Source organism: Pan troglodytes, chromosome 3, assembly GCF_028858775.2.
Source record: "Pan troglodytes isolate AG18354 chromosome 3, NHGRI_mPanTro3-v2.0_pri, whole genome shotgun sequence".
NCBI lineage: Eukaryota > Metazoa > Chordata > Mammalia > Primates > Hominidae > Pan > Pan troglodytes.
Window position 1 is genome coordinate 154,022,157 of NC_072401.2, and position 69,212 is coordinate 154,091,368.

Genomic DNA, 69,212 nt, shown 5'->3' on the forward strand with positions numbered 1-69,212 from the left:
TTTCTGCTAGTGACACTAGCAGTGTTTTTTCCTGAGGTTGAGTCACAGTTTCCCTAGTCATGGGGTTGAGGTCACTGGAGAGGGGACGTGGGAGCCATTCTGGGTGTGCTTTTATTTTTAATAGACTAGTGAGAAGTTGGCAGGACCCGTTACAGGAAGTCACGTGCTGGAACAGAGGTGCTTGATGCTGGGAGTTTGAAGAATGTCTGAAGAATGTTCTGTTAACAATATGAAGGCTCCAGATGGCAAACTGGGAAGGAGCAATCCACTAAGTGCATTTAGAAAGGCCGTGTGCAGTTGCCCAGGACAGTACCAGGTCAGTGAAGAAATAGGAGTGGATGGGAAGTGGCTGGCTCGCCTTGGTGATATATGAAGGATTATGGGGCAGAAGTCTTATCATAGGAATTTATTTTCTCTGGGAAAGGGCTGATGCATTTCCTTTTCCAGCAACATACATCAGGGCCTGACATTTATTTGACATTCTCCCATCAGATATTCATGAACACATAGCCTGAGCTGAACATTGTATTTGCAATTGCATGGCAAATGCGATGGACAGGGCCCCTTCCCTCGGGCAGCTTGCAGGCCTGGGCATGGTACCCACAAGAAAGAGGTGACTGCATATTGTGTGGCGAGGACCACAAGGAGGGGAAGCATTGATGTCTGGGGCCATAAGAGGGGTATTTGGGTGTCAAAAAGGAGTCTTGGAAAAAGAAGCAGTCAGCTCTAGCAATACAAAGGGAGAAGGGGCCCAGGTAGAGAAGGCAGGTTGTGTAAGGACCAGCAGCAAGGGACAGAAACAGAGGCCCCTCCATTTCCTTGCCTTGTCTATCTTTCTCTTTCTCCTCTCACCCCTTTCAAATCTTGACTCCACACCCTTCAGAACTCACCCAGCCCTGCTCCTCTCTGCCCATACCATGCCCTGTCAGCTCCTTGCCCAGCAGTTCCAGCTGCAGGCTGCCCTGATCCAGTCTGATGCTCTAGCACCGGATCTGATGCCAGCCCCAGGCTCAGTCCTGGTTGCAGCTGACGTTCCCTCTCCTTCTCTTTCTTCTTCTCCCCTCCTTTACCCTCTCCCTCTCAATGAAAAAGATGAAGAGGATTGTGAGGGGCAAGTAAGTAGAAAGGGGCAGGTGAAATGCAGCCCATGAATGGTTTATACCAGGAGCAGCAGTAAAAACAAAAGATCCTTAACTTCAAACCAGTCCTTCACAGAGAAACTGAAGTGCAATTTCATCTTGCCTCACCTCATCTTAAGTGCTCGTGGGTGAGACCAAGGAGCTGACAGAAAAGGAGAAAAGTTTAATTTTTCTGCATACTAGCAAATGTCCATTTTGAATGGCTTTTCATTAAATTACCTAAATACTTCTGTTTTCCATTATAGATCCTTGGACACATGATCTTTTCAACAGATCCCTAGTGGACTTTAATCATGGTTTTATACCTTCATATCTTTTTATTTCCATAGTGCCTAACCTACTTGATAAATTATTTTTTAATGAATGAATGGCTTAAATTGTTTTTGGGTTGAGCTTGAACTTACTTAAAGGCAAAACCCAAAAAGAAAACCTGTCTCATCTAGGCAAGGTTAACGTAGTTTGTAGATATCACAAATGGTTTTCGTTACCCAGAAAATAAAAAAAGGGTAAGCCTCAACTTCTGTAACTGGCAGCTCATCAGATCAATACTCAGCTATTCACTAAGAACATCCAAATAATGTCAATAAAGCAAACTTTGCCTAAAGGTATTTTGTCTATTAAAACTCTCCAAGATTGTATTTATGTGTCAGAAACAGAGCAGTGGGAGAGAAGGAAAGAAATACTTTCTGGAGCCAAAGTCTGAGCTGATCATGTAGGATCATCTTACTGCTTATTCTTGGGACTTCACCCCTCCCTTTGCCTCCTGCCTAAAATGCCTATCACTTTGCACAGATTTGCAAGTCAACCCACCAGATCCTCCCCACAGCCTAATTTGCTATGATGTGTACTTAATAGAATTTGGATCTGGGACTTCATCCAAAATCATCACAAGAAGGACCAGAAAAATCTCATTAGGACATTCACACCCATGATACAAGCCCATGACAAGGGTCCCAAGACTCCAAGCATTTTTATATTTGAGAATTCAGTGTCTCAAATGGTTGTCAGTAGAAGGCTATCCTTGTTGGTTGCTTATTTCACCTTTCCATGCTTTTTGCAGAAGCTAAAAGATCATATAGTAAACTTGTATATTGTAAGACTCTTAGGAACCCCCAAATTCATAATCTCCCTCGAAAACCCAATGGCCAGTAGGCAACAACAATGCAGACTTAAGATGTGGATGCTGGGCAGCAAGGCTGGCTCCCTCACTAGCCAGAGGGACGTTCATCCACATCAGCGCCTGAGTGAAGTTCAATTTTGTACCTCTGCAAACTCTACATGCAGTGGACTTAGGATTGGGGGCGGGGAAAAACATAACTGTGAAAGTGAGAACATTAAATCTGCGGATACCAACACTCTGCCATGAAATAATTTCATAGATGGAGGTGCTTCACAGTTGAAAGCAACCCCACATCATTGTCCTGATGACAATGGGATGGAGACTGAGAAAAACATCCTGACAAGTCTGGAAGGAACAAAGGTCTTTCATTGCCTACACCATTACAGAAAGAGGACATACCATCAGGGAGAGACAAACCAGGTACATTCCTGTCTTTCATCTGTAAGATGCAATCATCTCTGAAAGATGGTACTCGATCCTTTTCCGGAGGTGGAAGGCAGTTAAAGATACCCAGAGAAAGAAGGGGTGCACACCAGAAGTGGCACCCGCAGGAAGTGCCTTGCTGAAAGCACAGCTGGGTGCTCACAACTGCTCGAAGCTTGGCAAAGTTTCCTGGGACTACAAGAAGGTTCTGCACTGAGCAGGTGGAAGGTGCCTCCCAGCCGGAGGGGACAGCTGGGTACAGAATGTGAAGAGCACAGCATTCAGGAGCAACTTGCCATTGTACCCTCACCTCTTTGTTTTCCCCCCTGCCGGGTCAGCTCACTGCGCACTGCTGACGATGCGGAGCTTCTCTGATCTTGTGAATGAGATAAGAACTAGGGAGCGTGGAAGGAAGGAAGAAATGTGGCTTCTTTCAATTTGTCCTCCATGTGCCCACCACACATGCTCATCAAGAAGCTTGCTTTGGCTGGGCATGGTGGCTCACACCTGTAATCCCAGCACTTCAGGAGGCTGAGGTGGGACGATCACTTGAGGCCAAGAGTTCAATACTAGCCTGTGTGGGCAACATAGTGAGACCCCATCTCTACCCAAAAAATAATAATTAACTAATTAAAAAAACAAAAACAAAAAGCATGTTTCCTCTGGGTTCTGCTGCATTCCCACTGATGTAACTAGTTGGGGTCTCACCAGACACACAGCCTTCCTCAAAGGGACTCGGCACCCCACACAGGATAGAGCTGGGCAATGTAGTGTGTGTCACCAAGACCCAAACAGGCCTCTAGCTCTCAGGGTCCCCGGGCCGAGGCCACCAGTGCAGCCAGGCCAGCTTCCTGCAGGCTATGGGGGTGGGAAAAGCTGGCCCTCCTCCTCTGAACGTCAGAGCCTCAGGGAGGCGGCCACAGATGTGTCCTCTTTACAGCCTCCTCTTTGGTTCATCAAGCAGCCCTTCTCCCAAATATAACCTTCAGCAAAGACAGCGCCTCCCAAGCTCAGGACACAGGAACAAGTCATTCATCTGCCAGCCAGGATGCAGCGGCCCCGGGACCCAGCCAGCGAGCTTGTCAGTAGAAATTACTCAGCCTGGCAGCCTCTCTCCCGCCCGCATTCCCGGAGCCAGAGCCTCTCTGCAGAGGCAGCACTTGATCTCCCTGGGGCCGCAGCAGACGCAGTCTGGAATCCAGCTCCCTCCGCCAGAGAGGGGCGCCAATGCCTTGGCCTGACCTCCAGCTGCCGCCCCAGCTTCCGGAGGCCCAATTCTCCCTTTCCGTCTGAATGTGGAAGAGCAAGCCAAGGGGCCCATGTCATCCCACATCCCCCAAAAGTGGAGTTCCCATTGGCAGTGACCCCCCTGAATGTGTCCGGGGTGCTCCCGAGCTAATGCGGAGGAGAAGAGGTCACTTCGACTCCCCCCGCCCCAGGTATGCTGGGGAGGCTTCTAAGAGAGGGCCTTCCGGACCCCTCATGTGCCAGCACCTGGGCCCTCACCCCGCACAGCTCACATCACAGAGAGCTGTGACCAGGCATCAGGACCAGCGCTTTCAGGGGAAGGAGAATAAAGAAGTGAAGGTCGAAAGAAACCAAAAGAAGAAAAAAGAAACCAAATTTAAATACAGAACAACATATAAACATAATGTATGAATTTACATATACAAATCAATCAGTGCAGGTGAAGGCGGTTGGCAAGTGGTCAGTTTGACAGATCCATTCATTTAGTCAACAGTATTTATTGAACCTTATTGTGTGCCAGATCCTGTTCTGATTGCCCCCAGCCCCGCATGGGATTGCAGAGGCCAGGGCCTATGGTGGGCACCTCTGGGTTGCTTTGAGATTGGGGCTCCAGTAGCAACTGCCTTCCTCCATTCTCCAGAGGAGAAAGTGCAGCTGGAATCCCGTGTAGATGTTCAGTGTCGCCTACAAAGGCCATGATGGTCATAAGTAGAAGGAAGAGTGACCTGTTCCAGGCCGGAGGCTCAGGGAGAGCCATGGAACCGGCCCCACGCCCCTTCGGCTGGAGGAAACCTGCCCAGTTCAGGCTCCTCCGTGGGCTTTGTCAAGTCCTCCGAGACCCAACGTGGCTAGAGACAAAGAATTCCCTCCAAGCTAGAGCCTGTACAAAGAGGGTAACTTAAAGCAGTATTGTGAGAAAAGTGGAGGTGTGTAAGATCTTATAAAGAGGAAAAGGAAAGGACTTAATAATTCAGTATTATCTTCTGATATAATCAGGTATTTTTATGGGGCAGTCTGTGCTGTTAACCACAAGGAACATCAACTGATTTTATAGATATTTGAAGAGTCGATGTAAAACAACCATTAACCATCACTTTATTTTATTAACAAAAATAAAATAAAGTCTTAAGTATGTACAGCCTATTATATTCAGCTTTCCTAGGTATACTTGCCTCTTTTGACTCCAGCCCACCCCACCTAGCTACACAGAACTTGCAGACAGGTCTTGGAGGATCTACCCTATCCCTATTCTGGCTTGGGCCAGAAAAAGACACTAACAAAGAGTGAAGAGGAGGAAGAGGAAGATGGTTATAGAGACAGTGATGGATGGTAGTGGTAAGGGGGTGATGGTGGTGATGGTGTAATGGAAGTTAGTAAGATAAATCAATTACAATAATTGGATACTTTAATCTTTTAAAACAATATCCTATAGATAGTTTTAAGCATTCAATAAAAGGTTAAATTCCACCAGTTTAGCCTCAGTCTTTCCACATTTTTCTCTCTATGAAGAAAACCAATCCCATAAAGGTCAGATCATAAAGATAAATTATTTTCTATCATCTCCAGGTGCCAGAGTTATTTTAGGATTTAGACTAAGACTCATTTTGCTCCACACAGAGGTGATCGGCCCATCCTTCTTCAAGGCATCACCCAGAAAAGCAACGTCTTCTTTTTTTTTTTTTTTTTTGAGATGGAGTGTCGCTCTGTCTCCCAGACTGGAGTGCAGTGGCACGATCTTGGCTCACTGCAACCTCCACCTCCCAGGTTCAAGCAATTCTCCTGCCTCAGCCTCCTGAGTAGCTGGGACTACTGGAGCACACCACCATGCCCAGATAATTTTTGTATTTTCAGTAGAGACGGGATTTCACCATGTTGACCAGGATGGTCTCGATCTACAGCCTCGTGATCCACCCTCCTCGGCCTCCCAAAGTGCTGGGATTACAGGCATGAGCCACTGTGCCTGGCCCAGAAAAGCAACTTCTAACTTATCGACACATTTACTATATCCTTATTGTTAAAAACACTCTCCTAACAATCTTGTCATTTCTGCTCTTTATTCTGACCCCCCTGATATTAAGTCACTAAGACCCAAAGCAATTAAATTCAAAAGGGAAAGGGATAAACAAAGCTAGGAGAATCTAAGAATTATGGCTTTGTTGCTTTACACCTTTGATAAAAGAGCTCCTACAGCATTTGTTCATTCATCATTCATTACTCATTCATTCAACAAGCATTTACTCCTAGCACTCTGTACTAGGCCCAAGTGAAAAATGGGAAACTAGCGATTCCCATCCTTCCCTCAAGGATCTTACGCTCCAGAAAATACAATAAAGAAAATATTCCAACTTGGAAGAGTAGCCAGAGCTGGGAGGATTCTACACCCTCAAGAAATATAAGAAAGAAAGATGAAGCTGCTTTTGAAATAAGACTTCTCGGCCAGGCGCAGTGGCTCACACCTGTAATCCCAGCACTTTGGGAGGCCAAGGCGGGTAGATCATGAGGTCAGGAGATTGAGACCATCCTGGCCAACACAGTGAAACCCTGTCTCTACTAAAAATACAAAAAAAATTAGCTGGGCGTGGTCCTGTAGTCCCAGCTACTAGGGAGGCTGAGGCAGGAGAATGGTGTGAACCTAGGAGGCGGAGATTGCAGTGAGCCGAGATTTTACCACTGCACTCCAGCCTGGGCAACAGAGCAAGACTCTGTCAAAAAAAAACTTCCCAAATGCCCTGTGGCAATCTTTGTAAGCTCTCCCTTATAAAAACCACAGGACCGTATAATTACTAAGAAGCTAGAAGGCTGTTTCTCCAAATGGGCCCATGAACTAATGGTACTGTACCAAGAACAACTGTTAAAAAAGACAGGTTGTATAGTCCTACCACAGGCATATTGAATGAGAATTTCTGCAGGGGCGGAAGGTAGGGATCAGAGAATTTGCTTTATTGATATGTCCCCCTAGGGATTCTGATGCACACAGAATCACTAAGCAAAATATAAGAAAAGGTATTAAAAAATTGTGATTAGAAGGGGCTTTTTATGACCAAGGTATGAAAATTAAGATGCCAAGAAACAGCTAAATGGGGATTGCTTTTAAACAGCAGAACATGTGAGAAATTCTTTGGACTGGGAGCCAAGAGATGTGGTTCCAGTACTGACAAGCTAAATGATCTTGGCCAATTCATGTATTCCCCTCTAGTACTCAGATGTGTTTCTGCACTATCCAGTGTAGTAGCCACTACCCACATGTAAATATTGAGCACTTAAAATCTGGCTATCTGAATTTAGATGAGCTGCAAGTGTGAAATATACCCCGGGTTTGAAAGATAGTATGATGGGTCACACCTATAATACCAGTGCTTTGGGAGGCCAAGGCAGGAGGATTGCTTGAGCCCAGGAGTTTGAGGCTGTAGCGAGCTATGATCACACCACTGCACTCCAGCCTGGGAGACTGAGCAAGTGTCTCTAAAAACAAAAACAAAGACGAAAAAAAAGCCCCAATTTTTAAAATTTTGATTATATGTTCAAATTAGAATATTTTGGCTATATTGCATTAAATACATTTAAATTAAATCAAAATTAATTTTAACTGCTTTTACTTTTTTAGATTATTTTTAGAGCAGTTTTCAGTTCCCAGCAAAACTAGGAGGAAGGTATAGAGATTCTCATATACCCACCGCCCTACACGTGCATAGGCTCCTACATTAACAAAGTCCCCTATCACGATGTATATTTGATACAATTAATGAACTTACATTCCCACAGCATAATCACCCAGGGTCTGTATTTTACCTAGGGTTCACTCTTGTGAAACTTGTTCATGAGTTTGGACAAACTAATAATGTCATGCATCCACCATTACCATTCAGAGTAATTTCCTCACCCTAAAAATCCTCTGTGCTCTGCTTATCCATCCCTCTCCCTCTCTCAACCCCTGGCTACCACTGATCTTTTTACTGTCTTCACAGTTTTTTGCCTTTTTCAGAATACCATATAGTTGGACTCATTCAGTATGTAGACTTTTCAGATTGACTTCTTTCACCGAGTAATATGCATCATCTAAGGTTCCTCCATGCCTTTTGATGGCTTGATAACTTCTTTTTTGTTTTAGAGACGGGGTCTTGCTCTGTCACCCAGCCTGGAGTGCAATGGCGTGATCACAGCTCACTGCATCCTCAGACTCCTGGGCTCCAGCGATCCACCTGCCTCAGCCTCCCAAGTAACTAGGATTACAGGTGCAAACCACCATGCTGGCTCCTTGATAACTCGTTTCTTATTAGTGCTGAATAATGTTCCATTTATGGATGTACTACAGTTTATTTATCCATTCCCTATCAAAGCATATCTTGGTTCCTTCCATGTTTGGGCAATAAATAAAGCTGCTACAAACATCTGTGTGCAGGTTTTTGTGTGAACATAAGTTTTCAACTTTTTTAGGTAAATCCCAAGGAACATGATTGCTGAATGGTATTATGAGAGCATGTTTAGTTTTATAAGAAACTGCCAAACTATCTTCCAAAGAGGCTGTACCATTTTGCATTCCCATCAGCAAGGAATGAGAGTTCCTGTTGCTCCATATTCTCACGGGCCTTTGGTGTTGTCAGTGTTCTGGATTTTGGCCATTCTAATAGGTGTGTAGTGCTACCTCACTGTTGCTTTAATTTGCAATTCCCTGATGACACATGGTGTGGATCATCTTTTTATAAGTTTATTTGCCATCTGTATATCTTCTTTGGTGAGGTGTCTGTTAAAGTCTTTAGTCAATGGTTTAACAGCATTGTTTGTTTTCTTGTTGTTAAGTTTTAATATAATTTGTATATTTTGGGCAACAGTCCTTTATCAGATAATATTTTTTGCAAATGTTTTCCCCCAGTATGTAGCTTGTCTTCTCATTCTCTTGGTATTGTGTTTCACAATGAAGTTTTTCACAGAGGTTTTTCATTTTAATACAGTCCAGCTTATGAATTATTTATTTCATGAATCTTACTTTTAGTGTTATATTGTATCAAAAAAGTAATTGCCATGCACAAGGTCATCTAGGTTTTCTCCTATTTTATCTTCTTCTAGGAGTTTTATAGTTTTGTACTTTACATTTAGACCTATGATCCATTTTGTATTAATTTTTGTGAAGGGTTTTAGGTGTGTGCTTGGATTCAGTTTTTTAAATGTGAATGTCCTGTTGTTCCAACATCATTTGTGAAAAAGACTATCTTTTAAATCTACTATTTATCAAGTAGAGGAAGTCCCTCTCTATTCCCCGTTTACTGAGAATTTTCATCATGAATCGGTGTTGGATTTTGTCATATGCTTTTTCTGCTGCTAAGATGATTATGTGCTTTCTATTTTTCAACCTGTTGATGTGATGGATTATAGTGATTGATTTTCCAGTGTTGGACCAGCCTTGCATTCCTGGGACGAATCCCACTTGGTTGTGATGTATAATTCTTTTTATACATTATTGGATTTGATATGCTAATATTTTGTGGGGATTTTTGCATCTATGTTCGTGAGAGATATTGATCTGTAATTTTCTTTCTGTGTCATGTCTTTCTCAGTGTTAGGGTGATTCTGGCCTCATAGAATCAATTAGAAAGTATTCCCTCTACTTCTATTTTCTGAAAGATATTGTGAAGAATTGGTATAATGTCTTTCTTTTTTTTTTTCTTTTTTAATTTTATTATTATTATACTTTAAGTTTTAGGGTACATGTGCACAACGTTTGTTGTGCACAAAGAGGTTTGTTACATATGTATACATGTGCCATGTTGGTGTGCTGCACCCATTAACTCGTCGTTTAGCATTAAGTTCTTAAATGTTTGGTAGAATTCACCAGTTAACCCATCTGGGCCTGGTGCTTTCTATTCTATTATTAATTATTAATTCAATCTTTTTAATAGATATAGGCCTATTCAGATTGGCAATTTCTTCTTATGTGAGTTTTGGCAGTTTGTTCCTTTCAAGGAATTGGTACATTTCATCTAGATTATCAAATCATGTGCATAGAGTTGTTCATATATTTCTTTATTATCCTTTAAGTGTCCCCTCTTTCATTTCTGATACTAGCAATTTGTGTCCTTTCTCTTTTTTTCTCAGTTAGCCTGGCTAGAGGTTTACTGATTTTATTCATCTTTTCAAAAATCAGCAACTGGTTTTGTTGATTTTTCTCTGTTGATTTAAATTTCATTGATTTCTGGTCTAATTCTTGTTTGTTTGATTTTTTTTCTGCTTACTTCAAATTTAATTTTCTCTTCTTTTTCTAGTTTCTGAAAGTGGAAACTTGGATGATTGATTTTAGATCTTTCTTATTTTCTAATATATGCATTCAATGTTACACATTTCCCTCTAAGCATTGCTTTTGCTGTATCCCACAAATTTTGATAAGTTATGTTTTTATTTTCATTTAGTTCAAAATATTTTACAATTTCTCTTGAGATTTAACTCATATTCTTTAGAAGTGTGTTGATTAATCTTCATATATTTTGGAATTTTTCAGCTATCTTTCTAATATCTAGTTTAATTTCATTGTGGTCTGTGAGCAGATATTACGTGATTTCTATTCTCTATTGATTTGTTAAGGTGTGTTTTACAGCCCAGAATGTGGTTTATCGTGGTGAATGTTCCATGTGAACTTGAGAAGAATGTGCATTCTGCTATTGTTTGATGAGATAGATACATGCCAATTATATTCAATTGATTGATGGTGTTGCTGAGTTAAACTATATCGATCTGTCCATTTCCGATAGAGGGATATTGAAGTCTCCAATTATGGTAGTGGAGTCAGCAATACCTCCTTGTCACTCTCTGTTTTTGCTTCAGGTAGCTTGACACTCTGTTACATATACATTAAAGATTATTGTATCTTCCTGGAGAGTTGGCCTCTTTATCATTGCCCTTCTTTATCCCTGATAACTTTTCTTACTTTGAAGTGTGCTCTGTCTGAAATGAGCATAGCTATTTATGCTCTTTTGATTAGTGGTAACATGATATATTTTTCTCCATCCATTTATTTTTAACTGATTTGTCTTTATATTTAAAGTGGGCTTTTTGTAGACAATATATTGTTGGGTCTTGTTTTTTGATTGACTCTGACCATCTCTGTCCTTTAATTGGTTTATTTAGATGGTTGACATTCAAAGTGATTATTGATATAGTTGGGTTAATATGTTCCATATTTGTTACTGTTTTCTATTTGTTGCCCTTAGTTTTTTTTTTCTTATTTTTGCCTTCCAATCTTTTCTGCCTTTTTTTCATTTAAGTTGAACATTTTATATGATTCCATTTTCTCTCCTTTTTTAGTGGTTCTTTTTACTTTTTCCTTTTTACCTTTTTATTTTTTACTTTTTTTAATGGTTGCCTAGAATTTGCAATATACATTTACAACTAATCCAAATCCATTTTCAAATAGCACTATATCACTTCACAGGTGGTGTGAGTACCTTCTAATAAAAATAATTCTACAATTGATCTTAGCCAAAAGGCCGAGAAGCAATAATAATAAAAATAATTCTAATTTCTCCCTCCTGTACCCTGTATCATCTTTTACTTTTTAAAATGTGGCTACTGGAAATTTTAAATTACATATGTGGCTTGCATTTGCCACTAGCTGTATATTTGGACAGGATACACAACATGATATGTATTGGACAGTGCTGGTCTAGATGAGCTCGAATTGAGCATTGACATTGCGTGCAGTTTGCAGACAGATTGAGTATTGACAGGAAGTGCCACTTGACTCAATCTTAGAGAAAGGCTTTGGTCTGTGGCCAGAACCCAGGCAACTTCCAGCAGGAAGTCTCACCCACCCAGAGCAGGAGGAAGCTTCAGAGAGAAGAGGTGAACTCTGGAGAGCTAGGCCCTAGCACAACCTCAAACACTTTCTATAACAAATCTGGACAGTGTTTAGTCATCTAAAAAATCTTGAAGGTAGTTGTTTACCATCCCTGGAGCTTCTGTTAGATCGTCTTTGATCTCCTCTGGCCAGCATACACAAACTGATGGTTTTCTGGGCAATTTGACATTCCTGGAATGATACTTTTGAAGTGAGTTTTCTTTTTGCTGCAAAGACTTTATTTGGGGAACTATATTTGAGTGAGTGAAAATAGCAGTAAAAATGGTCAAATAGTAAAATAAATAGTAGTAAAAATAAATTTTATATTCCTCTGTTCCTCTTTTCCTCTATGAGTAAAAATAAATTTTTAAAAATCTCAGCTGTCTCTGCTAATTGTACTAAATAGGCCTAAAACAAATAGAAAAGCTTCCTAGAAAGTTGTCATAAACTTCAAGTCCCCGTGATTTTACCTTTTACTTTTGCTTTTTATTTACTGATACCTGTCAGGGCCCCTCCTACTTCATCCTGGCATTTCTCTTCTTTCCAGTCCCTGCTTATGACCTCTCTTCTTCTGCGACATCACTGGCTGCTGCTTCTCAGTCTTCTTTGCTGGTTCCTCCTTACTTCCCCATCATCCTGCCATTGGAGTGCCATAAGGCTCAGGACGTGGCTTCTCTTCTGTGTCACCACTCCCTAGGTGGCTTCCAGCAGTCTCAAGGCCTTCTCACACACCAGCATGTAAGTGACACCAGACTCTCATCCCCAGCTTGGACCTCTTCCACTAACCTCCATACTTATATCTCCAACTGCCTATTCCATACTATCATGTACATGGCTAATGAGCACCTCAAACTGAATAGTTCAAGCTCAACTCCTGGTCTTCCCCACTGATCTGCCCCTCCCAGAGTCCTGCCCCTGTCAGTGAATGGACACTGCATCCTCCCTGCTATCCAGGACAAAATCCTTGGAGTCGTCTTTGTCTTTTTTTCTCTCATATACCCTATATCCTCTCCATTAGCAAAGACTGTTGGCTGTTCCTCCAAATATATTGAGAATCTTACCACTTTCCACTGGCTTCACTGCCAGCACCCCGATGTGAGATGCCATCCCCTCTCCTCCGGAGGAAGCCGCCTCCCTGCGGGTCTCCTGCTTCCACCGCTTCCCCCTCAGAAGCTGCGCTCAACACAGCAGACACAGTGAGCCTTTTAAACTATAAATGAGATCAAGTCAGTCACCCCTCTGCTCATGCAGAGTAACACATTACAATGACCTAAAATGCCCTACACGATCTGACCACTGGCCTTGCTCTTTCTTCCTTCACAAAACATAGATCAAAATTTGACGCAGTAAATATTTCCTTTATTGTCTGTTTCTTCCCACTAGAATATAAGGTTCTTAAAGACAGGGGCTTTGCCTGTTTTTTTCAGGCTGAATTCTCAGCAGCTACAACAGTGCAAGTAGTTTTGAATAAGTTAATAAATGGGTAGTAGGTGTTCCATTCAGTGAGTAAAAGATGACTGAATGATTAAATGAATTAGTGCATGCCTACGTGGGGCTTTATTTACTTCCTTGAGATCCCAGAATGACACCTCTGTGCTTGTGCTAGTGTGGAGGGGGAGGGGGCATTTGTGGAAGTGTAGTGTGATTTTAATTCCCCCTCTTCTTTTCTCTCATCTATGCATTTATTCATGCAGCTGCTATTCACAGGTGTGGGCTTACACTGTGCTATGTACAGGGCCCATACTCATGGTTTTCCATGAGCTCCTCGGAAGACATGCAGACATATGACCTTAGAAGGGAGGCAGGTGCTGATGTCGAGGTGTTCCTGAGGAGCACGAAGTCTACATGAGGAAAGCATGAGAGGCCAGGAAAGACTTCTCCCAGGGGTGGCAACTGAGCTGAGCCTTGAAAGATAAAGCGAAATTCTTCATGTGAGCAAAGATAAAACAGTATTCCAGAAAACAGCATTCTGGGAAACAGGAACAGAGACTAGAGACAGCATGCCACTTTTGAGGAACTGCGAGTCAGCAGGCATGCCAAAAGTCCACACCAAGCATCAGCGTTCAGAGACACCAAGTGGGGGAGGTGGGCAAGGGAATGTCATGAAGGGCTTGTTCACCATGCTAATACATTGCTCACATTCTCTGAACAATATGAAGGATTAAGCAGATTAACACGATGAGGCAAGAAAACAGTAATACAATACAGATCAGTGAGTGCAAAATTTGAGCTATGCACGGGATTCTATGGAAAGATGGAGTGCAGGCAGTGCCTAAGTCAACATTCTAGCGGGCTGGGGCAGGAAGGAAGAAGGAAATGACAAAGCATTGCCTAGGAGGGGACACAAAGGAGAAGCCAAGCTAGGTAGGCAGGAAGGACAAGGGCTTTCCTGGGAGAGGAACAGGAGGTTTCACAGGCAGAGCATGGGAGAATGCTGGGCACAGCTGAATGCCCACCAACCCCATTTTCTCACCACCCACATTAATATCCTTTCCTAAAACCTAAAAGGGCTGCCTAAATCCTTTTATTGTCCACAAATTCCATAATCCTACTTCTCCTTGATCTTCATTATAGAACCAAAGAATCACAATGCTAAGGAGCTGGAGGGCATCTTTGAGTGCATCTAGTCCGTGGCGTTCCACCTTCCCACTTAAGTGTCCTGAGCAGTCGGGGAAAGAACATTAACCCATTTTTTTGAAATTGCTTATTATATTCTTTAAGTGCAAAATTTGCATTCTGAGTCAAAATGTCAGTATTTGTTTTAATATAAAAATAAGTGTTTCCTAAAAATCTTCTAGTAAGATTGATCCTCCCCAGGAAGTTGAATCCATCTTTACCCACAGCCACCCAACCTCTAACCACATCCCCAGGTCTGTAGGCACCCTTGGGAAATCTCTGATTTTCAGATGAGGACACACAGGCCAGCAGAGAGGGTAGGCCATCTGCCCGAGGTCACACAGCTGGTTAGATGCAGAGTGAAGCCCAGAACCAGCCCGGGAAATCTCCTCGGACCCTCCCCCAACAGGGTGCCCCCCCGCCCGCCCCCCGCCTGCCCTTCCTTCCTGTTCCCGCATTTCACTGACTGCTCTTCCTTTGCCCCATCTGGGGCTCCTGGGCCCCCTTGAGGGTTCCAAGGACTCTGAGGCAGAGGGGATAGAGTGGAGGGGACGCCCCATCAGGAGAGAAGGTCACAGAAGGCAGAGGCGCTGAGCAGCCCCGGCCCCACCCTCTCCTGCTGCAGCTTCTCATTCCTGCCTGGGAGGATGAGGCTCCAGCAGCACGAGATCAAAAGGTTTATGAGGCCTTTTCGGCTGTTCTTAATTAATTATACCTTTGCTTCCTGGAGGCACTTAGAACACATTTCTGAGAGTTTGGCTTAAAGCACAGAGGAGGAAACCCACAGTTCCAGTGCCTGTCCCAGAAGGCCTCCCACCGTTCGTTTTCATCTGTGTTGAAGGTTTTGTGAGCACCTCCAGCAGGGCTCCTTGAGTGGACATGCCCGGACTTCACTCCCACAAAGGCGGAGAGTTGCTGTTTGGAAAAAGTCAGTCACTCTACAGTCCTCTGAGTCAGCCAAGTGCAGGAGAAAAAGCTAGGAAGCTTGTATTGTTTCTCTCCAAAACACAGCAAAGCTGACCTGGATCCACCCTTCATCTAAAACCTGTCAGTTATTCCCATTGTTCCCCGGATAAGGAAATCCCCCTGCCATGGACTATTAGGAGCTGAGTCAGCCCCAATCTTATCATTCCAGACTCCACCTGCACCCCTCTCCTTCCTCTGTCTACTCTAGCCACAGTGATGCCCTTTTCTCTCTTCCCCATGCCCCTCCCCCTGCCACAGGGCCTTTGCACCTGCCATATCCTCATCCTGGAAAGCTCTTTCCCCCACTTTTTGCCTAGTCTTACTCTTCTTCATCCCTCAGCTCTCAGCTCAAAATTTTCTTCCTCAGAGAAGCCTACCTGGACCTGGACCTCCCCAACAGTCAAACCTTTCCTTCTAGGTTCTCAGAGCACCAGATGTCTTTCTTCACACTTATCACAGTCACAAATTTACATTTGTGTGTTTGAGTACTTGATTACTATTTATCCCTCCCACAGGCTGTATGATCCCCAAGGGCAGAGTCCACATAAGGATTTGCTCAATCTCATATCCTCATCACCTAACATATCTAGCACATAATCAATGGTTTAAAATGTTTAAATAAAAAAAATTAAATAAAAAAACAAATGAATGAATAGTACATTTAGTAAGTTCAAAGTAAGAGTTACTGCATGAATGAACATGCCTGGAATTTTTTATAAAGGTCTTCAGGACTCAGGATTTGATCCTTGAGCCTGCACATCTGTTGGCAAGCACTGACTGTAGGTGAGTAATACTTAGCCACGTTACCTCTCATTACTCATAATTGAGTTACCCATGACTCTTATATGCCTGTTGTGGGTTAGTTCTCTGTTATACACTCTCTTGGCTGCCCTCTTTCCCTCATTATCCTCCTCTGTTCCAGTCATCAGAAAATCCTGCCAACTCCACTCCAAGATATATCAAATTCCATCAGATATACAAAAACTGAAAGAGTTTATCACCAACAAACTATGATAAAGAGAATTTTTAAAAATATTCTTTTGGAAGAAGGAAAATTATCTCAGAGGGAAAAACTAAGATGCAAGATGAAAAATAAGCCAAAGCATCAAAAAGAATAAAATACTTAGAAATAAATTTAACCAAGAAGACTAAAGACATGTACACTGAAAATGATAAAACACTGATGAAAGAAATTGAAGACATAGTAAATGGAATAATATCCATGTTCATGGATTGAAAAAATTAATATTGTCAAATTAAATTGCCCATATTACCCAAATTGATCTATAGATTCAATTCAGTCCCTATTAAAATTCCAGTGACATTTTTCACAGAAATAGAAAAAACAATCCTAAAATTTGTATGGAACCACAGAAAACCCTACATAGTTAAAATCTTGAGCAAGAAGAACAAAGCTGGAAGCATCACACTTCCTGATTCCAAATTATGTTACAAAGTTATAGTAATCAAAACAGTATGGTACTGGCATAAAAACAGATACATAGACCAATGGAATAGAACAGAAAGCCCAGAAATAAACCCATCCATATACAGTCAACTAATCTTCAACAAAGGCACCAATAATGCACAATGGGTAAAGGATGGTCTCTTCAATAAGTGGTGTTGGGAAAACCAACTTTCTACATAGCAAAAAAACAAAAAACAAAAACAAAAACAAAAAAAAAACAAAAAAAAACCCCATAGTTGGATCCTTATCTTACATCATACATACAAATAAAGTCCAAATTGACTAAGACTTAAATGTAAGATCTGAAACTGTAAAACTCCCAGGATGAAATATAGGGAAAAATGTTTATGGCATTTGTCTTGGCAATGATATTTTTGGATATGACCAAAAAAAGCATAGGCAACAAAAGCAAAAATAAATGAAGTGAACTACATCAAACTAAAAAGTTTTTGCACAACAAAGAAAACAATTGACAAATTGAAAACACAATCTATGGAATAGAAGAAAATATTTGTAAACCATATATTAAAGAAGTTAATATACAAAATATATAAGGAAGCTATACAACTCAATAGTGAAAAGAAAAAAACCCCAAACACACACACACACACACACACACACACACACACACACACACACACAAATAACTGGGTTAACAGTGAACAAAGGATCTGAATTGACACTTTTCTAAAGAAGACATACAAATGGCCAACAGGTATATATAAAAAGAAGCTTAACATCACTAATCATCAGGGAAATGCAAATAAATACCACCATGAGATATCAGCTCACACCTGTTAGGATGTCTTTTAAAACATCAAAAGATAACAGCTGTTGTGACAATATGGAGAAACCCTTCCACAGCATTGGTAATAATGTATATTGGTACAGCCATTACAGAAAACAGTATGTAGCTTCCTCAAAAAATTAAATATATAACTACCATATAGTTCAGCAGCTTTGCTTGGGATAGCTACACTCTCATGTCTATGGCAATATTATTCAAAATAGCCAAAATATGGAAAAAAAACCTATGTGTCTGTCACCAGCTAAATGGATAAAGAAGATGTGATTGATACACACACACAGAGAGGAATGTTATTCAGCCTTAAAAAAGAAAAGAATCTTGCTACTTGTGACAACATGGATGAACCTGGAGGACATAATGCTAAGCCAGACACAGAAAGATAAATATCGTATAATCTCACATATATTTGGTATCTAAAAAAGTCAACATCACAGAAACAAAGAGTAGAAGGATGGTTACCAGGGGCCACAGGGTGGGGGAAATGGGGAGATGTGACCAAAAGGATGAACCTGCAGTTGCAAGAAAGCTCGAAAAAGTTCTGGAGCCCTAATGTACTGTATGGTGACCATAGTTAAAAAGGATGTATTATATACTTGAAATTTGCTAAGACTCATCTTAAGTATTCCCCACACACACATACACAAAGGCAACTATGTGAGGTGAGGAAAATGTTAATTAGCTTGATCGTGGTAATCATTTCACAATTTATACATATATCAAAACATCACATTGCATACCTTAAATATATACAATTTGTATTTGTCAATTATACCTTAATAAAGCTGAGGAGTAAAAAATAAGAAGAAATGTAAGCTAAGATAGGCAAATATGCAGCTAAATCTAAATGAATACTTGTAGGAAGTTACAATAACAATGCATAATTTTAGAGATTTTTTTTAAAGCAGTCAAAAATAACATATAAGATGGGAGGGGTAGTCAGACTTAAATGTGCTAAAAGTTTATGAAAAAGGTAGAGATACTAAGTAACTTTAGGCTTTGTTAAGTACAATTAAACTTTAAAGGGTAACCAATAAAAAAAAGAAAATCGAGTTTATCTTTTCCAAAAAGTAATGGGGAAAATTACTTTTCCCTATAATTATATAAAAAAATTTCAATCTCAAAAAGACAAGAAACAAAGAAAAAAGTATTAAAAAGTCAAGTAAATAGCACAAGATGGTATAAATAAGTTAAAATACATGAACAATCACAATAAATGTAAATGGATTAAAGTTAACAGTTAGAGATTGTCAAATTCTATTTTTAACATCCAGCTATATGCTATTTATAAGAGACATCTAAAATATAAGAAGTGGAAAGATTGAAAGTCACCTATTTAAAAAGCATATTATGGAAATATTAACCCCCAAAATAATATATAGTTATATTAATATAGATAAAATCAACTTTAAGCTTTTTAAATATTAGTAAGTCACTAAATAATGATAAAAATATTAAATTCACTAGGAAGAGATCACTTGACTCTTGCCCAAACTAGTAACATAGCATCAAATATACAAATCAAATTTGGTAGAATTACAAGGAGTAACTGACCAATCCACAAACATAGTGGGAGTTTCTCTGTGAAACTGATATAGCAAGCAGACAAAAAATCAATACAGATATAGAAGATTTGACAACACAATTAACAGCACGGCTTGATTAATGGGCACATACAGAGCCCTAAAACCAAAAGAAGAATCAAAAACCATATGTATGAAATTCATTGTAGAACATAAGTGAAACATGCAAATATGAGTAAAACTGACCTCATAATAGAGGGCAAGAAACAAGTCTCAACACATTTCAAAGAATCTGTATATACACAGACCATATTCTATAACTAAATGCAATTAGCTTAAAAATAAATGATAGAAAGATAAACTTTTAAAAACATTTATCTTAAAATTAAAAGCATATCTCTAGGTTATTCATATGTTAACATAAAATAATAATGCAACTGTAATGAAATCATTATGAACTTTAATGATAATATTACATGTCAAAACTTACAGAATGTGGATAGTGGTACTTAGAGGGATTTTGTAGCCTCAGGTCTCATCGAAGCTTTCCTTCATTTTTCCAATTACACAGTTCATTGATTTACATATTCATTCAATAAATGTTTAATCTGGCATTGTGGAAGTCATATGGTTGGAGGCTGTAGTAGTCGCTAATAGCTCCAAAATGGAAATCCTGAGCTAACCTAGTCCATTTTCCAATTGTTGATTTACAAGAGCTGTCCCGGGCAGCTCATAGATTCTCTTGCAATGGAGACATCACAGGCTATACATTTCCCATTGCCAATAGTCAAAGGCATTGACAATAGTCTCATGCTCAAAGGGACAACAGATATAGGAATTCTTCAACCCAAAATGTGATACAGAGCATTCCTGGATATTTTCTTATCTACTTGACTTTCCACCTCAAATACTATATTTCCCATTCTCTCTCTCTCTCTCTCTCTCTCTCTCTCAGAGAGGAATCTTACTATATTGCCCAGGCAGAAGTGTAGTAGCTATTCATAGGCACAATCCCACCACTGATCAGCACAGGAGTTTTGACCTGCTCTGTTTCTTACCTTAACTGGTTCACCCCTCCTTAGGCAACATGCTGGTGCCCTGCTCCCAGGAGGTCACCATGTTTGATGCTTGACTCAATGTGGACACTTGATCTGCATAACGCACTACAGCCCAGACCTCCTGGACTCCCGTGATTTTCCTGCCTCAGCCTCATGAGTAGCTGGGACTACAGGGGCCACCACCATGCCTGGCCCATTCTCTCTTTTGATGGGAAAGGTTTTCTCTTCATTGGAAAGTGGAAAGTCTCATAGGACTAAAAGGATATATATATATATATGTCTTCACATCTAGCAGCTATTTCAATGATAGCATAAGAGACACAAGAGGAAACAAAACATCTTCGGTTTCCCTGGAGCAAATTTCAAATGGACATGTAAGGACAACAGCCACCAAAGTTTCCTCAGATTTGCAGTGACAGAATGATAGGATACAATTAGCAATGGTGATGAGGTTGCTTCTAAAGAGCTAAGCAGAGCATATTTGCTTTTGCCGTTGATGTGTCATTATTTTAAAAAAATTTATCAACCTCTACCACAGAATCAAGATAGGCTCACTCTTTAGTCCATTTCCTTTTATCTTTTGGGGTTGTCCCAGGTTACTAGTTACTTGTCAAGTAAATCACGTTCTGTATTTCTCACCATCAGTTGTCTAAGTCCCATGTTGGAAAGGATCTCCCTAATTTTATTTTCTGGATATCAAAGGCTGTCACTCATCTCTCAATGGCAGGGACAAGTTTTGAGGATATATAGTAGTAGCTAGATTTTAAGGCAAAAACCTTTATCCAAGCATGTGTTTGTTTTGCAACATAATACTTGCTGTACTTTATTTATTAGATTTCTTCATTATGTAAGACATTTTAATTACAAAGCTATCATAGATTACATTAGCTATGGCTCTTCTTCTTACGGTTAAAAATAACGTGCATGACGCAGCTGGCTTTATAGAAGCTGTATCTGGGCAGATAACTGTGAGTGTGTCACTGTCGATGCAAACTAGGAAAGATAAATACTGCTGCTAATCATTGGAACCCGCTGTGTAGCTATTATAGTTTGTTCAAGTTAAAACAGTGGCGATGAGTCAGACTGTTTCTCCCTCCGGCTTTAGAAAACTCGTATATTTAACCAAGATAGATTTACACGTGAGGTTGTGCGTGACGAGGTTGCTACGAATGCCTCATCCAGGACTAAGTTCCAAGACAGGGCACTGGAAAGCACGAGATACAAGCAAAAGTAGGTTGCACAAGTTCTCTTCCTCAAGAGCCTCCTCTCTCCAAAGCTTTTCTGCTGTTTATTCCACATGTTGGTCTTTGTTTCCAGGGGAAATTGATTGATGACTGGCTTCAAACAACGTGCACAATTTATGGATATGGAAAATGCATGTACTATCTACACATGCTGGTTCTTTATAGATGGTCTTTAGGGCAAGTCTGAGATGCCTGGATAATGTACAAACCAGCATTAACAAATCTCTGCAGAGAAGACACTACCTATCTCTTCCTCTTGAGATTAGATAAAAAGCAACCTTTTAAATGCCTGCTTTAAAGACCATGACTGCACACTTTATATTTTCCCTTTGGTTGTCCCTAATAGTGAATGTCCTGAGCTAGTCTTTAATACAAACTTCAGATATAAAGCCCCAACCCTGGAAGAAACCAGTGGCACTGTTCTTCAAAATAGCACTTACGGAATTTTTTTTTCCAGGCTACAAAAGTAATAACTGTTCATTGCAGAAATACTGTTAAAAACAGAAAAGTAGGAAGAGAAAATAAAAGTCACCCATGATCTGCCCATTGAGAAATTACTCACCATGCCCTCTCATTCTTTTTTCCTGGGAATTCATAGTTTCATAAGATTAGATCATATATATATATATATATGAGATATACATATATCGTGTGTGTGTGTTTGTGTATAATATGACCTGCAGGTGTTCATTTAGTATATCATAACCATTTTCTCTCATATTACAACATATTACCCTGAAATAGACTTTTTGATAGCTAAATGGTATTACATTCTATGAATGTACCATAATTTTCTAAACCAGCCCCCTATTGTTGAACATATAGATTGTTTTCAATATTTACTATTATAAATCCTAAGATCATGCACATCCTTGTACATAAGAACCATCTTTGCCTTCTTGGCTATGTGTATCAATTATTTAATATACCATTGAATTAAATTTGTCAGCACTATATTTTATTTATAATTTTTTCCTCTATTAGTGGGCTTTTTCTAAAACCTATAAGAAATGCATGCAAGCAAAAATCACTGTGTCCCATGTTAAAGAGAGGGCCAGGTGTGGTGGTTCACACCTGTAATCCCAGCACTTTGGGAGGCCGAGGCGGGTGGATCACTTGAGGCCAGGAGTTCAAGACAAGCCTGGCCAACATGGTGAAACACCGCCTCTACTAACAATACAAAAATCAGTCAGGTGCAGTGGTGGAAACCTGTAATCCCAGCTACTCAGGGGACTGAGGCAGGAGAATCAGTTGAACCCAGGAGGCAGAGGCTGCAGTGAACTGAGATCGCACCACTGCACACTCCAGCCTGGGTGACCGAGTGAGACTTGGTCTAAAACAAACAAACAAACAAAACAAGAGAGAGAATTGTCTTGGGAAAGGCAATCAGAATCAGCAGCAGCTGATGCTATATGGGAACAGCCTTGGTACCACGGCTATTTAATACTGGATTTGCTACAGGTCCTCTGAAGAATGCAAAACCAAAGTTATTCAATTGGCGTTGGAATTAGAGCAACTGTTCTATTATTGTGTGCAAACTTCTGCTATAAATAACCTGACAGTATCCATCTGCATGGGATGCAAAAAAACAAGAAACATGCAAAGTAAAGACCAAAATAGACCTGGGGTCCATCTGGTATACCCTTTCCATGGGGCCCCAAACAGATGGCGCAAATTCCCAAGATATACCTGCCTAATGGCATTGTCCTATCTCAGAGCGGGGGGATGAGGGTATTCCTTTCAGCAAATGGCCTAGCCAGAAAGGAAAGGGAAGTGAGTCACTGAGATTCATCATTTTATTCAACAAATAATTATTTGGGCACTAGACATGTTCCAGGCACTGTTCTAGACCCTAGGAATACAACAATAAGCAAGAAAGACAGATTCCCTGAGCACAGTGAATGGCCCAGAAATGGCTACTATTTTCCAGCACTATTTTGTCTGTTTTTCCTTTTCTATCCCCATCTAGACTTTTTCTTTTCTCCCAATTGCATTACTCATGCCAAGTGGCCTGCCTTCTACTGACTTCTTTCCCTAGGCCATTTTGCAACAAGACAGTCAAAGTTCAGGAACCTGCGAAGTCTTCAGTTTCATTCCTCACCCACTAGCTGCCCTGGAGGTCAGGAGCTATGAGCTTTTCACCTTTGGTGCCCAGTGTGATGCCCAGCATCCAGAAAGTGTTCAATAAATAATAAACTGAAGAAGGTTTTAGCCTTTTAAAGAAAGGGACCCACCATCTCTGAAGAAGCTCTGCAGAAACTGGCATTGTCTCCTCTCCCTGATCTCTTCCCAGAAGGCTAGAAAATCTAATAAAAATCTCCTTAGGAGGTCTGGTGGAGAATATAATGTGTCATTTCAGGTAGACACTGAAGCATATTTACTATAGATTAAACTTGGAGGGGCTCTTTCTTATGGGCCTCGCTAGCATTTGTCAACTGTGAGCATAGAGATGGAGATATATATAGACAGACAGGTAGATATATATAGATAGGCTGGTACATAGAGATAGATGGATGATAGAGGAAGTGGAAACTGGCAGGGAACACCATGTGTCACCGGCAGAAAAGAGATGAAAGATGAAAAGTAAGACTGATTATAGCCCAAAGCACCAAAGCTCTGAGTGATCCACAAAGAGGTGAGACTCATCCAGAGACCCAGGAATTAGCAGTATCCAGTAGACAGAGCAGGGCTTTAAAGGTTTTTAAAAAGCAAGGGTGCCTCACTTTTATTGCTTGCAGCTAGGGAGAAAAAAAGCAGGATGGCTTGTGAATGCTTTCAGTTAAGGGAAATAAAGACATACACCCATATGCACAGAGATTTGAGTCACACTCACCAAAACATAACGGTGGCTTCAGGTCACCCACTTCCAACCAAATCTAAGCCCCGGATAAGTCTTAGGATATGTCCCCTACAAGAACGTTGCCTCAATTCCTGCAAGAAAAAGAGAGCAGATCCAAGATCCTTATAGAGGGTGGGTCCCAGAGCTTTGCAAGAAAGGTTTGGAGAATGATGACTTTGAAGATGGGGGCTCTGCCCTTCTTTATCCACAGCCTGAGCTCGGCATGCTATTTTTCCTTAAAGGCCCTGCAGTGAGAAGGTGCTATGGGTGGGAATGAAGCTACTACTGGAGGTCCTAAAAGGTGAATAAAGATGATGGAAAAGTGGGGGTGGACCCAACAGTCCATAGGCTTGGTCCAACATCTCTGAGCTTCCTGACAAGTCTTGACTCACAAGAAAAGAAGCCAAGTAACTGATAATAAGCTCAATTCTGAATGTGGTCCTTAATCCAGCCCAACCATCAGTGCCAAGAGGGTTAAAATCAAGTAGAAAACTTACCACCTTCCAGAAATAGAAGAAACAAAAAACACATTGCAAGAAACATCCAGTTAAGTTTGCCTCTTCTTGTAAAAAGGCTTGATATGGGTTCTTGGCTACTCCTGCTTTCCCATCCTCCTTTTATAAAGTCCACTTCCAAATATTCTGTGTTAGACACAGTTGGACTAAGAGTCAGGGGGAAGGACCAGGAATGGTGGCTCATGCCAGTAATCTCAGCGATTTGGGAGGGCAAGGAAGGAGGATCATTTGAAGCCAGGAGTTTGAGACCAGTCTGGGAAACATAGCGAGACCCCGTCCCTACTAAAAATTTCAAAATTAGCCAGGTGTGGCAACACATGCCTATAGTTCCAGCTATTTGGGAGGCTGAGGTGGGAGGATCATTTGAACCAAGCAGTGGAGATTGAGTCACTGCACTCTAGCCTGAGTGACAAAGCAAGACCTTGTCTCTTAAAAACAAAAAAACAAAAAAACAAAAAACGGTCAAGGGATGTGGAATAAAATATGTCCCAAACATCTTCCCAGTAATTTTTATTCCTAGGAAACTCTCTGGCCAACACGGAGTCCATGTAAATAAAGCTCATGCCAGGGGGAAAGTTCCCCTTTGGAAGCCGAGTTCCCTTTCTCTCTCCCTGAGATTAATAGGAGCCATACCCTGATAACTAGAGAAGAATAAGCTACTAAATGAGCCCAGAGAGACAGACACAAAATGGTTATTTAATGTGAGCTGTTGTCACCATGTGCAGAAGATATCAGAACCCATTTCCATTCACCCCCTGCACAAACACTATTTCAATGGCCTTATTGTGGGGAATCACCGCAAGTGTCAATCCCGCCATTTCACCTCCGAAATTAACAAGGCTTTCTGGAGGCTGCCTCCTCTCACCTGTCAAAACCATAACTCTGCTGAGCACAAAGCCCTTCCAAGGTGGGAAAGCTATGATGTCAGACCCAGGCCCGTTCAGCTCAATGAATACTGGGGTATGCTGTCAGGTCTAAATATATTCTTTTATGAAAATAGCTTCGTCCTTTCCTTGGCAAGTAGATATTGGCCTATATTTTTAATCCGTGTGTGGGTGTGTATACAGCATGGTTATGCAGTCGTTTCCTCTCTCAAGGGTGAGCCTGGGAACAGCGCGACTCTGCGTGTGAAGGCAGAATCCGATCTATGTCCCCAGGTCTGTTCCACACGGGTATTTGAGTGAGCTCTCACATGGGCTTCTGTTGCTGGGCTCCTGTGAAATATCTGGCCTTGAACTAGGGACTCTGAGATTGACTTTGTGAGTTTCAGTCAATTCTGGCTTGCAAGTAGCTCACCTACTCACGGAAAATGAGGAAGAGAGGAGGATATAGTCACTACCCACAGGGTTAAACTGGGATGACTTTCCTGAAGGAAATGATACACTGATCTGTAGTATAAGATTTGTGAATGTGATTAAAGATTTATTGATCGAGTGCTAGGTGTATTCATGCTAGGTCTGTTCCACACGGGTATTTGAGTGAGCTCTCACATGGGCTTCTGTTTAATCCTCATTTAATCCTCACACAGCAACCCTGGGAGTTAGGTTATTACAAGTTCCATCTTTGTAGATGGGAGAGCTCAAGCTCAGAGAGGCTACATGCCTTGCTCAGAGTCACCCAGATAGTAGATGGCTTCACTGGAACTCAAGTCCAGGACTCCAACTCCTGTTCTCAGTAGTCCTGGTCATTGACTAATGCACAGCCCAGCCATGCAGTGTCCGAGAGCTTCCGCTGGTGAAAAGGAGGCAAGCTGGTCTCAAGGATGAGGCTAGCACGGGGCAATGGCTGGCGGAAACCAACCAGGGCAGATGGTAAATCGCTTTTTCTTAGGAAGACACCAGCAGTCTCCTACATGGAGTACAATTCAGGATCCCACAATGTCCAAGGTAGTCAATATAGAACCCACTGTGAATACTTCTAGATGCTGATGGTTCTCCATGAACAATGGGACTATGGTCCTCTGCAAGCAGCAGTTGGGGGGTGTCCATTCAAGCTAAGCACAAAGGGTATCAGAAGTCCCCAGAGCTTGGGGAAAGGAGGATGCAGGAACAAGGTGAGAGGATGGGCTTCTCGGCCCAAGGGCTGGAGCTCACATAGGCTCAACTTCCCACGTGCAGATGGAGGAAAAACCACGCTCCATGGAATTCAGCCCCAGGCTCTTGTTTATTTCTTTTTCAGACCCACTGCAACCTACCTGTGTTGGGCATGCGAAGTAGCAGCAGACAACATGCCAGCTCTGGCTAACCGCTCCTGACCACTCCCCAGGTGTATCTCACCCATTGCTCCCTGCACTGTCCTCCTGAATCCACACTCCTGGTTTCAGTGGCTGCCTTAGGCCCCTTTGCCTCAGAAGCCACTGGACTCCCCTCTTCTCCTTCCTGAGCCATAGATTCCCCACCTGGTTCTTGCTCTGCTGCAACTCCTGACCTCAGTCTCCTGTTGTCATCAACCATCTCAAACCGGAATGCAAAAATGGGAAAGGGTGAATTATTTTCCTGGCCTGACCCAAAATATCAAACCTAAAACTGCAGTCAGTGGGAATATCTATGGTTCCATGTCCAGTGGGAAATTCTCTGGAATTATCTGATGGGCTTCAGAGTAACTAAGGGAGTTAATAACTAAAAGAGTTCTAGCAGGCTTAAATGTTTGAAAGGACAGAGTGGAATATTACAGCTTACAATGCATGCCCCAACTTCAGGGACAAAGTAAAGTGACATGATGGATGTATTTTTATAGGCAGTTAGGTTGAATTTGATTTAATGAAGTTTGAGGGGAAGGAGCACAATGTCATTGCTTGAGTTTTGGTTCAAGTATGAGATATGTAAATGCTTGATTTGCTAATGCTTCCTATGATTTTGTTCTTCTTGACTCGTTGTACTGAAAACCACCGCTAAACCAAAGGAGTGAGATGCACTGAAGGGAGATGGGGAGTCCCCAGTCACAGTGAAGTGGGCTTGATTTACAGATGCTGCTGGGCAAGAAGCCTGGAAGAGCTGCAGATGTCAGCAAGCCCCTCCTGGAGAGATCCCAGAGAACCGAGGCACAGAAACACCCCTACCGGAGAGGTTGCCCCTGCATGTTCTGTAATGAGACGATGATCAGGGAAATAATACGCAGGGGGCTGGGTGCAGTGGCTCATACCTGTAATCCTAGCACTTTGGGAGGCCGAAGTGGGCGGATCACAAGGTCAGGAGTTTGAGACCAGCCTGGCTACATGGTGAAACCCCGACTCTACTTAAAAACATACAAAAATTAGCCGGGCATGGTGGTGTGCACCTGTAATCCCAGCTACATGGGAAGCTGAGGCAGGAGAATTGCTTGAACCTGGGAGGCTGAGGTTGCACTGAGCCGAGATCACGCCACTGCACTCCAGCCTGGCAACAGAGTGAGACTCCATCTCTAAATAAATAAATAATAATAAGCAGGGGCAAGACAATAGTGGAACCAGGACCCTGTCAGAGAAGTGCTGAGGGGCCCTCAGCAGTCCAGGGAGTCTGTGGGTGGAAGCCCTTTCTGAGGACACAGTGTCTCCAGTTTCCCCCTTTAGGGGAAGGGCATGGGAGAGCACCGAGTGGCCTGCACAGAACTCTGCGGGCTCCAGTTGCCTCCTGTCCAGGTCCCAGACTCTGTATGTTCCTTCCCAGCAGCCATGTGAGAGCCAAACTCCAAAACAGCATTCGTGAACTTACCTGGTCCTGTCTACATTGAGCTCTCACTCCTTTCTGGAATGTAAGAACAGAGATTGGTTTGCCCTGGGACTTCCTGCTTGTTTTTTTCTACCACCCTTGAGGGCCTGCCCCTTGGCGACAGCAGGCATGGGCAGGGGTTTCTATGCTACACAGAGCTGTGTGTGAGAGCCTACTTAGAGCTAAAGGGAAAAAAGATGCCCTACCCATAGGAAGCTTACAGTTTAGTTTCCCAGAATTTTCTTTTATGGTCTTTTCCTTCCAGAATCATTTTATAATATCTCCCCCAATATTTCTGTAAGGAGTTTAGTTGCCATGGCATCAAGTCTATACATCAATCTGGGCAGAATGAACAACTTTTCAACACCCAGTTGTCTGATCTAAGGGCAAGGTGCCTGGCCACTCCTCCTCAGGTTTTCTTTTCCCTTATAAAGTCTGTAATTTTTGGCCCAGCACGGTGGCTCACGCCTGTAATCCCAGCACTTTGGGAGGCTGAGGTGGGCGGATCACGAGGTCAGGAGATCGAGACCATCCTGGCTAAAACAGTGAAACCCCGTCTCTACTAAAAATATAAAAAATCAGCCGGGCGTGGTGGCGGGTGCCTGTAGTCCCAATTACTCGGGAGGCTGACGCAGGAGAATGGCGTGAACCCGGGAGGCGGAGCTTGCAGTGAGCTGAGATCGCGCCACTGCACTCCAGCCTGGGCGACAGAGCAAGACTCCGTCTCAAAAAAAAAAAAAAAAAAAAAAAAAAGTCTGTACTTTTTCTTCATATAGGGCACACACATTTCTCTAGAGAGAGGTTTTTCTAGATAATGCTCTGTTAATTATTTAATTCATTCAACAAGGAATTTAGTAGTCATGAGAAATATGCCTTCTGTCTTTGCCTTCAGGTTAATAGGGAAGATACAAACTTAAGCAGTAATTTGTCATTCCAACGAACAAGTTAAGTATGGGCTTCTCTGGAAAACATACCCTGAGGGGCCCTCAGCAGTCCAAGAAGTCTGTGGGTGGAAGCCCTTTCTGAGGACACAGTGTCTCCAGTTTCATCTGAGTAATAGGTAGGAGAACAAAGGCAGTGCCAGGCCTGACACTTTTGCTTGTTTGTCTCTTATATTTTTCCTAACTGAATAATCCAAGTATACAGGGATATTATTGACTTTTGTAATGCTTTATTTTACCTGGATTTTGTATGAAATGACTTTATTAATTCTAATTGCTTTTTAGTTAATTCCTTTGGGTTTTCCAGGTTAAAAAAAAATCATAACTATATGCAAACATAATCTTTTTGAAGGTGATTTATAATTTTAATTTTTTCTGCCCCTTGGGGCAAGAATTTGGAAAGTTTATTTTTTGCTGAATGATGTGGCATTTCCTTCCATTTATCCTAAGTGCACCTCAGTGAAACCTCATGTGTTACCCACGAGTTCTGGTGTTCCATAATGTGGTAAGCAGGCCCTTGTTCACCCTTATACCTTTCATGGAATAATTCACTCACAAACCAAAAGCAAAGCACATGTTATGAATAAGCTGGAAGCCTCCCCCTTCTTTTTTCATCAGGAGAATCCAAAAGAATATAATCCAAGTGGGTGCCATCCCTCCTGGGTACCATTGAGAGAGCCATTTGATTGTCAATGTGTGACTCTTGTAATGTAACACAATAGGAGATTCAAGGAAAAGCCAAATGCTTCTTAGCACAATAATGTCAGGGGCTAATGTTAGGAAAAGGGCAAGAACAAAGCTTTCCTAATAGGGGCAATACTGTTCCTTCATCCAAGTTAAGACTGTGTCATCTCCAAGACAAGTTAGACCTTGCCTAGGTGAGATGTGTTTACCTCTTAGGTAAACTAGGGAAGAAGCAGCCACTGCAGATAGAATTAGCATTGCACATCCTGCATCATTCTCACTCATGCTGCAACATCCCGGAGTTACCTTAAATCAGAACTTCTTAATACAGCATATAAAACATTGTCTTTAATTATTTGATCACTCTGAGTTGAAATTTTTATTTTTCTTTACTTCTTTCTTTTTTTTTCTTTTTTTCTTTTTTTTTTTTTTTTGAGTCAGGTTCTTGCTCTGTCATCCAGGCCGAAGTGCAATGCTGCAATCATGGTTCACTGCAGCCTCCACCTCTCGGGCTCAAGCGATCCTCTTGCCTCAGGCTCCTAAGCAGCTGAAACTACAGGCACATGCCACCACACCCAGCTAGTGTTTGTATTTTTTGTAGAGACGGGGTTTCACCATGTTGTCCAGGCTGATCTCAAACTCCTGGGCTCAACAATCTGCCTGCCTCAGCCACCCAAAGTGGTGGGATTACAGGCATGAACCATACTGCCCGGCCTAGGAGATTTTTCTTATTTGCAGCCCAAAACACCCTGACAGATAGAGGAGGTAAGGGACTTGCCTGAGGTCACACAGCTAGTAAGCCATAGAGCATAGATAAAATTCAATGTTTGTGGGATGACAAATGTCCAGTTCCATCTATCTCTTGTGGGATGACAAATGTCATCCCACAAACTTTCTATTCTGCTACGATGTACAACAACATGAAGAGTGATTTCACAGATTTCCTTAGATCCTTCCCCACAGAAGCATCTCTCTGTTAGTCAGGCATCTGTCAACATTCTAATACTAAAACAAGATTCCATGAAAATTATTTTTTTAAAAATGCAAAACAAATCTTCTTTTCTCCCCTCACAGTGTTTTTCCTCTCGGAAGCATCACAACTGCTTCTTATTCTGTGCTTAGTGTCAAGATAACAGGATTTAATTACCAAATTTATAAACCACCAGTATGGCATAAATGCATTGGCCTCAAATAAAATGAATGCAGTTATTAAAAAAAGAAAAGAAATGCTGCATCAATACAGTGACAGCGGACACAGAGATGGCAGTTTTATTTACTTTATCTCTTGCAGGAAGCAGTTAAGCCATTTCAAAGAGATTATTGGGTTTTAATGACCCAGGACATTAAAAGACGTCGCTCCCAGCAACATTGACACTGTACCTCAGGTGCAGGAGGTTATAAATCCGCGAAATAATGGCCTATTTTGGCAACCCCTCCCCACTTGCTCCCAACAGTGGACCCGATCATGACCTTTCTTCAGTTAGCAAGGGACACTGGCTGGGGGTGTCACTGGAGAATTCTCTGTGTCCTCTCAATAGGCCTGGGGGAGCTTTCTAGATTGGGACTCAGCAGCAGCTTTTAGGATCCACAATGAAAACCACCGGTGGGGCAGTGCTCTGTCTCCAAATGACAGGAGGAGAAGGAAAAGAAAGAACAGGAAAGAGGAGAAAAGGTAAGAAAAAAAAGCAAGGAAAAGAGACCACCAAGTGCGGTGCTCAAGAATTCTACCAACAAAGCCCAGCAGCCACCATTCCAGGGCCTCGAATGGTCTTACCGAGTCCAAGTTCCAAGGACCAGAGTCTCCTCTGGTTCCCCTGGAGCGGATGGGCATCTAGAGATCAGGTCAGAAGTGGATTCTGAACTTGCCCATCGGATTTCCTAGGGCTCTAAGAGAATCACTGGCAGAGAACACATTGTCTTCACCAAAGCAGCTTCCCTTTGATTTGTTTTATACTTTAGACTTTCATAAAATATTTCATTTGAAGAGAAGGGTCCATACTTTTTAAAAAGTTTGAAAACTAGAGATGTAGGTCGTCATCTTTGTTTTTCAAAGACTGATGACCACAGGGAGGAAGTTAAGGTCGGGAGAAGAGACAGATGGAACTGGAACAGGTCACCACCATTCCCAGGCAGCTCCTGGATTCTTCTTGATGGAATGCCAGCACTTGAACGGGTGTTTTTTGAGTTTCTAACCTCTCCAGTGACAACCATGCTATCCAGTAGCTACGCCCTGTCCAGGCAAACAAGAAAACATAGAAGTGATCTCCTCTCCTCTTTCCCGGTGCTCTCTCTTGGATTCACAAAATAAAGATCCAGTCATTCACATGGTATTTCCAATACTCTGCCATTAATTTGCTATTCCCAATACAGTGAGAATTGGCCAGGTTTTTTAATGCTTCACAGGCTCCTGAAGTGCTGTGCAAGAACCCTCCTCTAGAGCTGTTTCCTTGGGAATATGAAAAAAAATCACAACTTTGTTAACCAATTTCCTAATCATATTTCCCCTCCCTAGGCATATTGGTGCAAGGCTGAATTTTGCAGAGAGATTTCTGGACTTTTCTGCTGAATACATTTGGATAAGGTCATGGCCATTAGAACTGGCTCTCTATCATCTCTTGTAGGGCCTTGGTTCTTTGTCATGGGGAAACTCATAGACCATCTAACTCAGAGAGCCCATCCAGAAATTGCATTTCTCTGGGAAGTCAGGGACCCAGCCTCTGGGCTGCTGAAAGTACTCAGCCCAGGGCAGGCCTAAGGGAGAGCAGGTGTGGGCAGGTTGCATGAGGATAATATGGAATGAGGAGAAATGTGTTTTGGAGCTTGTGGGTGAGGAGAAAATGGTGCTCTTGTCTCAGAGGCACTGAGACACCTGGGAGTGGGGCTGGGGTGCGGGTGGTGGGGTGAGGTAACTGCAGTAGAAAAGAGAGATTGGCGTGGGCATCCCTACGGATACAGGAGACCCAGGAAAAATTCAAGGCATCATATTGACAAGGAAAGCCAAAAGAAATAAAGACCATTACTGGCTGCATTATTAAGCACACACCCAAATAGTGCTCACAGTGCAGATACCGAGACAGGCAGATTCTAGGATTCATATGTCAAGCCCATTCACTTCCTACAGAAGAAAAATAAAAGACAACCTGGTTGGGGGGGAAATCCTCATAGAGAGGTGGCCCCGGAGCAGGCAGCTGCCGGTGGTCTGGATCACACTTTGTCTCCCAGCATAACAGTTGAGCTATCTGGGGAAAATTCCTTAGCCCCTCTAAGCCTCAGTTCCCACAGCTAGGAAATGGGGGTAATGGTCATAACCCTTCCTCTCAGAGCGTGAAGATGGAAAGAGAGTCTGCATTTCAGCACTTAGCACAGTGCCCAGCACACGCAACAAGAGGTAGCTGTCATCAACATTAAGCTGTTATTCACGCCCTCAGGAGGACTCTGGACCCAGCCAGGGCCAAGGTAGAGAACCTCAAGGGGGAATCCTCTTCCCTATCAGTGGCTCAGCAAAGACCACTCTGAGGAACCCATCACGTTTTGGGGATAGAGCAAGTTGTTTGGTCTAAACAGCTTGGGAAGAAGAGACCCAGGAAAGGAGCGCCATCCTGAAATCTTTGACAAGCTCTCAGAGAGAAGAGGGGGTTTCAGGCTTTCCTACCCCAGAGGACAGATTTGAGTCCATTGGCAAGGGTGGAGCTCAGAGGCGGCCCAAGGAAGTCCTTCCTCCTAATGAGAGTCGGTGAAGAACAGAAGTTGCTGTCTGGAAAGGCTCTGAGTTCCCTTCTCAAAGGCCTTTTACCATAGTTATAATGTGTGTGTCGCAAACAACCCTCAGGAGAACAGAGCTAGAGAACCTTTGCCTCAGGAAATGTTCAAGCTGAAGCTGGATGATCAAATGCTGGTGAGGGGCGCCTGGCACTGTGCAAAGCTGAGACCAGGCAGCCCACTCCTGGGATAGGACTATCTACAGCTCCGTTGCATTGAGCACAGTCTACATGCCAGGAAGGCCCAAGGCTAAGTACTTCACACACACTAGCTGGCTTCATCTCCACAACACCAACATGAGGCAGGCACTACTGGTAGCTCTGTTTTACAGAAGAGGAAACTGAGGCCCTTGAATGGTAAGTCAGTTGCCAAAGCTTCACAGTTAGAACACACAGCCAAGATCCAAATCCAGGCACAGCGGGCCATAGAGCCTGTGAGCTAACTGCTGCACTGCACAGCTCTAGCCAGGACAGTTTGTCCTTGCCCTACCTACATGCTGCCTGTGGCCAGGACCTCTGGTGACAGGGGAGATGGAACCATGTGAGCCTGGAAAGCAGGCTGACAGGAAGTAGATGGCACTGTCCTTCTGGCCTAGGGTAGGGCCAAGAGACCACAGCTCTCCACATCACTAAGAAAGACAGGACCTTGCCTGGGGCTGGGAGAGTTCCGGGAAGTTTCTGTAGCAGCGCTGGCTGGTCTGTTGCTTTGCATGCTTATTGCTTTTGTATGGAGTAGGTATCTGATCTCCCCAACACCTGCCAGCTCCGCCTCTGCGTTCTTTCCCTTCCTTGTACACCCAGCCCCTGCCTCCCACCCTGGCATCTCCCTCCCTTCCCCCGCCATGCAGAGATCTGAGTCACTGACAGCAAGTGGGTGAGAAGAAACAGAGAAGGCAGAATCAAGAAATGAAAACCCTAAGGGCAGCAACAATTAATATTTAACTTGAAAATTGCCTGGGAACAGAAAGCTCAGGCTATTCATGTGCAAATCATATGCAAACACTCTCCACATCGGGCCCTTGTAATTATTCTGCAAACCTGCCTGGCCAGCTCTAAGGGCAGCTTGGGAAACCCCAACACCCCAATCCTGCTGCAGGCTGCAAACCTCCCCATGACAGGGCTTGGGAGGGTCTCCAGGTGACACCACTCGGGTGACACCAGCTTGTCCCAGAATTCCTCAGGCCAAAGCTCTTTCCAATTCTTGAGGAAATGTTTCTCCTGCCAGGGAAAGTTCCCAGCCCCGCATCTGGGCTCCCCTTGCCACTCCCCAAAAATGCCTTCCTGACGGTCACCCATGGCCTCCTGATGACTAAATCCCAGTGCCTCCACTCATCCTCCACTTCCAGGCAAAAGCCAGTGCAGCTGATGCCTGAGGCTTCTTCTGTGCTGCCCACCCCGGGCCTCCTCCCTTCCCTCTGACTGCCCTTCCCTGGCCCTGTCAGTGCCACCTTAGCTCCAGCGTGGGGGTGAGCCTGAGAAGGCCTCTTCTAGCCCCCATCTGATACGCCCTGGGCAGGAGGATGGGTCTCTTCGGAGGGTATGGGCAGGCCCTGCACTGGCTTCTGATTATCCTGCATATGGCAGGAAAACAGTTCAGTCCCCCTTCCCCTCCCCAGGTCACCTAAGGCCAGCCCAAATCTGGCGTCACTAGAAGTTCACTTGCAGGGTTAGGTGACCTGGAGCTCTCAGGCCTGAGAGCACAGGCTGAGGACAGGTGCTTTTCTTCACAGTTGGGAGCTCCCTAAGGACACAGCCCCCCAGGCCCATGCTCACCACTGCACCCAGACCTTGACAGTGTCCCCTGGGGCATCGCCTCCAACTGCAGCCAAGCTGGGGAAGGACACACAGGACCAGGGTAGCAGCCCCAGCCCTAGGCTCAGCCCCTGCCAGAACAATCTTTAGCACGGGTACTTGTCTCCATCTCAGCCCGCATCCCTCACTCAGACGTGTCAGCTTTTACTGGATCTGATTTATTTCATATCCACATATGTTGAAGAAGGAGCCTGTAAAAAGCTCAGCACGTTGGCTGGCCTGTGTTCAGCACCTAATATGAGGCAACTGCCCTTGACCATAAACTCTGAAATGAGTCAAGTGTCCACATTTCCAAAGGGTTTGGTGCCTTGTTCTCACTGGAGTCATGGAGCCCGGAGCAATGCACTGCCAGGCAGGGCTGCCTTGGCCAGCACCACCGTCATCACCATGCCCAGAGCAGGTGGGATAGGCGATGGTGAGGGGGTGGGCCCCACCATGTGTGGATAATTTCCTAATTCCATGATGCCTGTGGCTGATGGTCATTCATCCTACTACGTATTTACTGGGCCCAGCACTGTTGTGACCCTTCCCTCAGGGAGCTTCCATATCCATGGGGGAAGTTGATCTTAAGACAGAACCTGAATTCACTAACAGTTGTGAGAGAGACGGGGGAAAAATTTACCACATTAAACATAAAAGGTAACAAGTGAGATAAAAAGTGCATCCAGCTGGGTGTGGTGGCTCACAAACTGTAATCCCAGCACTTTGGTAGGCCGAGGTAGGAGGATCCCTTGAGGCCAGGAGTTCAAGATCACTGTGGGCAACATAATGAGACCCTGTCTCTACAAAAAATTAAAAATTTAGCAGAGCATTGCTGACTTGTGCCTGTAGTCCCAGCTACTTGGGAGGCTGAGACAGGAGGATTGCTTGACCCTAAGAGGTGGAGGCTGCAGTGAGCTGTGATCATGCTACCGCACTCCCACATGGGTGACAGAGTGAGACTCTGTCTTCAAAAAAAAAAAGTGCATCATCCCATTTTCAGAAATATTAAATGTAGAGAAAAATGTACATCTGAAACCCAAAGAACTATAATAATATAGTTTATAGTGACATAACAATAATACATAGTAATATAATATATAATATAGTCATAAAGGGCACTTTATTTTAATTGCAACTTACCTGGTTGCCAGAAAGAAAAACTCAGTCACAGTAACTCAAATATAAAGAACAGAGGGCAATTTATGACATGCAACAGCAAGATACACATCTAGGCCCTACAGGAACCATGCTGGGGCCGGAATGGCATTGAAAATGGTGACAGCCACCCTCTGCCTGCTGTCCCTTCTCTGCATCTTTCTCACCACACACTTCACACTCATCTTTCCACCAAGAGCTTCCCCTGCTTCCTCGGGTTTCTATCTGGGCTGGCCAGGTCTCTGACTGTGGTAACAACTTTTGGTCCCCCACAGTGAGCTCCAGAGTAGTAATTCCAGGTTCCTGGGAGAGAGTTTTAATAGGCTCAGTGCACTTGTTCAGGTATCAGTGTGACTTATTCCAACAAGGAGACCCCAAATCCACAGTTGGCTTCAACCAAATCCACGTTTGTTTCTCTCCTGCCAAAGTCTACACTGCCTGCAGCCCTCCTCTGCAAAGTCGCCAGGGCTCTAGGCTCCTTCCATCTTGTTGTTCTGTCATTCTTAGGATGAGAACTTTGCCCCCATGGTCCACAGGGCTCACCACCACATCCACACCACAGGAGCAGAAGAGAAGAAAGGCATGGCCCTGAAATCGCATGCATCATTTCCATTCCTGTGGCCAGAATTTACCCACAGGACTAAGCCTAGCTTCAAGGGAGCTCAGAATATATCATCTTTGCTAGGCAGTCAATTGGGGAGGGGGCACCAGCCATCTCTGACATAGGCAGCCTAGTTAGTTGTGGTGGTAAGAGGGAGTAAGTTCTGAAAGCGGGCAGCAAGATAGAGCCTTGGCAGCCTGGGGGCTCCCCTCCCACAGGGCCCAGGTAGAGGGCAAGCCCACCCTGTGCTGAATCCATGCTGTGCCATGCACTATGGGACCTCTGACTTGTGAGAGCTCTGAGAGAAACACTTAGCGAAGGCACCTAGGAGACAGGACCTGCAGGGCCAGCAGCGTGGGGCACCTCGGGAGTCTCTCCTCAGAGACCCCTTTTATCTGTCGGGGTCAAGGAAAGTCAATTAAATTTAGGTGTGGGAGGGAGAGAAGAGAGAAAGCCAGAGGAGAAAGGGAACAGGAGATAATTGACAGTCACCAAGTTTATCTGAAAGGACTCTTACGTGAGTTCTAAGGAAATGCCTTACTCTCAGTTTCCTGAAGTAGCTAAAAACTTCCTGGGAGGGTGATGATCATGAGGCTGATTTGTGATAAAGACTATAAAGCAATTGGGGTGTGTCTAGCACACAGGAGACACTCAACAAATGGCAGAGTTTGGTTTAGATTCGAGGGCACTAAAGTGGAGCGGTTCAGTTCAGAGGTGACCCTCTGCATGCTGCATAGTCCAAACACATGGGCAGTCTTTCTTTGCCTTTCCCAGTTTGTGGGGAAGTGGCTCTCCAGTTTTAGAGTCCACTCCCAGAGATTTCGCTTTTGTTAGGCCTAGGGCGGGGCCCAGGGATCTGCATTTTCATGCCGGGAAGTCTGGGGCAAATAGTTGAAAGGCTGAACTTGGAGAAATACTGCAGAAGGGGAAATGTCCTTCTCTGAGGTGGACTCTCTTCATTGACACAGTCATCTCCTACACAACGATCAGCATTGTGCCCCTTGGGGTACAACTTCTCTAATTCCCTTTCTTGTGATGTTCCTGGGGGTGGAAGATGAGATGGGAGTTGTGAGAGGAAAGGCAAGGTGATGATGGGAGTTCATTTGGTCAGAAAAGCTTAACTAGAACATCCACAAGCCCAATAATGACCTCCCCCTCAAGCCTCCATTAGAAAACCAGCGGGCTATTTGGGCAGCATCTGAGGTCACCTCTAGGACCAGAATGTGCAGACCCACTGGAGACATTGAAACACTATTAATAGTGGGGTGGGCAGCGCCAAGCTCAGGGAGTGTGAAATGCTTCTTCCAGGAGCACACAAGTCCTCTGAGAGCCCAGGTCACCTCAGACTTGAATGTAGTCATCCTGGCTGACCCCCCAGACATAGCTGCTGGTGCTCAGGGCAAAGAGCGGGCCTGGCCACAGAAGGCCCAAGTGCAGCCCTCCACAAAGCCCTTCCCTCTGGCGGGTCAGACACAGAGGCCTCCGTTCTCTCTCAATCACATTTATCGACTTTTTTTCTTATTACTAGAATAGATATACAATCATCATAAGAAGTGTTTTTTGAAGATATGGAAAGGCACAAAAGAAAAACAAAAGCCACCTGTAATCCTACCATCCAGAAATAACCATTATTAACATTTTAGAGTAACACACTACTAGTTTTTCCTATGCATATATTTGCATAAAATTGCATACATCAAATTTGGATTTTACCAAATCCTCTGTTCTGTAATCTGCATGCTTCACTTAACAGAATATACAATATTTTCCCACATCATGAAATGTTCTTTGACAGCCTCATTTTTTTCCATCTCTTATTTTTTAATTTAATTTTAAGTTCCATGACACATGTGTAGGATATGCAAGTTTGTTACCTAGGTAGACGTGTGCTATGGTGGTTTGCTGTACCTATTAACCCATCACTTAGGTATTAAGCCAGCATGCATTAGCTAATTTTCCTGATGCTCTCCCTCCCCCTGCACCTGCAGGCCCCAGTGTGTGTTTTTCCTCTCCCTGTGTCCATGTATTCTCATTGTTCAGCTCCCACTTGTAAGTGAGAAGATGCCGTGTTTGGTTTTCTGTTCCTGCGTTAGTTTGCTGAGGATAACGGCTTCCAGGTCCATCCATGTGCCTGCAAAGGACATGATCTCATTCATTTTTATGACAGCCTCATTTTTAATAGCTCATCATATTCTAGCATATGGATGTATAACAATTTAATTTGGACATTTTGGTTATTTCTGTTCTTTACTTTTATTTTTGCTCCTATAAATTCTGTATATCAGTATTGGTTTTCTTAGGATTGATTCTGAGGTCAAAGTATTTTTTTAAGTAAATTCTTAGATCAAAGTATTTTTTTAAGTTTTAGGTACACATTGCCAAATTGTAGATACTCAAGCAAAGCTTGAAGAAGGCATAATGAAACCAGGGATCCAGGTCAGGCTTCAGGGTGTGAGGAGAGCAGTGCTGAGCAAGGGACTGTCTGAGCTCAATTTCTGACACCATGAAGGGTTGCTTCATCAAGCTTGGAATGTTGAAAAAATTTCCACTCCCCCACAAGAAAATCAACTCCAAACCCTAAGAGTCCCTTAATAATCTACAGATGTCTCTTCTCTGATGATACTCAACCCATTTTAGGGATTCCATGTGAATTCTCATCTGGACTATAGCAATTATTTCTGAAAACCAGACTTTTGAAAGAAGTACATGTAACTTTTTTAAAAATAGCATTTTTAGTGCATGCTATTATCATTGTTACTTATTCAAATGTGTTGATGGTAGAGTAGGTGGAAGGGTGATGTTTGCATTGGCATGGCAACCAGTGACTAATTGAATTCCCTTCACAGCCTATAATGGCTTCTTTGAGTTACATGGGGCCAGAAATGGATTTTCTTTTTGCCCCTGTGTGTCACTGGCTTATGGTAGAGGAAAGGTTACCCATTCGTGATCTAATCCTTTTTTATTCTATTTATATTTTCCGTTTGTGCCACCCTTGGGGCTATGTTTAGTGAGTTTACTTCCCACCCTGTAATGTGAGATTTCTTTTGATCTACAAATGCCTCTTGTAGGGTATAAAATATGACTCCTAATTACTGTAACAGCTAATATTTATCAAATCCTTACTGTAGTACCAGGCACTCGGCAAGGTGCTTTACATATTTTTCTCTTAGCCCTTAACAAAACCCTATGATGTGGGTCCTATTACGATCATCCTTTCTTAAACAGGTGAGGAAGCAGATGGAGGTTCAATGACTTGGTGAAGGACACAGAGTTCACAAGAGGAGGGTAGACCCTGTGCTCAGGAAGCAGAGAGTCTTACCACCCTGCTATCCAGGCTGCATCGAGTCCCCATGAGGATGTGGGATTTGACGGCCCAGCTCACGGTCAAGCAGGAGCTCTTCCTTCATGTGATAGTTCTTGAGCATATCCTTTCTCAGACTTTCTGAGCTGGAAAATGCCAGGACTTCAGTCTGTCCTCACATAAAAGTTCCTTCTTGTCTTTGCCTAATTTAACAAACCCTGGAGATTAAATGAGATTTTCCTCTTTCTTTTGGTCTCACAAATAGTATCTTAGTCTCATCAACTCTCAGTTTTTTTCATCTATAAAATGTAAAGCTAAAGCTGGCTCACCTGAGGGTTGTGAAGATGGCAGGGGCAGGCCTCCACAGAAGCCCGTTGCATGGGGCCTGGCACACAGTAGGTGCTCCATAAAGCTCACTTGCCTCTGTCTCTTGTTGGACTTCCAATGACAACCTGTCTCCATCGTAGAGCTTCTGGACAATCAATGTTATCTCTGCTCCTCCTGGCAGCACAGGGCTCCCGCCCAGGCCCACTGAGACACGGGGTGGTTGGGATCCTGGCCTGGTTCTCCAGTGAGTCATGATGTCAGAAGGTGCATGGTGGAGAGAAGGGAACATAGGCTCAGGAGCAGTGGCAGCGGGGTTGCACCAGCATGAGGAGCCCTTTGGGTGCTATTAGAAGGCTGACTCTAGACAATCCATGAACAACAGTCTGTTAGTCACTTGTTGGCTCTTTAGGCATCAAAAACAAGCAAAACAAGGAACACTAGTGCTTGGTGAAATCCTTGGGGTGAACTCTACAAACACAGATAGGAAATGATTGGATAAGAGCAGTTACAAGTTAAGGGAAGCAAGAGATCTGAATGAACCATGGACTGAACATGGGCTACTGATGTATGCAGCTCACAAAACTCTGGGCAACATGCATTACCTCTTAGCTTGACACTGTGCAGCCATGAAAAAGGAAGCTGCAGAATGCTATTTTATGACATGGGAACATATGCACAACATACTGTTAATAAAGCAACTCAAAAATTATGTATCATATGATAACTATAAATACCAAAAACATGAAAAATATGGCCAAAATTTTAATAGTATCCTTCTTTGGGTAGTTGGATTATGGATTGGTTTTTATCTTTGTGTTTGAAAATAAAATTTTCTATAACAAACATTTATGTATTTTCTAATCAGGAAAACAATAAACATACTTTTTAAAGAGCACAATCATTTCACTGGGATTTTAAGGCTAGAAAGATAATTGCTTCATTTGAACTGGCAGATCAGGTTCTGTCAAGAGCACTGGGCCATTTATTAAACAAATTCATTGAGTGTCATGTGCTAAGCACTGTTCTAGGCTCAGTTCTGGACTCTGTGATAGCAGGGACATGAACAACTTGGAAAGTTCAAGGGAAGGTTCACTGGAGAATCAAAGGTGTAACAGTCAAGGAGGTCAGTGATACTCAAACTGTGGTCCTCAGATGGGCAAATCAGTATAACTCGGAAGCTTGTTTGAAATGCAGATTCTCAGGTCCTACCTCAAAAGTGCTGAATCAGAATCTCTGGTGCAGGGCTCAGAAATCTGTGCCTTAACACGCTTTCCAGACGATTCTAAGCAAGCTACAGAATCTGAGAAGCACGGGGCTAGGTTATGCTGCAGAAAAAAATAACCCTCATCTCTAGGCTCATAGTGAAAAAGATTGCTTTCTTGCTGACACCTCATGTTCATCGAGGGCTAATTGTGCTCTTCTTCATGACCCAGGCTGACCCACTGAGCTACCTTGTCTGGAATGATGCCAATCATCAAGGCAGAGGGAAATCAGAGCACGGTGAACCACGACCTCGCTCTAAGGCTTCTGCTTAGCAGGGTTGTGACTCACATTTTATTGGCTAAAGCAAGTCACACGGCTAAGTCTCCATAAATGGATTAATGAAGTTGAGAAATATGAATTTTCCCCAGGAAAAAGTAACACATTTCTTTTTGGCTTTTATTTTTGAGTTAGTTATAGACTGCCTGCACTGTAAAAAATAATACAAAGAGATCCTACATACCCTTCACTCAGTTTTCCCCAATGGTAACATCTTGCATGATGATAGAACAATATCGCAACCAGGAAATTCCAGCAACCCAATTCAGACGTCAGGTTTTACACACACTCCTTTGTGTGTATGTGTGCATTTAGTTCTATGCAATTTTATCACACAGCAAATATTTTTTAATAATAATCCAATCTACTCCACCTAGTCCAAGTAAAGGACTAGGACTATTTAACTGGGGAAGTAAGACTGATATCTCTCCTCTCACTAAGATCCCTGTCTTTGAAAAATGAGTTCATGGAGACCGATGGGACTAGATCAGAAAAAACAAAAATGTCTTTAAATCTATCCTGAGGAGTTGCAAATTTAGTGAACATTTGTAGGTTTGGCCTACCCAGCATAACTCCCCCTTCTGGGGGCAGAACTTGTATTTTGTTTTGGGAAAGCATCCCTCTCCCATTTTCAGGACGTGTGTGCAAGTGGGGTTGACCACATTCTGAGCTTTAAGGGTGGGCACCTCCCCTGGCTCACACTTGGCCTTGCAACACATTCCATCTTCCTGGCCACAGTCACTGGTTCAGAGATGGACACATGAACTAAGCTGGTCCCATAAGAACCAACCCAAGACATTTCACTGAAGCGATTGATAAAGATGCTCTCTTTCCACTGGTGCTGCCAAACTGGTAAATTACAACCTTAAATGCTGGAGACCAGCAGATAAAGAAAATCTGGCTGAAAAATGCAATCAACACTAAGAAATGGAGGAAGAACACCACACCTTGATAACATTGCATGATCCCCTGGATCCAGCCATGCCTGATGCTTCACTCCTTTTGGACTTTCCAGCTAAGTGAACTAAAGAATTCTCATTTTTTAAAAAATTCCTGCTTAAACTAGTCGGAATTGGGTTTCCTCTCACTTATTCCTAAGAGTCTTCAAGTCCTGACTTACTCAAGAAGGGAATTCCCAATTCTAGACAGGGTAAGCAAAGGAAAGTGGTAGTTCTCCTCTTCCCAACAGTTTAAGTGAAAATAAGTACATAGAGAGGCATACACACATATGTATGTGGGGGGAGGTCTGTGTGTGCATGCATATATATTTTTTCTCCCTAGCCACTTAAGCCCTGTTCAGTAACTGTCTACCTTAAAATTAAAGTCAGGCAATAAGCCCAAGAAAATAGAATAAACTTTCTCTTCCTTGCCCTTGCCTTGGGATAGGTTTCCCACGCTTGTGAGAGAATTTTCAGATCTGAAAAGAAAAAAAAAAAAAATTGTGCAGAGGGACTCTTCATTGCTGAATGTTTATGATTGTAAGACTTATTTTACTGGGCAAATTTTGAATCTAGTAACTATGAAGGCTGTAGAGAAAGCTATAAAATGAACAATATTCTCAGAGTTTTGCAATGTTATTTTTCCTCCCAGGGGTTTCCAGCCGGCCTGAGTGTTCACATGGTTATGCAGGTAAGTGCCGACAGAATGATGCATTTTCCCCATTGAACAGAAAACTATGTGAGTGTGGGATCAATAAAATATGCAAATGAAGCCTCAAACTCCAGAGTATGTAAATGCGGGTATTTTAATTTCCCTTGATAACAGACAAATATAGCCATGAGAAGCTTCCTTGAGAGTTTTGTCATCTGCCATTTACAGAGAGTGGGAAGTTATGGAGCATTTAGCCAAGGAGGGAGAAGAAGTGTCCCCCAGCCTGTGAAGACTGTCCCCACAGCTCAAGGAGGCCATAAAGGGCCAGAATGTGTTAGTACCGGTCACCCCAAAATGCCCAGATCCTCCCAGGAAGCTGCTTGAAAAATGTAAAAAGTGAGGTCTAAATTGTGAAATTATGCTTTGTTCTTCCATGTGCTCAAAAGAGCTACCATTTGGCTGCTATTGTGACTTTGAAACCCACTGTAAGGAACACTTCTGCCACTGGAAACTTAATTGTGGCCTGTTTTGAAGATGTATGCTTTTGTGGGAAATTACGGTTGAGCTTTCTGAGCCCTGTTTCAACAGTCTATCACTTCAGCAGGGCTCTTCTCTTGAATGGAGCTGCTGGTGCCACGGCAGCAGTGGCATCCATGTACAGGGCCCAAAGCTCTGCCACTGACAGCTGTGTCATCACCGTGCATGGCTTACCATGATTTTCTTATGTGTAAAATACAAAACTAATGTGTAAAATACACATTATTTACTTATGTGTAAAATACAATACTAATACCTATTTCATAGCTTTGTGGTAAACACTTCAAATAGGTAATAGGTAATAGATTCATGATCCTTTTGCAAACAAAAAGGCACATACACACAAGATACCACTATTGCAGATTCCTAAGGTCATGTTCTAGAAGCCACACAGACAGCACAAGACCAGCCATAGGGAGGCAGAAGGTGATTTTCTATTAAGGAATGAGCTTAGGAAAGTGATATTGGAGTAAAAATATAATGGGTAGACTTTTACACTTTGGGACTTAGCCATTGAAAACTATCAGAAGGAACCTACTTTTTTTTTTTTTTTTTTTTTTTTTGGTAGAGACAGAGTCTCACCATGTTGCCCAGGCTGGTCTCTAACTCCTGGGCTCAAATGATCCACTCACCTTAGCCTCTAACGTGCTTGGAGTTAGGCGTGTGCCACCATGCTTGGCCAGAAGGAACTTAATTTTGAAGTAGAGAAAGGGTGCAAAAAATTTTGAGTACCTCAAAGTACTGAAAAGAACAAGATGAAGTTTCTGGAAGTTACTTGTATGTTTCTTGGTAATGTGGACAGCTGTGTAACAGTAGTGAGAACACAGTTCAAACTAGAGTTTGAATCCTTGCCTACATGGCCTTATGCTCATTTTCTTCCTTACTGCCTCTGAGCGGTTTTCTCGTCTGTAACACTGGGATTACAATACACACCAGAGAGGGTTAGAGTGAGGATTAAATGAGAAACACAGGGAAAGCTTTTAGCCCAGTGCCTGGCAAGAAGTGAATGCCAAGAAAGGCTATGATTTGAAGAAACTTGGGATTCCAGGAGAGCTAAAGAAAAGTATTTTTTTTTACAAGGCACAGAGAAAATAGATAAAAACTGTCCAAGGTTTGTCAGCAGGTTAGGCTATATCTTTTCTGCTTTCAATTTGCTATTTTTCTGTTTCCTTCATTGTTACCTCAACTGCATATTGCTCTGATTTTATATAAATCCTGTGTCTCAACAGGGAAGCCCCGTGGAAATGAAATACTTAATGATATTTCCAACTTTAAGAAAGATTTCAGTAAGGGCAGCTCTGCTCTGGGTGATGCTTTACATTAATCCGATGGATGAAGAGTCTATTCCCAGCATTAAGACTGTTAACGGAAAGATTTGAACAGAGGGGCAGGCTTGGGAAACTGGATGGATTCCCAGATTCACCCGAGTCAAGTCTTTCCAGTTCTGCTTCATCATGTTGTTTGAAATAAATTCCCAGAACATAAGATTCTGCCACATTCAGAAAAAATGTTCCAAAATTCCATAGAAATGTTATCTGGCTGATTAGCTTCTTTAAGATGGTCAAAGCTGTTTTCTTCGCCATCAGTACCAATAATCAAGAGTTGACTCTGGTTAAATGGGGAGTATTTTTGAAATACCACAGTGTTTTTAGGATTCAGTCAACCTTGTCTTAGGATGGCCAAATACCATCTTGCTTTCTTTCCCACTCCAAAGATGAGTTACAAATCATATTTAAATAGTAAAATGATTCATCACCCCCATTGGTTTGAGGGAGGAATGAGGATTGTATCTTATTAAACTTGATGTGCACTGTGCCCAGCACAGTTGCTAAAATGGATAATAATTGTGTAGGAAACATATTTTAGATTTCTCACAAGAACAGTTTGTATTCAACAAAACTACTAGCTAGTTAGGAGTTATACATAGTTCAGCAAACATACATGACTAACACACTACAGCCAGGCATCACTTAATGATAGGGATGAGCTCTGAGAAATGTGTCAATAGGTAATGTCATCATTGTGTGGACATCACAGAACGTACTTACGCAAACCTAGATGGTAGAGCCTACTACACACCTAGGCTATATGGGATAGCCTCCATGGCTACAAATTTGTACAGCATGTCACTGTACTGAATACTGTAGGCAATTGTAACACAGTGGTATTTGTGTATTTAAATATATCCAAACATTAAAAAGGTGCTGCATTGCACTAGGATGTTACAACAGCTACAATGTCACTAGGCAATAGGAATTTTTCAGGTCCATTATAATCTTATGGGGCTACCTTCATATATCCAGTCCATTGTTTACCAAAACTTTGTCACTTGGCACATGACTATGATCTATACCACCTATAAACATTTATTGAGAACCGACTATGTGCCACACATGGTTCTAAGTACTAGAGATACAAAGACAAATAGGGCACAATTCCTGCCTTCATGTTCAGACTGATAGGAAAGAAGCCAGTATTGGTCAAGGTTCTGGATTGTGGACAACATAATCCACTCTAGCTAGTTTAAACTGAAAGGGATTAATTAAGGTTTATAAATATCTCAAAAAACCATTGGGAAGAAACAGACTCTATGCTGAGCTTCCAGGACTCCACCAAAATAGCTTGCCCAAAAGATAAGTTGTCTTTCCCACAGACAGGAACCTCTGAATCAGGAAGCTACCACCACTACTGTTGGCTTCATAACCACATCACATCTGCCATCATCCAAGCCAGCAGAATGAAGGCCCGTATCCTGCCTCTTTTCCCATGAAACTTAGATATGAATCCAAGTCCTGCATGAACATATCTGACTTGCAGAATATAAATCAATATCTGCATCCTAGCACAAGAGGCTGGGAACTGCAGGTGTGGTGTGATGGGAATTTGAGATGTAAACCATGGGAAACTATAAGAATATGGAGACGCTGTTTAAGAGATTTAGGGCTGCTAGAAATGACCATCGTCCTCTACAGTGATTAAATAAACAACTACAGTAGAAAGCACAAATGATGTGACTGATGTACACATGGGATGCTTTAGGATTACAGAGAATGATTAAATAATCTAGAATGATGGAGACATCACGGAAATTAATCTCTTGAAACAAGCCTTGACTGAGTAGGACTTAGCCAGGCAAAGAAGTGCAGGGAGAAAACATTCCAGTGGCATTCAACATTCAGAAAAATATTCCAATAACTTTGAGAAAAAACTACCTTTGTGTTATGTACTGAGGTTACAGGTGTGATTTAAAAAAAGACTCATGCCTTGCCCTGATGGAGCACACAGTCCCCGGCAGCAGGACAAAGGCTGCACTGAACTAACTTCAGTGGATTGATATAATTTTGCTAGAAGGTCAAATATAGGTAACATGGGGATCATGGTGCCATGCTTAGGGAGATGCATGAGGTGGATGTATTGTCTTCTGCCTGCATCCTAGTGGCTGAGTGGGCACTGGCCTGAGGACAGCTGATCCATATGTCTGCCTGTGACCTCTGAGTAGGCAAGGAGCAAAACTCATCTCCAACAGAGACAATGGTGACCAGCTGCTAAAATTGTATTCTCTCTTTCTAAGGATTGAACTGAAGGGTGGGTGGAGAAAATTCATGAGTTGGCTAATAGAACTAGAAGCAGAGAAAACTCACATGAGAGAAGATGAATTTTGTGTAAACAGAAGACAAAATCCACGAGGTGTGGGAACAATACTTTGACTAGAGGATGAGGGGCTAATGGAAAGGCAGGAACAACAGAGGCTGAGGCAGAATGAGGCCTGTCTCAGTAATGGCAGAGAATCAACAAACTCCTGCTAATGGGGGCAATGAGAGCCCAGTCCCAAGAGCTGTGCTGGATCCTTTCATTTCCGGGACTCCATTCTAATCTCTGCAAGACCCAGCTATATGGCTGTGCTTGGGAAGTCCTGTTTTGTTTTTGTTTTTTAATTCCCATCTGCAACCTTCCCAACCATCCTGTGAGTAGCCTCCCAGCCTCTCTGTTCCATGCATCAACTAACACAGTGGGAAGTTGAAAGTTCTGGATCTTGGCCCAATCAACATGGAAAGAGGAAAACATTTTTCTTAAAATGAAAAAGACACCAGAGTTAAACATTAATTGATGACAGTTTAAGTTTAGGTTTTTTTATATTTAATTTGTACCTATATGTTTATTTCTTACCAAAGCGCTATTGTATGTTTATTGACTTGAATTGCTATGAAAATGTTACTAACAATGAGTGAAATAATAAGTGCTGTTATTACATCCTCCCACCCCAATATCCTTTGACCCTCCTCCTCCCTTCCTGGAGATGAAGTCTGCATGCTGCTATTTGCCTTACTGGTGATCCCAGCTTTTTTATGCATGCAGACTTCATGCATAAAAAAGCTGGGATCACCAGTAAAGCAAATAGCAGAAATGCATGTTTTACTGTATAATATTAAAGAAAACCTACTTTATATTCAGAACAATACAGCCCTTCTTTCTTACCCTCAGCATGTAGTAAAATGCTAAACACATATCTGGTGCTCTTAAATGTATATTGATTGATAATGTTTAAAATCAAAGGATGTTCAAATAAAAGTTATTGCTTCTGTGCGAAGCTAGATTTGAAAAAGAAAGGCCCTGGGTTACTGTCCTAAATGGTGCAGCCTTATCCCATTATGGGAATTTTTTCCTTAGCAGAGGAAGTTTATTGATCCTCTGCTCTTACTAAGACCCAGCCCTCTCTGCCTAGGCTTCCACTGTTCCTGACAAGGGTCCAGGTGGAAAGCTGAGGAGCCCCTGTCCCAGGAGGAACTAGCAGCCCAAGGGACCAGTGACAAGTCAGACCAAGTGTTGATCAAGCAAAGAATTAGACTGGATATAGAGATACAACTGGCGCTGGAGCAGAGGTAGTTTTTGCTCACTCATTCATTCATTCAGCAAAGATTTATTGAGAAGGAGGATTTAGGACTAAATGAAACCGGTCCTGTTCTCAAGTTGTTACAAGCAAGGGAGTCAGGCCCTCAGGGCGATCTACATGAGGTGATGTACAGCTGATACAGCAGAAGAGTCGAGCCTCCTGAAATGGACTGGGAGGAGATGATGGGATGGCCCCTCAGCTGGCTAGCTGTGTTCATGCACAGCTTCAGCTCTGCCTGATCGGAGCAGGTTAGAGAGAAGTGACTGGTAAAAATCAAACAAAGAACAGCAACAACAACAACAGGTCCCAGGGACCCCAGGCCGAATGTCAGCTTGGCTGGCTAGTCACCACATGGAAGTCTACTACTATTATAATTATTAGTTAATATCTTTTATTGAGCACTTACTCTATTCTAGACACTCTGCCAAGTAGTCTTTTGATTTCTCGTTTAGTCCCTCATTTTATAGGCGAGGGACACTGAGCCTTGGGGAGGTGATGCTACAAGTCAATGCCTCAAATGCTAGGGTGGGGAACCCACCCAAGTCAGTCTGGCTTCCCACTTCTGCTCTCATGGACCGCAGGTCTGTGTTCCCATCTAGATGCCTGGGCATCTAGAACCACAGCTGATTCTAATCTCTACTTGCTCCGGTGGAGGCAACCACTAAAATTTGAATGTGCTGTTTTCGCAGACCTAGGGATCAATGGTAGCTGCAAGAGGCTGAGATAGTTCTGACGTCTGTAGAATGAGGAGGGAATTGGTTGTCTGACGTCTCACCTCCCACCAACAGTCTATGTAAGATGCTTTGGATGTTCTGGCATTGAACCAAGTTCAGTGGATTGATACAAAACAGGGAGGTGAGGCGGAGGCTAGAATAATGAAGGCTGTTCCAAATTCCCAGGATTCAGAGGTTGCCTTTCAGCAATTACATTCCTGGCATGAAAGGTGAAATTGTCAGAGAAGGCTGGGGAAATAAGGATGAACCTTGCTGAATGGAGCATGGTCAAGTGGTAGAAAATTAAAGAGCTCATTGTTAATCACACAAAGGAGCAATTGGTACTGGTTGCAAAAAGAAAAATAGAGATGTCTTTGAGACCAGGGAAATAAAGCTTAAAAGATGTATTTTTTTATGGATACAGTTGGTTTTACCTTTAGCTATTCCCATCTTTATTGAGCCTTTGTTCTTTTCTCCTAATATTCTGTTCCACAGGGGTATTTCATTGAATGCCCACTGTGAAGAAATAGTCTCATTTAAGTAGAATTTAACATTAATGTGATAATCCATCTTTAAACTGGAAACTAGGGGCCAATTTGTCTTGGTCCATCACATCACCATTTAGATGCTGATTCATTTCCGTGACTTTTCCTTCTCCTCCCTCAAGCCCTCCCCTATCTGCTTTGCTGTGCATCCTTACCTGCTGCTTCTGCATTCAGGGCGGGTGTGTGTGGCACTCCTTCCATGTCCACTGGCGGGGGTGGCAAAGGTGTCTTCAACTTGGATATTGTTCTTAGGGAGTCCCAGTGGCTTCCAACTGGGACAAAATGTAGTGGGAGTTTGGAAAAGGGGGCCAGCCTTCCCCCTGGGGAGAATCAGGGCAGGCTTCATGGAGAAGACAGCTGGTCCCTGAAAGGAGGCATTTTTCAGTCATGAAGGGAATATTCAGGGGCAAGAAAAGAAAATGGAAAGGGGAGAGTGCAGGGTGGGGAACCGGGAAAGGGGAATAGAAGCAAGGGCCAGCAGAAGGAGTTCATTTTCCAAAGACAAACCTATGGAAACTGCCACTTGCCCTTGTCATGGTGTTCGGATTGTGCACTTGGGACCTTGGGGACAGAGGTGTTGGCAAAGTCTTTCTCTAAGTCTTCCCAAAAGGAATTTCTGTTATAATAGAATGCCTTGTGTTTGCACAGCCACCTAAGTCACATCTACGAGTGTGTGTATACAGTATATAAATGTGTGCATAGACTCACACACACACACACACACACACACACACACATATTTCTTTTCTTTTTCCTTCCCTAAACAATGGTTCTCAAATTTTAGGTGAGTCAGAATTGCAGACTGCTGGGCCTACCCAGCATTTTCTGATTTTTGGATTCAGTAGGTCTGGGGGTAAGGCATAGTTTGCATTTCTGACAGGTTGCTGCTGATAATCAGAGACCATACTTTGAGAATCACTGGTCTAAAGTATTCCCAAAGAAGGCTAAAGGATGGGTTAAGTATTTAAGTAAAAACTACCTTTATGCTTTTGTTTTGTTTTGTTTTTTTGAGACAGAGTCTCGATCTGTTGGCCAGGCTGGAGTGAGGTGGCACAGTCATAGCTCACTGCAGCCTGGAACTTCCAGCCTCAAGTGCTCCTCCTGCCTCAGCCTCCCCAGTAGTTGGGACCACAGGTGTGAGCCACCATGCCTGGGTAACTTTTTAATTATTTTTAAAAGAAATCTCATCAAATTAGATGAGCCAGTCTGTAGTTCCAGGATTCACCCAAAAGATTCTCGGGCCTCAAATGACAGAGTTAGATGGCAGAGCTCATCTTACTAAGGAGGAAATGCCTGTTAGTAGGATGCTTTGAGACAAATGGGGCCAGGAAGTTGGCAGCCCTGGGCTACAGCAGTTCTTTATCAGCCTCTATACTTGGGATGCCCCATCTATCTTGAAGGCACCTCCCTCACCCAAGTGCCAGGGGCAGCTGGTGTCAAAGAAGGTGCCAGAACAAGTGCTGCATCTGGTCTGCAAGCTTGTTCTGGGTCTTCAAGAGACACTTGCTCTGGGGTCCTGGAGGTTGGTGGACCCTGAGTCTCCCAGGAAACCTCCCTGCTGGCTTCCCACAAGGAGAGAACTTGTACCTCCCCTGCCTTATTATCTGTTCCTGTTTGTATCTCATTATCCCACCAATTGCTTGGCCTCTGAGACCACCCAGCTTGAATATTATTTCCCATTTATGATTGTCAAAAAGAGAAAAGAATCTCTTCCACAATAACCTCCTGGAAGCTTAGGAAGCAGGGGCCATCTGACAGGTCATATTTATACAAAAGAAAACCTTTGAAATGCATGTTAAGGTAGTAATTTCCTTCATGTGTATCACAGAGAATTTCTAAAGCAGTCATGTTGCTTTCTCTTTTTCCAATAAGCTCATTAGTCTGTGACATGCATTTTATTTGGAGCAAATGGGTCAAGGATAGGGAGGGGGAGGCCCCAGGAAGAAGATTCCTTTAGAAGTTACATTTTGAAAAGATTACATATTTATCTATGTCAAGTAAAACTATCAGATATGTAGAGGTCATGTTAATAGTAGTTATCTCTGACGGTAGGATTATGTACAATCTTCATTTATTCTTTGCTCTTGTATATCTTTTGTAGTCAGAAAAAAAAAACAAAAAACAAAACATGTGTTTTAAAAATCAGTCTTCAGCCCCGTCTCTACTAAAAATACAAAAAATTAGCCGGGCGTGGTAGCGGGCGCCTGTAGTCCCAGCTACTCGGGAGGCTGAGGCAGGAGAATGGCGTGAACCCGGGAGGCGGAGCTTGCAGTGAGCCGAGATCGCGCCACTGCACTCCAGCCTGGGCGACAGAGCGAGACTCTGTCTCAAAAAAAAAAAAAAAAAAAATCAGTCTTCAGTCCCATTGCCTTGGGGATATGGTATGTGCGCAGGAGACCAAACCCACAGGCAAACAGTGATGACAACAAGAGGTTCAAATAGAAGGAGAGGTTCTGCGTGCCAGGGCAGAGAAATCCAGGAAAAATGGGTGTTGGCTGGTTCCTGGGGGATGTGTTGCTCTGAGAAAAAATGACAAAAGTTCTACTTTTACTTCAGAAATAAGAAATGGCCTTTAACCCAAGAGAGAAATAGAGGAAGGCACCAAGTTTTAAGTTTAGCAAAGGCAGGGGTGTTGTGGATCAGAGGTGGCCCCTTTGTGGCCTCCCAAGAGGCAAGGACCCTCTGTCCCCCAGTGCTCCCCTGTCCCCAGTCTGTGAGGCCCTCACCTTCCCCCAGGAACACCTTTGAAATGGAGCAAAGAGTTTTAATGACTTTGCTGCAAAAAGCCCTGGCTGGCATCTTCTCCTCTGAAAATGATCTGAGTTTCTTTTTCTTTTCTTTCTTTCTCTCTCTCTCTCTCTCTCTTCTTCTTTCTTCTGCATGACTCTGTATGGAGTTACTACATGTGATGCTGATGGATCTTGTAAAGTATCACCTTCCTTTGTGCCTGCCCTTTTCTCTTCTGAGTCCCAGGCCTATCTCCAGATCTCTGGGAGATGCTCTTACCTAACTCACAGACTCAGCTCACAGAGGGTCCCTGGCTGTGCTGCAGGCTTTGGGGCTTGTGTTTTCTCCATTCATTTGTTGTCAGCCTTCTTTATGGACTCTTCTTAGATTCTTGGATGAGAAAAAAACCTATAAAAACCCAAGATGGCCAATTAATAATAATAAGAGAGCACATTAAAACAAGGAGATCTCATTTTCTATCAATTGGCAAAGGTGTTGGAATAATCCCACACGGAGCCCCTGGCATATATTCTCTCCTGGCCCTGTCTTGTGAGTGTAAACTGATGCAACATTCCTGGAGGGCAATTTAACAATGGGTACATAGAGCTTTAAGACCATGTCACACCAGTTGACCTAGCAATTCCACTTTGATTAACCAGTCATAAGGAAGTAATCAGAGATGTCCATGAACAATTAGTTATGCACAAGATGTTCATCAAAGCATCATTTATATTAAATAATATTAAATTTATATTTTGTTCTAAAGAGAACAAAAATAGGGCAGTTGATTAAGTGAATAATAAATACATACAATAGAATACTATGCAGTAATTATAAATCATGTAGCAGAAGTAGATTTGATGATGTTCGAAGTATTTGTGCTTTACTGTCAAATAAAATACTGAAGAGTACACCCAGCCTGCTGTGACCACAACTCTCTCCTCAGTATTCATCAATAGCCACTTGCTTTTGTGACATGTGACACCTGCCTCTTCCCCCAATACCTTGGTCTGTGCTCAAGAAGTATAGAACAAAATCAGCTTTCCCCAAAGTAGCTTTTTTTTTTTTAATTGCAAATGAAAGAAAATCCAAACCAAACAGGCTTAGGAACAAACAGTATTAAATTGGCTAATAACCCAAAGGCAGGGCTGGATTCAGCTGGGAAACCATCCAATAGTTCCACAATGTCACCACGGACCTGGTTTCTTTTGGGAAGTTATTTGTCTCCCCTGTCTTTCTTTACGAATGATATCTGAGTTGGTCATTGACAGGGGTTTTTAAATCTCTGCTAGAAAGCCACTGGAGTTGTCCCTCATTTACTTATTCCCTTAGGATGAGGCAGGATGCAGAGGATTTCTCTTCTGCCCTCCTGGGAGTTGATGGCATATTTAGGCTCATTTTCACATAATGGCTGTGGTAATTCCATCTTTACCTCACATCTTCCAGAGAAGGAAAGAAAAAAGGTTTGGTAGCTTTTACGCAAGTTCTGGGAGTAATGCCTTCATTTGTCCAAATTCTATCATGTGACCATCCCTGAACCAATCACTTAATTGGCAGGGGATGCACTAATTGGCTAGCACTGAAGGTTATGAGAGGTGGGAGAAGGAATCCACAGGGCAAAGGAAACACATATTACAAAAAGAAAAGACACAATAGTCACATAAGTATGAAAAAGGTTAAACAGTCACTTATTTCTTTCTCAGAGCCTTCAATATGTTAATATATACCTATTATACTTTTACAATATGCATGATCAAGAAAGAGGTAGGAAGAGCGGGGCTGAATATGTAGGATTTCACACAGAGCACACTGAAGAATGCTGGAATGAACCTCAGGAAGATCGGTGACCTGTAGATAGGGTGACCATTTATCCCAATCTGCCTGGGACAGTCCTACTTTATCCCTGCTGCTCCAGTTTCATCACCATTAGCCCCTACATTCACTCTCAGAAGGGCCCCAATTTGAATGATAAATTATATGGTCACTTCCAGTGACCTGTATTGAGGACTCCAAGTTGCTCCATGTTGGAGATTGTGAATCACTGACCCAATCAGACCTACTCTCGGAGGGCTGTGAATTTGAGAGTAAGAAAAAGAGAAACATTAGGAAAAAACTGAAACAGAGAAGCACAAGCAGTAGTGGCATAGACGGAGGAAGGCTGAATCCTGGGTGTGGTGGGTCCCAGAGCAGGAGCCATAGGGTACGGCAGGGGAGCTCAAGGAAATCAGCCAACCCCAGGCACCCTGACTCTCCCGACTGTTAGGCTGCTGAGATGCTGTCCTGGGTCAACTCACTCTCTAGGATGCTTGCACAACCTTCATCCCTGGAGCTCCCCTGAGCACACCTGCATGGCTCACCACAGCCTTTCTCAGTGTGGTTCTCAACTCTGGCTGCCCATCAGAACCACATTTGCCACTGTTAGGATATACAGACCATCAAAACACCTCCACTCTCTGCCCCAGGTTTTTTATTTACCAGGAAACATATTTCAAAATGATAGCTCCAAAAACCTGGTTTGTTCCAGATGATGAGATTATAGCATGTTTTAATATATTCTCCTTTGTTCTTTGTCATATTTTCCAAAAGTTCTGCAATGAACAAATATTTCTTTGGTAATAAGAAAAAAAATAGCTATTAGAAAATAAGAAAGTAGAAGTAATCCCTTACATTTATGATCAGTTAATTGTCAACAAGGGTGACAAGGTAATTCAACAAGGGAAAAAAAATCATCCTCTTCAACAGATGCTGCCGGGACTACTGGATATCCACAAGCAAAAGAATGAAGTTGGACCCTCATACCATTATTAACTCAAAGTGAATCACACACCTAAATGTAAGAGCTAAAACTATAGAACTCTTTTAGAATAAAACATAAGTATAAATCTTCATAGAACTAGGGTCATGGGTTTCTTAGATACAACAACAAAAAGGAACAAGAGAAAACAACAACAACAACAAAGATAAATTGGACCTTATCTAATTTAAAAACTTTTGTGCTTCAAAGGACACCATTAAACAAGGGAAAAGGCCACCCAGAGTATGGGAGAAAATATTTGAATTTCTCCCACGTAACATGTAAAGAACTCTTGCAGCTCAACAATAAAAAAGATAATTTAAAAATAGGCAGAAGATTTGAATATATATTTCTATAAAGAAGATAGACAAATAGCCAATAAGCATATGAAAACGTGCTCAACATCAGTAGTCACTGAGGAAATGCAAATCAAAATCACAGTGAGATACCTGACTTCACATCCACTAGGATGTACTAAAATAAAAGAAGACAATAATATATGTTGGTGAGGATATGAAGAAACTGGAACCCTCCTACATTCCTCATGGGACTATAAAATTGTGCAGCTCCTTTGAAGAACAGTTTAGCAGCTCCTCAAAAGGTTAAATATAATGTTATCATATGACCCAGCAATTCCACTCCTAGGTATATACCCAAGAGAAATGAAAACATATGTCTACACAAAACTCATACATGAATATTCATAGCAGCATTATTTATAGTAGCCTAAAGGTGAAAACAACCCAAATATCCATCAGCGATTGAATGAATAAATAAAATGTGGCATAAACATACAATGTAAGTATTCAACAATTAAAAAAAAAAAAAAGGAATGGGCCCAGCCTGGTGGCTTCTGCCTATAATCTCAGCACTTTGGGAGGTCAAGGCAGGAGGATTGTTTTGAGTCCAGGAGCTTGAGACTAGCCTGGGCAACATAGTGAATGTCTCTACCAAAAACAAACAAACAAAAATAGCTGGGTGTGGTAGGGTGGGCCTGTAGTCCCAGCTACTGCGGTGGAGGGGAGGGCACCTGAGGTGGGAGGATCACTTGAGCCAAGGAGGTTGAGGCTGCAGTTACCTGTGATTGTGCCACTGCGCTTCAGCCTCGGTGAGAGTGAGACCCTGTCTCAAAAAAAAAAAAAAAATTTAAAGAAATATTTTTAAAAAATTTAAAAAAGAATGGAATACTGATACAAGCAACGACATGAATGGACCTTGAAAACTGTATTAAGTGAAAGAGGCCAGTCACAAAAGATCACACATTGTATGAGTCCATGTATATGAAATGTCCAAAACCATCGAAGTGATAGAGGCAGAAAACATATTAGTAGTTGCTGGGGGCATGGGTTAGTGATTGCTAACGAGTTTGAGATTCCTTTTTTGGGTAACGAAAATGTTCTAAAGTTAGACAGTGGTGATGGTTGTGCAAGTCTATAAATATACTAAAAACAACTGAATTGTACATTTGAAAGGGTAAACTTTTGGGTACCTAAATTATATCTCAATAAAGCTGTTATTAAACACAGTACCAAACAAGGAAGTCAGGTGCAAAAGCATGTGAAAGTAATCTGAGGGCATTTCTAGAAGGGCAGAGGTTAGAAAAGTGGGAAGGGCTGGGAGTTAATAAAAATGAATGAGGTGGGAGGGCGGGGGGTCCCTGAGCCCCATCCTGCCTCAGCTGGCCACAGCCTGCTCCACTGGTCTACCAGACTGGATTCCTTTAACTGCCATAGTGTTCCAGGACATTTTTAAAAATCAAAAGATAATTGGGTCCGGGGACGATTATATCTTGCTAATCCATCTGCTCCTATTTTTTTGTTAAAGTATGGTTTAGAACAATTTTAGATTTTGAGAAAATTTTTCTGTAAATTTAGATTTACAGAAAATTTGTGAAGATAGTTCCCATATACCCTGTACCCAGTTTCTGCTATTAGTAACAACTGACATTTGTATAGTACATTAGACACAATTAATGACCCAATATTGATACATTATTATTATTATTCGAGACAGAGTCTCGCTCTGTTGCTCAGGCTGGAGTGCAGTGGCATGATCTCGGCTCACAGGAACCTCCACCTCCCGGGCTCAAACCATCCTCCTACCTCAGCCTCCCAAGTAGCTGGGATTACAGACATGCATCACCATGCTCAGCTAATGTTTAAATGTTTTTTTTGTAGAGATGGGGTCTCACTATATTGCCCAGGCTTGATACATTATTGTTATCTAATGTTTATACTTTATGCAGATTTCCTTAGGCTTAAAAAAAATCAGTATCTCTTTTCTGTCCTAGGACCCCACATTACATTCTGTTATTACGTTTCCTTGGGCTCCTCTTGGCTGTGCCAGTTTCCCAGACTTTCCTTGTTTCTGATGTCCTTGGCAGCTTTGGGGAGCACTGGTCAGGCGTTTTGTAGAAACCCTCTGTTGGGATTTGTCTGATGCTTTTCTCATAATTAGACTGGGCTTAAAGGATTTTCAGACGAAGATCACAGAGGTAAAATGACATTTTAATCACATATCCGGGGCACATATTATCAATATGAATTATCACTGTTGATGCTGACTTTGATCACTGGGCTGAGGTAGTGTTTGTCTGGCTTCTTCACTTACAGAGTTACTCATTTTCCCCATCTTTTCCATGCTCCAGCCTTTGGACAGAAGTCCCTGTATGCAGCCCACACTTAAGGAGTGGCGAGACAGGCTCCACCTTACAAGATGGAGTATCTACATCAATTATTTGGAATTCTTCTGTTTGGGAGATTTGTCTCTTCTGTCCCATTCCGCTCATTTGTCTATGTCAGTATGAACTTAAGGATATTTATTTTATACTTTCAGTTATAATATAATTCTATCTTATTTTATTATTATTATTTTTTTGCTCAAATTGTTCCAGCTTTGGCCATTGGGAGCTCTTCCAGTTGACATACCCCACAACTGGTGGGGAGAGGGTGTTTGTTTGGCTTTTTAAACATTTTTATTTATTTTTAGACCTTCCTTACTTTCTGGCAGTACAAGATAAGAGCCTTTTTAAAAATATTACAAAACATTTCAATTTTACATAAAAGTAAAGAAAATAGTATAAAGAAATCTCACATTCCAGTCCCTTAGGTCTAACAACTGCTAAAATTTTTTTGGTATATTCACATCATCTGTTTTTATTTTTATCTCTAACAAAGATTTTTAAAACATGTAACTATAAAAACTGCAATGTCACTATCACATCTCACAAAATAAACGCTAATTCCTAAATATCACCTATGATAAGTCATTGCTTAATCTTGGCTGACTGTTAAAAAAGGCATTTTTATAGTTGAGGTGGTGAAATCAGGTTTACACTGGATTTGGCTAATTGTATCTTCATGGTGTGATTTAAGATGTTCATCTATCTCCCATATTTCTTATAAACTAGAATTAAATCCAGGAGCTTGATTATATATCCCCCAAAGTTAAAAACGTTAATGAGGAAGCCTACACCCTGAATGAGACTTTGAGACTTTGTACTTTGAAGAAACTTCTCTCTCGTGGAAGTGAATGCCCTCCAGACCCTATGTTCAGGAAGAAGCAAGAGGCTTTAAGGCTGCCAGGAATTCACTGCTGATGATGCCCAGTGGAAACGTCAGGAGAAATGTAACCAGGCTCATATTTTATTAAGGTTGTGATTGTTGTTTGCGAGTGCTTTGGTTACCAAGTTCCATTGGTTTTTATGGACTGCCCCAACTCTATTTTTCCCATAAGCCCTATTATTTTTTAGCATGCCATTTTGTAGAACTCAGAGTTTTTAGCAATGTATATGTGATGTTAGAGCAGAAATGCCAATACATTTTTCTTGAAAAGAATAGAAGGCAGTCAGGTCAGTCCTGGAAATCTGAGAACGTTTGGTGTCTCTGTATGCAAGGCCCCTCTTGGCCTGTTTCCATTGCCACAGAGCCTGACAGTCCTCTTGAGGAACCCTTGGGTTGCAGCTCCCCCTCAGCACCTCCTCGTGGTCCACAGGGAGGGGTCCGGGCCTGGCAGGGCCTTGCCTCTGTTTGCAGCTTCTCTTGATTCTTCTGATTCTGCTTCATTTACTCCCATAGCCTCTGTCCCTGCACCAGGGCAGCAAGACCAGTTTCTTTTACAAAATGTTATGAGTCAGCTCCCCGCCCGTCCTCAGGACAGCAAATTGAGCTCCCTCATCTGCCGTGCAAGAAGGGCCTTTCAGAAATGTTAATTAATGATGAGGCCATGCATTGACAGACCAAGCTCAGGAAACAGCTCGTGCGTGCCAGGTGATTCTGTTCCCAGGCAAAACAGTAGACATACTGCTGCTTTGGGAGTTAGGGGTTTTTTTTAGTGATTCATTTGTAGTGCTGGGAGAAATGATTTTTCTTTTAGTTTTCTCTCTTTCTCTATTTTACTCTGTTCCCTGCCCCCCAATCAATTTTTCAACAAGTAATTCCAAAGTCTTGGTGCCAGGTGTCTTAGAGAGTGAGAAAATTAAGTTTTAACTAAAATGTATGTCTTACAAAACAAAGGAACAAACAAAATACACCTACTGGTGCTTTTAGAAAGAAGGCCACTGGGTGGATGATAGTTGCAAAATCAACAGAACTACGTTGTGTGACCGGGCCCTACATCACATCTTCCCACTTGGGTACCCCATCTCCTCCCTATTCCAAAGACCAGGGGGCACCACCAGATCCCCCTTGGAACATGGAGTCATGTAGACCGAGCCTGGCAGCGGGACTGCTCCCTCCTTCTTTGTGAGAGAGGCCCCTGGGAGCATCCCCACCTATCCTCCGGGCAGGGGAATGGGGTGGGTCTCAGGCTGCAGCTGGAGTTTTGTCACCAGGCCAGTGGTCACCTCACTGCACCATGTTATGTGATGGAAGAATTTCCACATCTGCAGGTGACTCTGGAGTGGTTTGTGCTATGTCCCTTCAGATTCCTTCTCGGCTACAGTTCCCACACATGAGGCTCCGGGAATGTTTTTGAGGTTCCTGACTCAAATAAGGTGGGAGTGCACACAGAGAGCCTCACTCCTCACTGCCCAGAACTCGAGATGACCGTGAGCTTCCTTCCATTCCTAACCCTCCTTCTTGGGATCCTTCTTTTAAAAATTTCCCCTGCTTTCCTGAATCCCTATTTCCTCCCATTTCTCTGAACATTCTACTCCCTTCCTCAGAAATCATGTCACAAGTTTCTTCTTGTATCTTACATATTCCCCAACTTCCAGAACTTCCTGGAACTGGACAAAGAGGAGGGCCAGCTTTAGTTTCCTGGGTAGAGGCCAATCTCCAATCTCCACCACCATCTGTTTGACGAGTCAAATGACAGACACACATTCAGCCTCTTTTGCTCATTGGTAAATTAGAGATAAAACTCACCCATTTCTCAGGCTTGCTGTAGTATCAAAAACTGGCTTGCTGAGAGGTGGCCATTATTACTACTGATGGTGCAAATGGAACACCATTTTAGTTTCAAAACGGTGTTTCCAGCCAGGTCAGCTGCCTAGCACCTTTCCCATAAAGTTGGACCTCAAGGCTGCAGGCCGAGGGCAGCCTAAATGTGGTCAGCCTGCCGAGCCCCAACTCCCAGCCAGCTTGCAGGTTCCTCTCTTGGACCCTCCAGGAGCCTCCATACTGCAGCTACTCTTTCAGGGGTCTGTTCAGCCAATGATGGCTTCCAAAACCTCCCCCTTCAGACCAGACCCTGGGGCCTTCCCCTGCTCTGCAGAGTGAGAGAAGTGGAGTCCTAGGGCAAATGCCAGGCGGAGCTCTACAACCACCTTCCAGATCCAGATTCAAGGAAGGGCTTTCCCAACCTCTTTCCAAGTTCACTCCCACCTTTCTTTTTATTTATTTTTTTGAGACAGGGTCTCGTTCTATCACCCAGGCTGGAATGCAGTGGGGCAATCAAGACTCACTGCAACCTCCACTTCCTGGGCTCAGTGATCCTCCCATCTCGGCCCCTTGAGTAGCTGGGACTGCAGGTGCAAGCCACTACGCCCGGTTAATTTTTTGTATTTTTTGTACAGACAGGGTTTCATCTTGTTGCCCAGGCTGGTCTCGAACTCCTGGACTTAAGTTATCCACCTGCCTCAGCCTCCCAAGGTGCTGAGATAACAGGTGTGAGCCACCGCCGCCAGCCATCCTGCCTTTTAACTGGCAAATCCTGGGGATGGATAGTTGGAGGTGGCACAGAATGTGGCACGTGACAGTTCCACAGACTCAAACCAGCTCTCTCAGGTTTTCTAGCTCAGTTGAAAATAATCGTTTACAGGGTGGGATGGGGGAGCATTGGTATTTCATTCCTTACAAAGCTCCTGTTGGGGCTGGAGGGTCAGTCTACAATATGTCTGATGAGATTTATTGTCTTATGGGAGTCCAGTTCCTTTATCTGATCCCCAAAAGTTTTGCCTGAAACCCAGACCCTGTAATAAGACAGCCACCAGAGTGTGTCAGAAGTCACTGAGAACCACATTTCTTCAGGTAGTTGGATTTGGGGAACAGGGAGCAATATTTTTTCCACAAATCAATTCTGCTGAAGGATGGTGTGCCCTCCCACCCTCTGAAATCCCAGGAAGCTTCTGTCATGTGCAGTAGCAATTCAGCGTCCACTTGGTAAAAATAGCTTTTTAATTTATTGACTGGCAAAATACTCTATTTATCAAACCATTCTGGGTTCTTCTAAAGATAAAATGGAGGTAAAACCCAAAAGGAAAATTAAAGCTTTAATGCAGTCTTGCAGACTTCTGCTTCATTTCATTGTAAATTGCGTGCAATAAAACATAGCATCGGCAGCCTGCATAAAGCAGCTGTATAATTTTCTTTTGTGCAGGGAACTAATTCTGAAGACTTCTCACCTAAGAGAAGGCTTACGATGGTGGATGACTCCCGTACACTAATTATGTCTTCCTTTATATCTTTGGCTTGAACTCTAATTTGCTTACAGTTTAATGAACATCAGTTCTTGCTGAGAAATATCTAAGTACCTGGGAGATTGAACACTTAGGCAGTCAAATGCTTTCACTCCCAACACTAATCTTCAAACCCTCTGCATTCTAAACAGACTTCTAAAGGAGAGTGGCTCTTTAAAGGCTTGTGAATCACTTTTGAGCAGTAACTGTACACTTAAATTAAAAGCCATGATCTGGCAGGAGACTTGGGTTGTGCTTTAAAAAAAGAAAAGAAAAGAAAAGAAAAGGCTTTCCTAGTTCAGGTACAAGGCATGAATTGCTGGTTTCTATCATTGCCTGATGCAAAAACCATGAATTGTATAGCTGTTTGTTTCCCTGACTTTGGTCTTCCCAAGAGTTTCTCCAAAAAGGCTTAGTTACTTTCTGCAGGTGTTTTCCCTTTATCTCTGAGAATTTAGCAACTGAGGAGCTGGAGAAGCAGGGAGGGGGTTTCCAACCTGGACCTTGCCTCTCATTTCCAAGGTCTCTTTCCTTTAACACTTCACTCCTGGAATGGTGATGCTGAGCTTACTTTGATGGCAGATAATTTCAATATATATCATTACAATTAACGGCCATTATGTGCTTCACTTGCCATGACTTCTCAAATTTCAGTATTTGAGATGAAGGACCATTCAGATCAGCACCGGAGGGTGAATGTACAGATTCTGGTTCAGCAGGTCTGGAACAGGACCCAAGAGCCTGCATTTCCAAGCAGCTCTCTGGTGAGGGTGCTGCTGCCGCAGGACAATGCAACACACTCTGAGTAGTAAGAATGAAGCTCTGTACCTGGGTAGTCTGAGTTCTTCTTCATTATGGTGTCTGAGGTAGTACTCTTACAGATGAGGCCACCGATGTGCAAAAACAGGAAGTAATGTACCTGAGGTCAACGAGCTGTAAACGGCAGAGTCTGAATTTGATTCCGTTCCATTTGATTCCAAAGCCTGAGAATACAACCCCTGCACATCGCTCCTGCATTTTTCAGTAGGTGCTCTTGTGAAAAGGAAGACATGAAATGAATTGGTTCATTGCTCTTAATCCAGAATATTCTGTGGGTAGTCCTTGTTAAAGCCAATAAGCCATCTCTTAATTTACCACCATTGTCAATCAAGGTTTGGGTCCAGCTGGGCATCACTGTGTTGCCATAGGAGAACCCAACCTCAACAAGCGCTGAGTAACCAATGTAGGCTGGCCCAGTGCTCCTGGCAAGGCAAGGGAGGAATCAGTGTGACGGAGATCTCTGGTCACATCTCTCTAATGCTTTCAGCACTCCCCAAGGAAGCCATTTTCTCTCTGATGACGTTGGGTCAGATTACTCAGAAGTGGATTGTAAACGGACAAGGAAACTTTTGCACTTCACTTGAGAATTTAAAATGGCACAATGTGTTGCTTCTTCATTTGGGTGAAATAATTCACTTTTTTCTAACACTGCACATTTAAGTCAGGGCCCTAAAGAGAGGAGCAACAGCACATGGTGGTTAAATGTGTCCACACTGGAGCCAGAATGCCTGGGTTCAAACCCTGGCTTAGCTAGCTGCTATGGACTTGGGTGATTTACATAACCTTTCTGTGCCTCTGTTTTCTCGCCTGAAAAGGAGAGGATGATAACAATATTTCCCTCATAGGCTTATTGTGAGGATTACAGAATTTATTCATGTGAGGTCCCTTGCCATGGGATAGCACCTCAAAAACGTGAGCTGCCATTATTAACAGGAAGCTGGAACAGCCTTGCGGAGAGTGCTCCCTGAAATGTGGGCGATGTTTCTTTCTTCTATACCTATAGCCCCAGGAGCTAATTTTACTGATTCTTTACAATAGGGAATAATGGGAAAATAAACTTCCGCAAAGAATTGACACTGTAAGTAGTCCAAAGCAGAGAGAGAGAAAAATGTATACGTGCCTGTTAGCACTTTTATGGATGATGCTTCTGTTTACACGTTGAGTCTTGAGGCTATTTAAATTAAGACCTTCTGCTTTGACTACAGCTGTGTGCACAGGCGATGTTTGCTGAGCCCAGTTCCTGTGCTATCATTGCAGGACTGAAATGCAAACATACTTGTAAAGAGGAAACACACTTTTATTTCCTAAGGGCCCTCTAATCAAGGCAAAAGCTATTACTTGATCGCATAATTAACCTTAGGAATAGAAGTGTAAACAGCACAATTCATGAATTTGTTAATTGGTCTTCCCTGCTACTGGTATTAGCCCAAGTTGATCTGTTGTTCTCCTCTGTTGATTATCTTAAATAGGAAGTTTTCTAATTTGGATTTCTCCAGGGTAAGCAAGGGAAAAGAGTGAAGTAAGATATTTTTAACAGATTGAGAATATTCTGTAATTTTTTTTTCTTCGAGGTGGACACAACTGGAGGGAAGATACTATATATGTTATCAGATTTGGACCTCTTTCCAGATTTCCATTCTGTGCAGTGATTAGCCACATATCTGGCTTTCCCCCAACCTCACCCCCCAGGCAGTGAATACATAAAACAACCAGTAATGTTTCATAGGCAGCCATGCTTCCTGGACTCTGAATCTCAGTCTAATTTGGTTCTAATTTATTTTCCCCATTGCAATGACTCCTTAGCTAAGTGGAAATAAACAGAAACACTGGGGGGTTGTGTAGACTCAGGTCCTGCAGGTGGAGAACGTGTGTGTGTGTGTGTGTATTAGTCTGGGGTGGGGAGGCTTTGAGGAATATAGTACCGGGATCCCTCTCCTATGAGTTTTAAAGAATTGTACTCACCAACCAGGAAACTTGAATTCTGAGAAAAGTGGACATGGTACATCTGTAGTAGGAACTTGGGCCAAGTTCCAGAAACAGCCAAACAACACTTCAGAGATTCTTTCATTCTTTCATTGGAGTCCCTCATTATGACACCTAGTTATTCAATTAAATTAGAACTTAAGCCTCTAAGGGCTGCTTTAATTTAAAAAAAAATTCACTGAGGGTAGTGATACTAGACCTGATTTATTCACACATACCTAAAAATATTTGCAGAGACATCTTAGCAATCATCACTGACGAATTCAGAAAATTAAGAAGCTGCCCACTTCAACCAACAGGCAACTTCAGTTAAGAAGGAATGGTTAAAAAGCCCTTAACAAAGAGAAACTTGCTAGTGGTCTCTCTAGCTGCTTTGAAACCTTAAGGAATCTTGCTGGGTAAGAGTCTAGGTCACCAAGCGGAAAGCCACAGTGAAACACATACAAATGAATAGCCCGTGGCTATGGGATTCAAACACCACAAACCACCAAGTGCAGAGACATGGAATGTCTGTGGTTTGGGGGCTTTCTGGCAAAACAGGATGTGTTCAGAAGGATCAGGTGGCAGCAGTCTGTCATTTAGACCTTAGGACTTAGCCTGGAGAGCTGAGCTGACACAGGGAGCCCCCCAGGCTGACTGCCATGCCTGTGGGTGGGCCTCTGAGGCTCTCACTGGCTCTAGGCCTTTAGAGAGAGCAGCCAGGGCAGATGATTTCATGGGCAATGTCTCTGACTGTCTTGGGCAGATTTGGAAAGTCAGGAGTAACTCACAGTGATGGCACACCCTGTCACAGCTGGGCTGCGGACCAATGTACACCCAGACCAATTCACACTGCACACTTCCAGGTATGAAAGACCTTTGGTCATCATGGGAATTATGAACTCACCCTAAGGATTCCATGCAGTGGGACTAATAGAGGTGCACAGAAGTCCTTCCAACTCATTGCTTCTGCTCTTCTATGGACCCCACTCTGGCCTTTTTGAAATTTTGATCTAGAATTTCAAGGGAAAAAATAGAGTCCCAGAAGGGATACTCTGAACTTCACTTTATAAAAAGTTCAGTCATTTTCATTTTACTGAAAAGCATTTCCACGTGGAGAAAACACTTAAGATACCTGGTGGGAGAATCTGGAAATAAACCCCAATGAAAGTTAGGAGGAGGTGATGGGAAAACAGGTTGGAGAGGGGAGAGGGCACTTATATCCTTGAGGATCGCCAAGTGGCTGGTCCTCTTGATATAAGATGCATGGGGTTACAGCTCAGTTTATCCATCTGCACATGCTCAAATCAGAACCTGAAGTCAAAAGCTCTGGATTCTGCTAGTTCCAGATCTTAATATATGATGGTTTCCACCTTGAGACTGATGAATGCTGCTAACAGTGATATTATCAAGTACTTTTTATTAAGAACTCATGAGCCAGAGACTATGCTAAGCACATTACCTACATCATCTGTTCAGTCTTCAGCAGCCTGATGAGGTTAGGACTATTATTGTGCCTGTTTTACAGATGAAACAAGAGACCAGAGAACTGAGGTAATTTGCCCACACATGGATTCCATCCTAGCCTCTATCTAGCTATAGAACTCCTCCAGGAAGAGCACCCCTAAGGTCCTCTTTGTGACATGAGACTGACTAGATAGATCATTCTTGTTGATGGATTCTACTGGCATGGGTAAAGAAAGGTCACTATTTCTGAAATCTGCCATACTGATTTTTTTTTTGCAGAGGGTGTTGGGGGAACTTGCTTTAAAAAATATATTTCTAGCAAAGTAATGCAAATACTCAAAGTATATAAAAATGCTATAACCCTCCACTTTCCCCCCAACCATAGAGGCAAATATTTTTAACTTTTAGCTAACTCTTCTGATATATACATATATATATGTCCCATCTTTATATAATATGTGCACCTTATTTTTTCATTTTAGACATTAATAACTTCTAATTATGATAGATGAGGATTTAACTCTCCCTCTACTATCCTCTCCCCCCCACTGATGTTTTAGCAATCATAATCATAGTATTTACATTTTTATGGCTACATAAATATAGTTTAGTATAGTTTCTAGGGCTAACTAGTATACTATGTTTTTAAACATACTTTTAAAAATTAATAATTGCCTTATTTTTATCTGTTGCATAGCTTTTTATATGTTGAACCGTAAAAAATTTCTAAGTGCACCATCAGCTGTTCGGAACGCTGAGACTTTTTTTCTCTAAAAGCTCTGGCATGATAATAAGATGATTATCATTTCCTTTTGTATGCTTGGGATGTTTCTTCCATTACTTTCCCTGCTTACACCTCAACTGCTAGTTCTTGAATTCAAATGCCCACCTACCATCCTAGAACTCCCTTCACCCATGTCCTGTGTTAAAATCCCTATTTTCTGCCACGTTTTTCTTGATTGTGGTTTGTTGGACCACATATTCATTTCAGAAAGAAAAGGTTTCTGAGAGGGAGTGCTTTGCGTCCTTCCATGCTGAAAATGTCTTTATTCTTCCTCCCACTTGATTATTTGGCTGGTGTAAATTCTAAATTGAAAATACTTTGCCTGTACAATTTCGAAGACTTTGTCTTCTATTATAGCATCCAATGTTGCTATTGAGAAGTCCAAAATTCCAATTCTTATTTTATTTAACCCTGACTTTTCTCTCCACAAGTTTTTAGGAAGGTCTTTTTAGCCTAGGTGCTTCAAAATTTCATAATGATGAACAGGGATGGGCAGTTTTTTTTTCATTCATTTATTCAAAGGGCACTCAGTGGGTCCTTGTCATCTAGGGGTTTTCTGTCATCCAATTCTGTTCATTTTTCTTGCATTTAAAAACATTTTATTCTTTGTTTTCTATTTTCTGTGTTGGACACCCTGTTATTTGAATGTCAGATGTCCCAGACTGATCCTCTAAGTTTTTAATATTTTTTCTACTAATTTCCATCTCTTCCTTTAACTTTTGTTTGATTTCCTCAATTTTTATTTTCAGTTTAAGGTTTTCTTATGAAATTTCCATTATATTTTAGTTTCCATGAGCTCTTTTAAAAATTGTATCCTAGGCAGGGCAAAGTGGTTCACACCCATAATCCCAGCACTTTGGGAGGCCAAGGTGGATGGATCATTTGAGCCAAGTTTGAGACCAGCCTGGGC

The 69,212-nt window shown here is 42.6% G+C and overlaps 1 long non-coding RNA gene across 1 annotated transcript; it reads right to left on the reverse strand.

The window, feature by feature from the left end:
* Window positions 1-41,038: 41,038 nt before the first annotated feature.
* LOC134809817 (uncharacterized) lies at window positions 41,039-53,986 on the reverse strand. Its single transcript, XR_010156358.1, has 3 exons — window positions 53,858-53,986; window positions 51,007-51,215; window positions 41,039-41,396 (listed from the first exon to the last, which is right to left on the reverse strand). It is a non-coding gene; the product is annotated as an uncharacterized LOC134809817 (long non-coding RNA).
* Window positions 53,987-69,212: the final 15,226 nt, after the last annotated feature.